General features: G+C 42.3%; 1 protein-coding gene across 1 annotated transcript; it reads left to right on the top strand.

Annotated features, from left to right (window-relative positions):
* Nucleotides 1-4,551: 4,551 nt before the first annotated feature.
* LOC121854524 (SLIT-ROBO Rho GTPase-activating protein 2-like) lies at nt 4,552-43,621 on the top strand (the record flags this gene model as incomplete). The annotated part of the gene is given in 21 exon segments (XM_042349198.1): nt 4,552-4,735; nt 7,134-7,192; nt 7,195-7,298; nt 8,065-8,286; nt 8,963-9,091; nt 10,289-10,452; nt 12,533-12,701; nt 13,569-13,641; nt 13,644-13,721; nt 13,963-14,062; nt 14,064-14,108; nt 14,110-14,175; nt 15,921-15,934; nt 15,937-15,960; nt 15,963-16,012; nt 16,748-16,824; nt 16,826-16,902; nt 16,905-16,934; nt 21,188-21,236; nt 21,889-21,986; nt 40,315-43,621. Coding segments are annotated over 21 exon segments (2,996 nt in total), but the record flags the coding sequence as incomplete, so codon positions are not given.
* Nucleotides 43,622-51,691: the final 8,070 nt, after the last annotated feature.

Consider the following 51,691-nt stretch of genomic DNA (forward strand, 5'->3'; position numbering starts at 1 on the left):
GTGTTATAGCAAATGCATACTTCGGTTAATATAGTGACTGTTGATTGGTCGACAGGATGTGGACGTCATGGAGGAAATAGAGGTTGCCATTGGTTGAATTAAATATCTAATTATTTTTAGGTACTTGTTGCTTCGTATGGTGGTAGTTGTGGTAGGGGTGGTTGATGTGTTATTGGTTGTGGTAGGGTGGTTGATGTGGTAGTAGTTGTGGTAGGGGTGGTTGATGTAATTGTGGTTGTGTGGGTGGTTGATAATGGTAGGGTAGTTGATAATGGTAGAAGTTGGTTGATGTGGTAGGGGTGGGAGTTGTGGGGTAGTAGTTGTGGTAGGGGTGAGTTGATGTAGTAGTAGTTGTGGTGAGAATTGGTTGATTGGTAAGTGGATGATTAGTGGGGGTGGTAGTTTTAATGTAGTTGGTTAGAGTCAGGTCAAGTCAGTTCAGGTCAAATTTATAAGTATTTTCGATTACCGTCATTTATCGATTATTTTGTGTATCTTTTTGGAACATAATCGTAGGCCTCTCAAAATTTCGTAGGCCCTGGGCACTGTACTCACTCTGCCCCCTTGATAATCCGGCCCTGGTGGTAGTTGTGGTAGTGGAGGTAGTAGTGGTGGTGGTTGTTGTTGTGGTGGTGGTTGTTGTAGTGGTGGTGGTTGTTGTTGTAGTAGTGGTGGTTGTTGTAGTAGTGGTGGTTGTTGTAGTAGTGGTGGTAGTAGTAGTGGTGGCAGTGGTAGTAGTAGTAGTGGCAGTGGTAGTAGTAGTGGTGGCGGTGGTAGTAGTGGTGGTGGCAGTGGTAGTAGTGGTTGCAGTAATGTAGTAGTATTAGTAATTGGCAGTATTCAGTAGTAGTAGTGGTGGCAGTGGTGGTAGTGGTGGCAGTGGTGAGTAGTGAGTGGTGGCAGTGGTAGTAGTGGTGGTGGCGGTGGTGAGTGGTAGTGGTGGCAGTGGTTTGTAGTAGTAGTGGTGGCAGTGGCAGTAGTAGTGGTGGTGACAGTGTGGTGGCAGTAGTGGTGGTGGCAGTGGTAGTAGTAGTGAGTGGTGACAGTGGTAGTAGTAGTGGTGGTGGTGGCAGTGGTGGTAGTAGTGGTGGCAGTGGTAGTAGTGGTGGCAGTGGTAGTAGTAGTAGTGGTGAACAGTGGTAGTAGTAGTGGTGGCAGTGGTAGTAGTAGTGGTGGCAGTGGTAGTAGTGGTGACAGTAGTAGTAGTGGTGGTGACAGTGGTAGTAATGGTGACGGTAGTAGTAGTAGTAGTGGTGGCAATAGTAGTAGTAGTGGTGACAGTGGTAGTAGTGGTGTTGACAGTGGTACGTGGTAGTAGTGGTGACAGTGGTAGTAGTGGTAGTGTGGTGTGGTGGTGCGTGGTAGTAGTGGTGACAGTGGTAGTAGTGGTAATTAATTGGTGGCGGTGTTGGTCAGTAGTGGTGGTGGCTGATGGTAGTAGTGAGTGGTGGCAGTGGTAGTAGTAGTAGTGGTTGACGATGGTAGTAGTAGTGTTGGTAGTGGCAGTAGTGGTGGTAGTTGTGGTGGCAGTGGTAGTAGTAGTGGTGGTGGTGGTGGTAGTAGTGGTGGCAGTGGTAGTAGTGGTGGTGGTAGTAATGATGGTGGTGGCAATGGTATGGTGCGTTGTGGCAGTGTGTGGTAGTAATGGTGGTGGTGGTGTGTTAGTAGTAGTGGTGGCAGTGGTAGTAGTAGTGGTGGCGGTGGTAGTAGTAGTGGTGGCGGTGGTAGTAGTGGTGGTGGCAGTGGTAGTAGTAGTAGTGGTGGCAGTGGCAGTAGTTGTAGTAGTAGTGGTGGTAGTGGTAGTAGTAGTGGTTGTTATAGCCTTATATATACCACTAGACCACACACTACTTGCGCCACTTCCCCTCTTAATACCGTAAGTACCCGGTAGTGTCGTTCCGTGCCATTACTTGTGTTACTGCCACTTACTTATGCCACTTACTGCTACTTACGCCACTTCACGCCACTGTCTCCACTTGTGCCACTAACCTCAGTCTTATTTATGTTGGTGCCACTGTCCCCTTGTGAGTGCCACTGGCTGATTTGTGCTGTCTGTGTCTGTCTGTCTGTGTCTGTCTGTCTGTCTGTGTCTGTCTGTCTGTCTCTGTCTGTCTGAATGTCTATCTGTCTGTCTGTCTGTCAATCTGTCTGGCTGACTGTCTGTGTTTGTCTCTGTCTGTCTGTTTGTTTGTTTGTCTCTTGTCTGTCTGAATGTCTGTCTATCTGGCTGACTGTCTGTGTTTGTCTGTTTGTCTCTGTCTGTCTGTCTGTCTGTCAGCTCGAGTCTCTGATAAACTACGACGCCATGTTGTGTGTCCTTGGTCATGCTTGCTGGATGTCCTCTGACGTCACCGGCTGGCCAGGAAGTGACGTCACGTGATTAACTAGAAGAGTGGATTGTTAGGAATTGTTTACTCTCTCTCTCTCTCTCTCTCTCTGTCCCCGCTACTGAGTCGACCCCTTTCTACCCTTTTCCTCACCTTCCACCTTCCTCTTCCTTTCCCCCCCTTCCACCTATTCCTCTTGCTTTCACCCTTCCCTCCTTCCTCACCCCTTCCACCTTCCTCACCCCTTTCACCTTCCTCCCCTTTACCTTCTCCTTCCACCCTTCCTCACCTTCCACCTTCCTCACCCCTTCCTCCTTCCTCACCCCTTCCACCCCCCTTCACCAACCCCATGCTCATCAAACACACTCCCTCACCCCCTCAATTTATCTTATTTAAAACTACTACGAAGTTATTTTTTACGTTTTTTAGGTGAAAATTATATAAACTTTGCTATTTTTTATCGTATGAGGTGAAAATTATATAAACTTTCCTATTTTTTAGTGGAATTATTAATAAATATGTAACTATATTGTATTAAATGGAATGTATCTGTATGTAAACTCGTGTTGCATAAAAGAGAAAAAAAGAAATAAATCCGTTTTACATAAAAGAGAATATAGAGTAATTAAAATCGTGTTGCATAAAAGAGAACAAATTTAAACACGTTACATAAAAGAGAAAATTAAAAAATACATTCGTGTTACATAAAAGAGAAACTAATTAAATTCGTGTTACATAAAAGAGAAAATTAAAAAATACACTCGTGTTACATAAAAGAGAACAAACTAATTAAATTCGTGTTACATAAAAGAGAAAATTTAAAAAAAACACCCGTGTTACATAAAAGAGAAACTAATTAAATTCGTGTTACATAAAAGAGAAAATGAAAAAATACACTCGTGTTACATAAAAGAGAACAAACTAATTAAATTCGTGTTACATAAAAGAGAAACTAATTAAATTCGTGTTACATAAAATAGAAAAAATAAACAAATCCGTGTTACATAGATAAGTTAGTTGAGTGAATGGGCGTATGAGAGTTGAGATAATTAATTAGGCCAGGTGAGGGTGACCACCTGGGCGTAGTTCCCGTGAGACACTAACGCACACCTGCCTGGGGAATTAAGGGGACAATGGGGAGAATATACATGGTTATGAGTAGTTGTAGTAATTGTGGTTGTGTAATTGTGGTAGTAGTAGTTGTAGTAATGGTTTATTGATTTGTTGTAGTTCTGGTGGTTGTGGTATTGTGGTAGTAGTGGTGGTAGTGGTGGTAGTTGTTGTAGTAGTAGTGGTAATTGTGGTTGTTGTGGTAGTGGTAGTAGTAGTAGTTGTAGTTATGGTTGTGGTTGTTGTAGTTGTGGTGGTTGTGGTTGTTGTAGTTCTGGTGGTAGTAGTGGTAGTTCTGGTGGTTGTGGTAGTAGTGGTGGTTCTGGTGGTTGTGGTAGTAGTGGTAGTTCTGGTGGTTGTGGTAGTAGTGGTAGTTATGGTAGTAGTGGTGGTAGTTGTTGTTGTAGTAGTGGTAATTGTAGTTGTTGTAGTTGTGGTAGTAGTAGTAGTAGTAATGGTTGTAGTTGTGGTGGTTGTGGTTGTAGTAGTAGTTGTAGTAATGGTTGTAGTTGTTGTAGTTGTGGTGGTTGTGGTTGTAGTAGTGGTCAGATCAGATTCTCCCTTGACTAAACATAGTTCTAATCTTATTTCAGCCATTGATGTCTATAAAAGCTTTAAAGCATCATTCTAACCTTATTTTTAACCTTATTTCAGCCATAAATAATTCAAGACAAATTTTTAACCATATTTCAGCCATAAATGTCTACAAAAACCATGAAACATTATTTTAAACTATTTTTTCAGAGTTAAAACTGCATATTTATCCAACGGTTTATTTAACGATGTTTTATAATGGTTTATGTGATGTTAAATTGGGTTTATCGTGGTTTAAGGATATTAATCTGGTTTTATCGTGGTTTATGGATATTAATCTGTTTTATCGTGGTTTATGGATATTAATCTGGTTTTATCATGGTTTAAAGGACTGTAATCTGGTTTTATTATGGTTTAAAGGACATTATTCTGTTTTTTTCTCATGGTTTAAGGCAGTCTTTTTTTCTCATGGTTTAAGGTACACCAACAGGTTTTTTTCCACCATGGTTTAAGGTACATCAACAGGTTTTTTCCCCTGGTTTAAGGTACAAAACAATAACACCCATTCTTTCCATTACAGAGTTGCGGTCACAGCTTAACGAACAACTGCGGGCTCTAGATGGCAGAGTCGACACACAGACAGCCTTAGTGAATGAACTACAGGACTGGTTTAGGCGTCGAGCTGAACTCCATCAAGATTATGCAACTAAACTGGACAAGTTAGCGAAGAGTCTGCAAGCTAGACACAAGGAACAACGAATTAAGTAAGTGGTTTGGTGCTTGTAAAATACACCCGTACTCGTAAAATACACCCTTATTGCTCGTAAAATACACCCTTATTGCTTGTAAAAAATACACCCTTATTGCTCGTAAAATACACCCTTATTGCTCGTAAAATACACCCTTATTGCTCGTAAAATACACCCTTATTGCTCGTAAAATACACCCTTATTGCTCGTAAAATACACCCTTATTGCTCGTAAAATACACCCAATTTCCTCGTAAAATACACCCAATTTCCTCGTAAAATACACCCAATTTCCTCGTAAAATACACCCAATTTCCTCGTAAAATACACCCAATTTCCTCGTAAAATACACCCAATTTCCTCGTAAAATACACCCAATTTCCTCGTAAAATACACCCAATTTCCTCATAAAATACACCTTAATTTACTCGCAAAATGCAAACATCAAGGGACTCTGTAAACACAAACATCAAGGGACTCTGTAAACACAAACATCAAGGGACTCTGTAAACACAAACATCAAGGGGACTCTGTGAACACAAACATCAAGGGACTCTGTGAATAATTACCATACACTCTGACACATATATATAAACACAAGTGAGCATTCAACTTCAATTTAAGAATGACTTTGATATTTAGTTAAGGTTAAAATGTGTCTTAATTACACTACAGCTTGTGAACTCTTGAGGGCAATAATTTAAGTGTGAATCTGTTGTGGAAGGGTTGTGAATTGGTTGTGAAGCTTGTGTAAGGGTTGTAACTATTGGGAAGATTATATTAGTGTTGTGAATTGATTGTGGTTGTTGTGAATAGGTTGTGGGTGAGTTGTGTAAGAGTTTGGATGGGTTGTGAAAGGGTTGTGAAGGTCATAGTTGGATTGTGTAAGGGTTGTGACCGAGTTGTGATGTATGGAAGGTTATATAAGAGTTGTGAAAGTTGTATTAGTATTATTTAAGAGTTGTGATTGGGTTGTAACTGTAGTGAAGATTATATTCGTCTTATAAAGCAGTTTTTAATGGGTTGTAGAAAGAGGTTGTTACAGTGTTGTAGATATATAGTTATAGGTGACATTGGGTTGTGTTTTTAAAGTTAATGTAAGTTTGTGAGTGTTGTAGGTAATATTGATGATAGTGTTGTAATCTGGGTCGGTTGTAGGTAATAATCAGTAGAGGTTGTAGGTGTAATACAAAAAAAATACTGAAATACTGAGAAAATACTACGAAAAATACTCAAAATACTACGAAAATTACTCATAATACTCAAAAATACTTAAAAAATACTCAAAATAATGAGAATACTCAAATACTGCTAAAAATATCAAAATACTGCGAAAAATACCCAAAATACTACTAAAAATACTCAAATACTATGTAAAATACCAGAGAATACTCAAATACTGCGAAAAATGCTCAAAATACTACAAAAATACCTCAGAATGCAAAAAATACTGTAAAAATACTCAAAATACTACGAAAAATACTGAATACTCAAAATAACTGCTAAAAATACTCCAAATACTACGAAAAATACCAGAATACTCAAAATACTGCAAAAATACTCAAAATACTACGAAAAATACTCAGAATACTCCAAAATACTGCGAAAAATACTCAAAATACTATGAAAAATACTCAGAATACTACGAAAAATAGCAGAATACTCAAAATACTGCGAAAAATATCAAAATACTATGAAAATACTCAGAATACTCAAAATATTCTAAAAATACTCAAAATACTGAAATAATACTCATAATACTCTCTAAAATACTGACGTTATCACTGTCTTCCTGTGGGTAAATTCTCTGATCTAATTCTTAAAGGGTAACTGCTGGGGTGGATGTATAAAGGGTATTTAATGCTGAATAAATTTTTTTGTATTGTTGGCTATTCTTGAGGTGACCTTGACCTCGTAATTAAGGTCAAAGGTCATCATAAAGGTGTGGTTGGGTGTAAGAAATTGTTGTTAGCAATGTAGGTATACAGTCCACCATGTATACTAAACACAGGTATACAGTCCACCATGTATACTAACAAAACATTATTTTGACTATCACTTCACACCTTTCATTATTTACAAATCGACAAGAACTCGATCCCAGCTGCACCTCACACATCCCGATAACAGCTACACCTCACACATCCCGATAACAGCTACACCTCACACATCCCGATAACAGCTACACCACATCCCGGAGTAACAGCTGCACCTCACACATCCGATAACAGCTACACCTCACACATCCCGATAACAGCTGCACCTCACACATCCCGATAACAGCTGCACCCTACACATCCCGATAACAGCTACACCTCACACATCCCGATAACACAGACCTCACACATCCCGATAACAGCTGCACCTCACACATCCCGATAACAGCTGCGCCTCACACATCTCTTTACTTACAGACGGGAGCAGCTGCACCTGTTCAGTGTCTACAGCTGCTGGAACTCGTTAGTGAACCAGACTCAAAAGATGCCAGGGACCAATATGCTATGGCTGACGTCTATCTCAATAATGTCATTCCTAGATTTACACAAGTGCAAGATGATGTCCAGAGGATTTACAAAAGGGTAAGAGGGGATATGGTTATATTGGGATTAATTTGGTGTTTTTTGGTCATATTGGGATTAATTTTGGTGTTTTTTATATTGGGATTAATTTCGTGTTTTTTGGTCATTTTGGATTAATTTGGTGGTTTTTGTCATTTTGGGATTAATTTTGGTGTTTTTGTCATATTGGGATTAATTTTGGTGTTTTTTTATATTGGGATTAATTTTGGTGTTTTTTTATATTGGGATTAATTTTGGTGTTTTTTTGGTCATATTGGGATTAATTTTGGTGTTTTTTTTATATTGGGATTAATTTTGGTGTTTTTTGAGGTTATATTAAGATTAATATTTTCTTTGGTTATTTTGTAATAAATTCTGCTGTTTCTAATCTAACAGACCCTTGATATAATGGGCCCATGATATACTGGACCCTTGATATAATGGGCCCTTGATATACTGGACTCTTGATATAATGGGCCCATGATATACTGGACCCTTGATATAATGGGCCCATGATATACTGGACCCTTGATATAATGGGCCCATGATATACTGGACCCTTGATATAATGGACTTTCATCTCCAAATACTTCGTTATATGGAGGTTTCACATCTAACGAACCCTCGATATAACGAACATTCCTCTCCAAATACTTCGTTATATGGCGGTTTCACATCTAACGGAACCCCAATATAACGAACATTCCCCAAATAACCCGTTAAATATAGATCATGATATAGCCTAGACCCCAGTACTCTGAATCTAACGTCCGAAAAACAATTCCAGTGTCGAGAAATTGGTTACGAGAGCCACGAAGAACTGCTCAAGGTACTACATGAGCTTCACACTACCATGAGAACATATCATACTTATCAAACCGAGTTCAAGAATGCCGAGACTAAGCTGCGGAATTTCGAAGCCCAGAGGAGTAAGCTTGAGCAGGCTATCCCTAAGGAGAAGCTTGAAAAGAGCAAGAAGTTTCGAGTCATTGAGAAGGAGATTCAGAAGGTAAGAATTTAAGCTGGGGTTTGGATTCAAGCTGGGATTTGGATTCTAGCTGGGGTTAAAATTTAAGCTAGGGTTTGGATTTATGCCGTGGTTAAGGTTAAGCTGGAGAAGAGTAGGGAGGTAAGACTAAGCTGAGGGTAGGAATAAGCTGTAGGTATACAAGTAAGGTAGGTATACAGTGTACCTAGACAGTGTAGGTATACAGTGTACCTAGACAGTGTAGGTATACAGTGTACCTAGACAGTGTAGGTATACAGTGTACCTAGACAGTGTAGGTATACAGTGTACCTAGACAGTGAAAGTACACAAACAACATACGTACACAGTGAAAGTATACAAAGAAAATATAAATTAAAATTCCTACTCAAGTAAATACCAACAGAGCGACATATTGCAACAAAACAAAGAAACACAATAATAACAATATGGCATTTAAAATATAATAGGAGTCATTTTTAAAGGCAATATGTCAATTAGGTTATAATAGGTGTGGTAATTATGGGTTAATGGTGTGTTATAAGATGCCAGAATACAGTAGGTTTATTTTGTAATGTGAATAATACAGTAGTTGTATTAATAAACCACTAATACAACATTTACAATACAGTAGTTGTATTAATAAACCACTAATACAATCAATTTATTTCTTAATTTCTGATGCACTTACACTCGACAGCGGAGTAGCAAGTACATGGATGCCAAACTCAAGGCACTCAAGGCCAGGAATGAGTACATCCTGTCAATGGACTCGGCCAACGCTGCTATCCACAAGTACTTCGTTGAGGATCTGTCGGATATTGTGGATGTGAGTACTGAGTGGATGGTGGTGGTTGTGTGTGTGGGTAGTATGTGGGGAGGAGGGGTTGTGTGGGTGTTTGTGTGAGAATTGCTGTTGTTTGTGTGAGAATTGCTGTTGTTTGTGGGAGAATTGTTGTTGTTTGTGGGAGAATTGTTGTTGTTTGTGGGAGAATTGTTGTTGTTTGTGGGAGAATTGTTGTTGTTTGTGTGAGAATTGTTGTTGTTTATATGAGAATTGTTGTTGTTTATATGAGAATTGTTGTTGTTTGTGGGAGAATTGTTGTTGTTTGTGTGAGAATTGTTGTTGTTTATATGAGAATTGTTGTTGTTTATATGAGAATTGTTGTTGTTTGTGTGAGAATTGTTGTTGTTTATATGAGAATTGTTGTTGTTTATATGAGAATTGTTGTTGTTTGTGTGAAAATTGTTGTTGTTTGTGTGAGAATTGTTGTTGTTTGTGTGAGAACAAATCCTTATATAGCTTTATGCTCAATAGAATGTATATAATGAACAGATGTCCTTAGCCCATATTTATATAATATTAATATGTGACAGAGACTAAGTCAAACCTCCTGAGTACATTAATTTACCCCTTGAGTACAATGACATCCTCTAGAGTACAATTCTAATCTGTTCTTTGAGTAACAAGTGCTGTGAGTGTGTGTTGTAAATGACTTGTTATTGAGTACGTGATTTAACAACAGTTGTGATTGAGTACGTAATTTAACAGGACTTGTTATTGAGTACGTGATTTAACAACAGTTGTGATTGAGTGCGTAATTTAACAGGACTTGTTATTGAGTACGTGATTTAACAACAGTTGTGATTGAGTGCGTAATTTAACAGGACTTGTTATTGAGTACGTGATTTAACAACTGTTGTGATTGTAAGTTGTAACAAATGCTATTAATCTACAGCATTATAACTATGATATATTTGTGACAAATCGCAATTGATTCTACACCATAACAAGCATAACAACAACAATTCTCCCACAAACAACAACAATTCTCCTAAACAACAACAATTCTCCTAAACTAACAACAATTCCCACACAACAACAAATTCTCACCAAACAACAAATTCTCACAAAACAATAATTCCAAACAACAACCCCAAACAACAATTCTCCACAAACAACAACAATTCTCCCACAAACAAACAACAATTCTCACAAACAATAACAATTCTCCCTATCTTCCAGTGTATGGATTTTGGATTCCATAGCAGCATCCAAACCCTCTAACCCGTCTCGAGGAATGCCTTAGAAGAGCCTGCAGAGCGGAATCGGCAAATCAACAAATCCATCAACAACCTGGACTCGAGGTTGGATAAACAGAGATTCCTCGAGTTCAACAACGGCTTTATGCTCGAAAATTGAGTTCAGGGCACAAAGATGGTGAAGGAAAATTGGGATGGTTTGAGGCGTTGGTGGTTTTTAGGTTCGAGGATGTTTTTGATGGGGGTTGCGGTGTGGTGTTTTTTAGGTTAGGATTATGTTTTTCGATGGGGTTACGGTGGTGTTTTTTTATGTGTTACCTCGGTTTAGCCTCAACCTTCCTTGAGTGGTTGTTTGAGAATTAGTTATGCTAAGTATGCACTCTAGATTAGTCTACCTCAAGTGCTTACCTGAATTCCCCTCCTCCCTCCCTCCTCTAAACTATCTCAAAGTGTCTAATCAGGTCATCCTAAAGGTCAAAATAACAAATATTCTCAATCATAAATTCACCTTGACGACATAACAAATAAATAATAAATCCTCGTGAAACAAATAATTTAAAACATTTGAATAAAAAATAAATAATTTACCTCACAAACTTTAACCAATTTATTTATTTTAATTAACCAACTATATATTAATAAATTTTCAAAGTAATTTATTATGTAAAAATCAATTATTAATTTATGTAATCCATTTATAATTGCAATTTATATATACACGCAAACATGTGATTCGAACCCTTGTACTTATAAGCTCAACATGTGGATTCAACCCACTTTTACGCCAAACATGTGGATTCGAACCCTTGTTCTATAAGCTAAACATGTGATTCGAACCCCTTGTTCTTATGCTGCAACATGTGATTCGAACCCTTGTTCTTATAATGCAACATGTGGATTCGAACCCTTGTTCTATGCTGCAACATGTGATTCGAACCCCTTGTTCATATGTTGCAACATGTGGATTCGAACCCTTGTACTTATGCTGCAACATGTGGATCAGAACCCCTTGTTCATATGCTGCAACATGGGATTCAGAACCCCTGTACTTATGCTGCAACATGTGGATTCGAACCTCTGTAATGCGATCTTGGGATTCTAATGCTTTGTTTTGGGATTAAATCATGAATTTATTGAGTTTCATTCATCTATACTTGGTTTAATATGTCTATAATTACTGTTTCTATAACTACTGCCTCTGTGTACTGTCTCTGTAGCTACTGTCATAACTACTGCTCTGTGTACCGTCTCTGTAGCTACTGTCTTTAACTACTGCCTCTGTGTACTGTCTCTGTAGCAACTGTCTATAACTACTGTCTCCTGTAGCTACTGTCTATAACTACTGCCTCTGTGTACTGTCTATAGCTAATGTCTGTCTACACTTTCATCCTTCCATACTATATTTATTCTGTCTCTATAACTACTGTCTATGTACTTCCTCTGTGTACTGTCTGGAGCTACTGCCTCTCATGCCACTTACCATTTCCTCAGTGTTTCAAAGTTATTTTCATTATTTAATTATTATTATTATTATCATCACTTTTCAATGGCTACTTTCCAAACTTGCTTATGTCACCTCTGATTGCCTGACAGCTTAGTACAAACCACTTAATCAACTGAGTCAATCAGAGTACCAGTCCCTATGTCTGAGGGTTGGCACCACAGTCCTCCAATCTAAAAAGTTCTCGGCTGTTTTTATCAATCTAAGAATTTGTTTGTCTCTTGGGAGTCCATTTTAATTTCATTCATCCATCCTAGTTTCTGTTTTCCTATGGCCCTTCTATTATGCCTCTGCCATGGCCCTTCTACCCTGGCCATCCTAACCTCACTTTTTACCCTTTATTGTTTGTTGTTATTCCCTCATTCTAATTATATGACCAAAGTATCTCATATTTTTATTTGTATTTCAAGTATTTCTCTGAATTTTGTTTTCGATAGTTACCCCCAAAGTTCTCTCTCTCCTGCTCAACCACGAATTCCAAAGATTCAGACTGTGAACCCGAATCCTTTATGGCCAGAACATTGCATCGTCACTGCTCTGGGTTCACGAATCTGAATCTCGGCTCATTAATCCTAACCCAAGTTAATGAACTAACCGGGGTTGTTTTAACATCGAGACGACGGATTCCTGTCGTGACTCATAATATTTACCTACTCGTTTATGGATTCGAGTGTGTGGCAGGCACTGTCTTTACCCCAGTGCCAGACTCACGAGGACCCAACACAGTACAGGTGAACCAGGTGGTCGTCAATCGCCAAGTCCAAGAGGAGATGGAAAACGTTACGCCCATCTGGTCTCGCCACCAGCCTCAAGACCCAGTCGAGGAGACTTGGAAGACCATAGAGACCGCAGAGAAGACCCTAATGGAGATGATCAATCAGAGGGACTAACGATTGCAAGCGATTATTTCATCGACGAGCCATGATGGATAAATAAGCCCGAGTCGATGCTTATCAAGATGAAATAACCGACAGGAAACCTAGATTTTACCTGAGTGTGAGTTTGAGTCTTGTTCAGGGTTGAGAGTTTAGGATTTTCTTCAGGATTTAGAAAGTTTTTGAAGATTTTATTCAGCATTTAGAAAGTTTTTAAAGAATTTGTTGACGATTAGAAGTTTTGATGATTTTGTAAAGCATTTAGAAAGTTTTTAAAGAATTTGTTGATGTTTTAGAAAGTTTAAAGATTTGTTGATGATTTAGAAAGTTTTAAGATTTGTTGACAATTTAGAAAGTTTATATAGATTTTTGTTAATGATTTAGAAAGTTTTGAATATTTTGTTCATTTAGAAAGTTTTTGAAGACTTTCCTTAGTGTATCGAAAGTCAGTTCATCATTTAGAAATTTAAGAAGACTTTTGCATTACAGTATCGACTCGGTTCAACATTAACACTTATAAAATCTTGACCCTAAACTAAAACATTTTCAGAAAATTCCGTGAGTACACCGCAGCAACACCCTCATCACACGCCTTCAAGCACGCTATTTAACTGATGCGAAAGTCCTTGGCGGAGACACAGACCACGTCCTCCCCACGCCCAAAGGTTCGTGGTTACGGATGTTGTTGATGAAAGATGTGTAATCCGCCGTTTATGTGGATAGGGTTTACTATGTCGGATTGATCGGATACTTGGTATATTAGATGTGGATAAATCTCTATCCATTTATTTGTCTGCCATCAATAATAGATGATAAATCTCTCTTCTTCCTATCTCTCTCTCTCTCTCTATCCATTTATTTGTCGACCACGTTATCCACCAACGCAGAAACTTGGTAAACAAAACTCGCCACGACGATCGGGCGAAACTTCTGATGGACAACCTAAGCTGTCTGGTGGGTCGCCGAGGAATACCTTGAAGCCACTGGGTCAAGATATACCTTAATTATGAAGTCTTGCATTAGGGTCATCAATCTGTATGGTAAGTAGATGCTGTGGGGGAGGTGTGTGTGTGTGTGTGTGGGGTAAATATATATAAAAAGGTAGGTATGTATGTATAGATGTATATATATCCATGTATGTGAGTGTCTATAGGTGTATATGTATAAAAATGTATAAATCTAAGTAGTATACATCCTTTACCACCATGAACTAACACTCAAAGACGACTGAGGAGAATCCCGTCGCACTAAACAAATCTGATAACTATCGTACCTCCTCAGGATTGCACCACCAAGGATCTTCAGGGTGTCGGTTCAGAGGTGGAGATCAACAACTTCAGGAGTCGTTCGAGAGGATGGAGGATCCTCTGGCTGACGTTACTGGCGCCGGACATCAACAGTGTGGCCGGAGTGTTGAAACTCTACCTTAGAGCTTAGGGAACCTCTTTCCCCAACGATTCTTCACCAGTTTATGGAGATTGCCCGTGAGTCGTTGTAGCGTGAGGTGTATTGACTTACTATTGATTTCTTACGGATTTTGCTGTTTTTAGGAATTAAACTCAACGTAAATTAGTTCGTTAGTTTGTTTGTGAATTGTTATCATGTGTCCTTGATATACGGATTGATTTACGCGATTTTTGCTGTTTTTAAGAATTAAACTCGGTAAATTCGTTCGTTGAGTTTGTTAGTTAATTGTTACTGTGTGTTCCTTGATATACCTAATTGATTTACGTGATTTTGCTGTTTTTTAGGAATTAAACTCCACGAATTAGTTCGTTGAGTTTGTTAATGAATTGTTATCATGTGTCCTTGATATACGGATTGATTTGCGTGATTTATAGGAATGAAACCACGAAATTAGTTTTTATGAGTTGTTTTGATCTGTTGATTATATGTGGGAGTTCTTGATTTACTAATTGATTTCATTAATGAGACCTCGATTAAATCAGGTTCAGAATAGATTATTCATGAGTTGATAAGATTTCATAGCACTGTATTGACCCAGACTCTCTCCCCCACCACCTCACAGCCCTAGAGAAGAAACCACGACTGCAGGTAAAGATCGTGGTGACTAGTCTTCTCGGTTCGTTAGTCATGCGTACCTCTTTAGCGCTCCTTAACCAGTAAGTAAACAAACCAAGTCTAGGGTTGTAGCGGAACTTACAAACGAAGGTACATTAGGGTACTCTAGGATGCATTGTAACTTAGTAAACAAAGCTACATTAGGCACATTCTTGTTATGCATTGTAACTTAATTAACAAAGGATGCGTTATAGCACACTAGTTATGCATTGTAACTTAATAAACGAAGGTACATTAGGGTAACTCATTCAAATTCATCTTAACCGAGGATGTCCGATGAATTTCAAAATAAACACCAGACTTCGATTTCTCACCAGGGTTGCAAAACACTTCAACCAATTGTCATCGTGAAACATAAAATCGCCAAGACAATTTTTAGAGCGAAGTTTTTTAGGGTGAATAAAAAATAACTAAAAAAATAACTGATTTTGTGAATTTATTAAGATTGTAATAAATTTGAGTAAAAGATATAATTTAAGTTTTATTTATTACAGGTAGTTATTCAGTAGTTTAAGGTGCTTGTGTATAATTTATTCGTGATAAAATGTAAGTAAGTTTATTTTATAGTTTGTTACTTACATCTACTTAAATACACTTAATATTGTGATATAAGTTAGTTTTAATTTATCGTCTGTTTCTTATATCTACTAAATACACTTAATATTGTGATATGTTATTGTTTCATTGCGATTATTTAAAGAATTCTCCCACTTAATTTAGTAGTATTTTAAGAAGCCACAGTGTTTACTTCATTACTTATATATACTTAAAGAACACTTAATTGAATGTTATAAGTAAGACAGTCCATCATTTTTCACTTACAAATACTTATAAATATTTAAATTAATGTCATAAGTAACTAGTCCATTGTTTATCACTTACAAATATTAAAAACAATTAAATTAATGTTATAAGTATTATTCTCACTTACAAACACTTAAACAATATTCTCTACTCTTCACCACAATTACAAGCTTCTCTCTCTCTTTTACAGGTACTTTAACGGCTGCACCGTGGGCTGGTGTGGTGCCCATAGTACATCCTTCTTTACTCACACAGCCAAACTATCTCTCTCCATAACAAGGTTTTATTTCCCGGAGTTTGTCTGAATTCTTTTATTTTCCGCAGTTTGTCTGAATTCTTTTATTTTCCCGCAGTTTGTCTGAATTCAGCCGAAAAACATGATGGATCCGCACAACCTGCCATCTGTTTTGGGCCAACACTAGTTCCCATACCTGAGGAGGACAAGGTAATTACTCTTATTACTAGGAAAAGGTGGAGAATGAAACACCCAGACAAGAACAAGAGAAGCGTGTAAATAGCTTCTTGATATTTACCTGAAGCTGCTACGCCGGAATTATTAAATTTTTTTTATTTTTTTATTATTTTTTCGTTCTGACGGATTTGTCGAGTCATTTATTATTATCATATCGGTAATTTAGTTGAAAGTTTGTTGTTGTTGGTTAGGTTAGGTTAGTTTATGTTACGTTAGTTTAATGTTATATTACGTTAGGTTACGTTGGGATAACTAACATAATAATAACCCACTTCTTACAGGTCCAGTACCAAATTTAGTTAGGTTACGTTAGGTTATTGTTGTGTTAGGTTATGTTACGTTAGGTTACGTTGGGATAACTAACATAATAACAACCTACTTTTACAGGTCCAGTACCAAAATTTAGTTAGGTTACGTTTGGTTAATGTTGTGTTAGGTTATGTTACGTTAGGTTGACGCTTGGGATAACTAACATAATAACAACCTACTTCTTACAGGTCCAGTACCAAAATTTATTAGTTACGTTAGGTTATTGTTGTGTTAGGTTATGTTACGTTAGGTTACGTTGGGATAACTAACATAATAATAAACCCACTTCTTACCAGCAGTCACCAAAATTTGGTTAGGTTACTTAGGTTATTGTTGTGTTAGGTTATGTTACGTTAGGTTACGCGGATAACTAACATAATAATAACCCACTTCTTACAGGTCCAGTACCAGAATTTAGTGAACGAGCTGATCAAGAACATCATCATCTTTAGCGAGGACATCTTCCTAGCGACGGGCGCCACACCCACAGAAATACATCTCCCGTGACTCCATAGACCTTGAGGCCGAGGTGGGGACGCCTTCAGGGGCTCACGACGGACGTCGACTAACCGCCAATCGGAGGACGGTAAGTCGTGAATTGGTACCGGTTTATGTGATGTTTTCCTGGATCGTTGAGCGAGTTATTTCATCTATATTGATGTTTTAATGAGGTAGTCAAGGAGTAAGTTTATCTATATTGATGTTTTAACGAGGTAGTTAAGTGAGTTCATCAACGTCGACGTCTGATTTAACAGGAGCCATTTTTCTTGTTTTCATGAATTGTCGTATAAAAAATATCCCATTGCTTTTATTACACTGATATCCTGCATTATCCGAGATGCCGCTTAACCCGTAAATTGTATCCGTTCGCCTTTTCACTATCCGAAAACCCTATTTCATGTAGTGTGTTTGTGTGTTTGCTTTGCTTGTGATTAATTTATTTGTTTTTGTTTTTTGCGTTTGTTTAATTGTTTTTGCCAATAATTTGCTTTTGTTACAGCTAATGTATTTGTTTGTTGGTCTGAGGTTAGTGGACTTTGAGACACCCTGTACAGTATGGCACACTACTTATGACACCACCTGTACAGTATATATATGACCTATGACACACCCTGTACAGTATATATGACCTATGACACACCCTGTACAGTATATATGACCTATGACACACCCTGTACAGTATATATATGACCTATGACACACCCTGTACAGTATATATATGACCTATGACACACCTGTACAGTATATATGACCCTATGACACACCCTGTACAGTATATATGACCATGACACACCCTGTACAGTATATATGACCTATGACACCCTGCACAGTATGACCAAAACCCTGCACAGTATATATGACCTATGACACACCCTGCACAGTATATATGACCTAGACACACCTGTACAGTATATAGACATGACACACCCTGCACAGTATATATGACCATGACACACCCTGTACAGTATATATGACCTGACACACCCTGTACAGTATATATGACCTATGACACACCCTGTACAGTATATATGACCCAGACACACCCTGTACAGTATATATATGACCCATGACACACCCTGTACAGTATATATGACCTATGACACACCCTGTACAGTATATATGACCTATGACACACCCTGTACAGTATATATATGACCTATGACACCCTGTACAGTATATATGACCTATGACACACCCTGTACAGTATATATGACCTATGACACACCCCTGTACAGTATATATATGACCTATGACACACCCTGTACAGTATATATGACCTATGACACACCCTGTACAGTATATATGACCTATGACACACCCTGTACAGTATATATGACTCACGACACACCCTGTACAGTATATATGACCTAACACACCCTGTACAGTATATATATGACCTATGACACACCCTGTACAGTATATATGACCTATGACACACCCTGTACAGTATATATGACCTATGACACACCCTGTACAGTATATATGACCTATGACACACCCTGTACAGTATATATGACCTATGACACACCCTGTACAGTATATATATGACCTATGACACACCTGTACAGTATATATAACCTATGACACACCCTGTACAGTATATATATGACCTATGACACACCCCTGTACAGTATATATGACCTATGACACACCCTGTACAGTATATATGACTTAGCACACCCTGCAGTATATATGACCCAGACACACCCTGTACAGTATATATATGACCTATGACACACCCTGTACAGTATATATATGACCTATGACACACCCTGTACAGTATATATGACCTATGACACACCCTGTACAGTATATATGACCTATGACACCCTGTACAGTATATATGACCTATGACACACCCTGTACAGTATATATGACCTATGACACACCCTGTACAGTATATATGACCTATGACACACCCCAGCAGTATATATGACCTATGACACACCTGTACAGTATATATATGACCTATGACACACCCAGTATATATGACCTATGACACACCCTGTACAGTATATATATGACCTATGACACACCCTGTACAGTATATATGACCTATGACACACCCTGTACAGTAAGACCTGCAGTATATATGACCTATGACACACCCTGCACAGTATATATGACCTATGACACACCCCTGTACAGTATATATGACCTATGACACACCCTGTACAGTATATATGACCTATGACACACCCTGCACAGTATATATGACCTATGACACCCCCTGTACAGTATATATATGACCTATGACACACCCTGTACAGTATATATGACCTATGACACCCTGTACAGTATATATGACCTATGACACACCCTGTACAGTATATATATGACCCATGACACACCCTGTACAGTATATATGACCTATGACACACCCTGTACAGTATATAAGACCTAGACACACCCTGTACAGTATATATATGACCTATGACACACCCTGTACAGTATATATGACCTATGACACACCCTGTACAGTATATATGACCTATGACACACCCTACAGTATATATATGACCTATGACACACCCTTACAGTATATATGACCTATGACACCCTGTACAGTATATATGACCTATGACACACCCTGTACAGTATATATGACTTCATACACCCTGTACAGTATATATGACCTATGACACACCCTGTACAGTATATATATGACCTATGACACCCTGTACAGTATATATGACCTATGACACACCCTGTACAGTATATATGACCTATGACACACCCTGTACAGTATATATGACCTGACACACCCTGTACAGTATATATGACCTATACACACCCTGTACAGTATATATATGACCTATGACACCCTGTACATATATATGACCTATGACACACCCTGTACAGTATATATATGACCTATGACACACCCTGTACAGTATATATGACCTATATACACCCTGTACAGTATATGACCTATGCACACCCTGTACAGTATATATGACCTATGACACATTACAGTATATATATGACCTATGACACACCCTGTACAGTATATATGACCTATGACACACCCTGTACAGTATATATGACCTATGACACACCCTGTACAGTAAATATGACTTACGACACACCCTGTACAGTATATATGACCTATGACACACCCTGTACAGTATATATATGACCTATGACACACCCTGTACAGTATATATATGACCTATACACACCCTGTACAGTATATATGACCTATGACACACCCTGTACAGTATATGATATGACACACCCTGTACAGTATATATGACCTATGACACACCCTGTACAGTATATATGACCTATGACACACCCTGTACAGTATATATGACCTATGACACACCCTGTACATTATATATGACTTACGACACACCCTGTACAGTATATATGACCTATGACACACCCTGTACAGTATATATATGACCTATGACACCCTGTACAGTATATATATGACCTATGACACACCCTGTACAGTATATATATGACCTATGACACACCTGTACAGTATATATGACCTATGACACACCCTGTACTGTATATATGACTTACGACACACCTTGTACAGAATATATGACCTATGACACACCTGTACAGTATATATGACTAATGACACACCCTGTACTGTATATATGACTTACGACACACCCTGTACAGTATATATGACCTATGACACACCCTGTACAGTATATATATGACCTATGACACACCCTGTACTGTATATATGACTACGACACACACCTTGCAGTATATATGACTTACGACACACCCTGTACATGTTGTTGTAGCATGTAACTTATTCAATCAATGATCGATCATAGTCTCCGATGCCTGATCAAACATCTTTAGGAGTATTGACAGAAACATTTCAGTACAGTAGAACGTTAATGTAGTTGTGTTAAGGTGATCGTTAGAGGCAGACCTAATTTACCTTGTCTTCGGCTGAGAATTGATTGATTTTGAGAAATTTTACTTGTACTATCCATCCTAACCTAACCTAAACCTACCTAACGTAACTAACCTAACCCTAACGTAACGTAACCTAACCTAACCCTAAACCTACCTAACGTAACCTAACTTAACCCTAACGTAACCCACACTAACCTAATCTACCCCAACCCTAACCTAACCCTAACGTAACCTAACCTAACCTAGCATCACAACCCAACCCAACCTAACCTAACCCTAACCTAGCAACGCGTCAAGCAATTAAAACCCAAATAACCTTAACTAATCGGCCATTACCCAAGACGACACACACACAACTAGACCACCTAACGACTCTCCGCACCAGTTAGTATACTTGTTTTGTTCACGTGCATGTTGTTTGATCGTGTCTTTATGCTTTCGTTGCAGATTCTGTGTTTAGAGACAGAGACATTACGCTACAGATCTTTGGAAGTAAGTTCATCTGTTTTGTGTGCTAGCGAAACCTTGATATAATGGATTTTTCTCAATATAGTTCGTTATATTGAGGTTTTAATCCAGACCCTCGATAATGGACTTTCATCTCTATATAGTTAGATTATATGGAGGTTTTGCATCTAATGGAACCTTGATATAATGGATTTTTCTCCAATAGTTCGTTATATTGAGGTTTTTACATCTAATGGACCCTCGATATAATGGACTTTCATCTCTATATAGTTCGTTAAATTGAGGTTTTAGTCCCGAACCTCGATATAATGGACTTTCATCTGTATATAGTTCGTTATATTGAGGTTTTACTTTTTGTTTAGTTTTGCTTGTTTGTGTGTTTGTTTGTTTGTTGTTTCTATTTGGATCAACTAGTACATTAGCCCCCCTCCCCCCATCAGCTTAAGTCACCTGATGGTTAAAAAATATAATGCTTCCTGGGGTTAGGTTAGGTTGCAGTAAGCTTGCTCTAAACTTTCCCCAGATGACTAAAGCTTATCCTAAACTTTCCCCAGATGATTAAAGCTTTCCCAAAATTTTCCCCAAATGACTAAGCTTTCCCAAAATTTTCCCCAAATAATTAAAGCTTTCCCCAAAATTTTCCCAAATGACTAAAGCTTATCCTAAACTTTCCCCAACAGAGGCGAGATTCTTGAAGCCATCGCACAGTTTGACTTCAACGCCGGTCTGAACAGCGAACTAAGCTTCAACAAAGGCGATGTCCCGTTCTACCTCCCAGGTCTCTGAAGGCAAACAGCCTCATTCCAGACAAGTATATACTGCAAGATTAGGTAAGTCCAGAGGCAGTTCAGGTGAATGGTAAGAACTAGGATGATTTACGGCGCTTCGTTTAGGTCCCTGGGTGTCGTTGGTTAGATCGCGCCTCTAGTTCACCCAGTTAAACTGGTACCATGGCTTAGTATACGTTGTACTATATCCACACCGCCTCTGATAAACAATCGTGTCTCCAAGTTCTTTGTTTTATAGTTTAATTACTTTTATATTTAGCTTCCCTCATTTTAGCTGCAGGTGTGTGTTAATGATAGCTGTAAATAGTTTGTTTAGCTTTTCTCGATAATTTAACTGTAGGTGTGTGTGTGTGTATGTGCTTAGGTTTATAGCTTCCTTCATCATACTTTAGCTGTAGGTGTTTGTGTTAATGATAAGCTTAATTAATTTTATATTTAGCTCTCATCTCGATAATTTAACTGTAGGTGTGTGTGTTAATGATAGCTTAGGTTTATATTTAGCTTTCCTCATCATATTTTAGCTGTAATAAGTAAGTTATATTACAGAGATGAAGACAAAGACCGTCTGAGTGATCGGAGGCGGAAGTCCCACGAATGGCTTCCTCATCCTCGAGTCCATCTTATCATCCTCCACACAACAGTCCTCCGGTCATCCGGCCACGTCGCTGTGGCGGCCCAGCCCTCTCCTCCCGGCCTCAATGCAGAGTCATAAGTGCCTATAGCGCTTCCCCCAACCCCCCCCCTCACCACTGAATACATTCGTTGGTGAATTTAACCCGACTCGCTTCCATGGCGCTAGTTAATCTTAGGTTATGCATTGTATTTAATCGCATAGTTTAGGCCTGTGCATGTTGTGTAGCGTGAGATTATCACACAGTGTGGGGCAGGCGGGGTAATGACGCTCCATCTTGCCCACGGTGGACGTCACGCTCGTTGACGGACTTAAATCTCCCGTCCTGTCCATGCGTGTGGGGGATGTGCCGGCGTTGGACCCATTACCACTTTTATTCCCCTTCCTGGGACTCTTGTGGGAGCCCAGTGAGCATGACAGGCTAGGCGGTGCCTCCTCCTCGCTGGGGCTAGACTCGGCGGGGCGTCGGACGGGGCACAAGCAGGCGGGGGGCGCCCGACCTCTCCGCTGCAGGCACCCCAGGGCAGGCCTCCTCCCCACCCCCCCACACTCCCTTCAACACGGGGCTTCTCTCCCTCTCAGATGTGTCAATGCTCGTGTCCACACAGAGGAGGTAACATCTTAGTTGGTGTGTTAGGAAGAGTTTATTAAGTTCTTTTGGTTAATTTTCTTGTTTAAGTTTAATATTGTCGGGTTAGTCAAGATTTTTTGGAGGAAGCCGTGCTTGTAGCGGACAACACTGGGGCCTCACCTCACCAACAGGGGCAGTCAGTGGTGGTGAAGGAAGACACAGTGTTTGTTATATACTACACAACACTGGGGCCTCACCTCACCAACAGGGGTCTAGATCAGTGGTGGTGAAGGAAGACACAGTGTTTGTTATATACTACACAACACTGGGGCCTCACCTCACCAACAGGGGCCTAGATCAGTGGTGGTGAAGGAAGACACAGTGTTTGTTACACACACAACACTGGGGCCTCACCTCACCAACAGGGGTCTAGATCAGTGGTGGTGAAGGAAGACACAGTGTTTGTTATATACTACACAACACTGGGGCCTCACCTCACCAACAGGGGTTAGATCAGTGGTGGTGAGGGAGACACAGTGTTTGTTATATACTACACACACACTGGGGCCTCACCTCACCAACAGGGGCCTAGATCAGTGGTGGTGAAGGAAGACACAGTGTTTGTTATATACTACACAACACTGGGGCCTCACCCCCTCACCAACAGGGGTCTAGATCAGTGGTGGTGAAGGAAGACACAGTGTTTGTTATATACTACACAACACTGGGGCCTCACCTCACCAACAGGGTCTAGATCAGTGGTGGTGAAGGAAGACACAGTGTTTGTTATATACTACACAACACTGGGGCCTCACCTCACCAACAGGGGCCTAGATCAGTGGTGGTGAGGAGACACAGTGTTTGTTATATACTCACAACACTGGGGCCTCACCTCACCAACAGGGTCTAGATCAGTGGTGGTGAAGGAAGACACAGTGTTTGTTATATACTACACAACACTGGGGCCTCACCTCACCAACAGGGGTCTAGATCAGTGGTGGTGAAGGAAGACACAGTGTTTGTTATATACTACACAACACTGGGGCTCACCTCACCAACAGGGGCCTAGATCAGGGTGGTGAGAAGGAAGACACAGTGTTTGTTATATACTACACAACACTGGGGCCTCACCTCACCAACAGGGTCTAGATCAGTGGTGGTGAAGGAGGCACAGTGTTTGTTATATACTACCACACTGGGGCCTCACCTCACCAACAGGGTCTAGATCAGTGGTGGTGAAGGAAGACACAGTGTTTGTTATATACTACACAACACTGGGGCCTCACCAACAGGGGTCTAGATCAGTGGTGGTGAAGAGACACAGTGTTTGTTATATACTACACAACACTGGGGCCTCACCTCACCAACAGGGGTCTAGATCAGTGGTGGTGAAGGAAGACACAGTGTTTGTTATATACTCACACAACACTGGGGCCTCCTCACCAACAGGGGTCTAGATCAGTGGTGGTGAAGGAAGACACAGTGTTTGTTATATACTACACAACACTGGGGCCTCCACCTCCAACAGGGGTCTAGATCAGTGGTGGTGAGGAAGACACAGTGTTTGTTATATACTACACAACACTGGGGCCTCACCTCACCAACAGGGGTCTAGATCAGTGGTGGTGAAGGAAGACACAGTGTTTGTTATATACTACACACAACATGGGGCCTCACCTCACCAACGGGGGTCTAGATCAGTGGTGGTGAAGGAAGACACAGTGTTTGTTATATACTACACAACACTGGGGCCTCACCTCACCAACAGGGTCTAGATCAGTGGTGGTGAGGAAGACACAGTGTTTGTTATATACTACACAACACTGGGGCCTCACCTACCAACGGGGTCTAGTCAGTGGTGGTGAAGAACCAGTGTTTGTTATATACTACACAACACTGGGGCCTCCACCAACAGGGTAATCATGGTGGTGAAGAGACACAGTGTTTGTTATATACTACACAACACTGGGCCTCACCTCACCAACGAGGTCTAGATCAGTAGTGAAGGAAGACACAGTGTTTGTTATATACTACACACTGGGGCCTCCCCACCACCAACGGTCTAGATCAGTGGTGGTGAAGGAAGACACAGTGTTTGTTATATACTACACAACACTGGGGCCTCCACCTCACCAACAGGGGTCTAGATCAGTGGTGGTGGGAAGACACAGTGTTTGTTATATACTACACAACACTGGGGCCTCACCTCACCAACAGGGGTCTAGATCAGTGGTGGTGAAGGAAGACACAGTGTTTGTTATATACTACACAACACTGGGGCCTCACCTCACCAACAGGGGTCTAGATCAGTGGTGGTGAAGGAGACACAGTGTTTGTTATATACTACACACAACACGGGGCCTCACCTCACCAACAGGGGTCTAGATCAGTGGTGGTGAAGGAAGACACAGTGTTTGTTATATACTACACAACACTGGGGCCTCACCTCACCAACAGGGGTCTAGATCAGTGGTGGTGAAGGAAGGACAGTGTTTGTTATATACTACACAACACTGGGGCCTCACCTCACCAACAGGGGTCTAGATCAGTGGTGGTGAAGGAAGACACAGTGTTTGTTATATACTACACAACACTGGGGCCTCACCTCACCAACAGGGGCCTAGATCAGTGGTGGTGAAGGAGACACAGTGTTTGTTATATACTACACAACACTGGGGCCCACCTCACCAACAGGGGTCTAGATCAGTGGTGGTGAAGGAGAAGACACAGTGTTTGTTATATACTACACAACACTGGGGCCTCACCTCACCAACAGGGGTCTAGATCAGTGGTGGTGAAGGAAGACACAGTGTTTGTTATATACTCACACAACACTGGGGCCTCACCTCACCAACAGGGGTCTAGATCAGTGGTGGTGAAGGAAGAACAGTGTTTGTTATATACTACACAACACTGGGGCTCACCTCACCAACAGGGGTCTAGATCAGTGGTGGTGAAGGAAGACACAGTGTTTGTTATATACTACACAACACTGGGGCCTCACCTCACCAACAGGGGCCTAGATCAGTGGTGGTGAAGGAGACACAGTGTTTGTTATATACTACACAACACTGGGGCCTCACCTCACCAACAGGGGTCTAGATCAGTGGTGGTGAAGGAAGACACAGTGTTTGTTATATACTACACAACACTTCACCTCACCAACAGGGGTCTAGATCAGTGGTGGTGAAGGAAGACACAGTGTTTGTTATATACTACACAACACTGGGGCCTCCACCTCACCAACAGGGGTCTAGATCAGTGGTGGTGGAAGGAAGACACAGTGTTTGTTATATACTACACAACACTGGGGCCTCACCTCACCAACAGGGGTCTAGATCAGTGGTGGTGAAGAGACACAGTGTTTGTTATATACTACACAACACTGGGGCCTCACCTCACCAACAGGGTCTAGATCAGTGGTGGTGAAGGAAGACACAGTGTTTGTTATATACTACACAACACTGGGGCCTCACCTCACCAACAGGGGTCTAGATCAGTGGTGGTGAAGGAGACACAGTGTTTGTTATATACTACACAACACTGGGGCCTCACCCTCACCAACAGGGGTCTAGATCAGTGGTGGTGAAGGAAGACACAGTGTTTGTTATATACTACACAACACTGGGGCTCACCTCACCAACAGGGTCTAGATCAGTGGTGGTGAGGGAAGACACAGTGTTTGTTATACTACAACACAGGGCCTCACCTCACCAACAGGGGTCTAGATCAGTGGTGGTGAAGGAAGACACAGTGTTTGTTACACACAACACTGGGCCTCACCCCACCAACAGGGTCTAGATCAGTGGTGGTGAAGGAAGACACAGTGTTTGTTATATACTACACAACACTGGGGCCTCACCTCTCAGGGGTCTAGATCAGTGGTGGTGAAGGAAGACACAGTGTTTGTTATATACTACACAACACTGGGGCCTCACCTCACCAACAGGGTCTAGATCAGTGGTGGTGAGGGAGACTGTGTTATATACTACACAACACTGGGGCCTCACCTCACCAACAGGGTCTAGATCAGAACCTCTACACCACAGGCTAGATCTGGTGGTGAAGGAGAACACAGTGTTTGTTATATACTACACAACACTGGGGCCTCCCTCACCAACAGGGGTCTAGATCAGTGGTGGTGAAGGAAGACACAGTGTTTGTTATATACTACACAACACTGGGGCCTCACCTCACCAACAGGGGTCTAGATCAGTGGTGGTGAGGAAGACACAGTGTTTGTTATATACTACACAACATGGGGCTCTCACCAACAGGGGTCTAGATCAGTGGTGGTGAAGGAGACACAGTGTTTGTTATATACTACACAACACTGGGCCTCACCTCACCAACAGGGGCCTAGATCAGTGGTGGTGAAGGAAGACACAGTGTTTGTTATATACTACAACACTGGGGCCTCCTCACCAACAGGGGTCTAGATCAGTGGTGGTGAAGGAAGACACAGTGTTTGTTATATACTACACAACACTGGGGCCTCCCTCACCAACAGGTCTAGTCAGTGGTGGTGAAGGAAGACACAGTGTTTGTTATATACTACACAACACTGGGGCCTCACCTCACCAACAGGGGTCTAGATCAGTGGTGGTGAAGGGAAGACACAGTGTTTGTTATATACTACACAACACTGGGGCCTCACCTCACCAACAGGGGTCTAGATCAGTGGTGGTGAAGGAAGACACAGTGTTTGTTATATACTACACAACACTGGGGCCTCACCAACAGGGGTCTAGATCAGTGGTGGTGAAGGAAGAACACAGTGTTTGTGACGATGGTAAGGGTGGAACTGGTCATTTCCCCGGAGCAAATTCCTCAGACTTCAAACCCAATTTAACGCCCTTCAATAACACCCCAGACTATGGGATATAATTGGAACTAGATGTCCCTATTTGGCTATATTCCTATTACAAATATAACCAAATAGGTATGTTATCTGTTATCATTCCTCTATTAATGATAACAGTCCATGATAACTTTTTTTTTTCTATTTTTTGAGAAATTTTTTGGTAGTAAATTTTTGTGGGTTAATTTTTTGAGTTTCATTTTATTAATTTGTCTTAAACGTAACTAAATTGATCCTAAGTTGTAATGTCAGACAGTAAAGAAATTGTGTACGGTAAACAAGTACACATTAACTTATCCTTTATTGTTTATAGTAATTCTTTTGTTTGCTTCGTTTTTAGAGGTGTACAGAAAAGGGCTGTGTCATGTGATTAAGTTAAGTTTTATTTCAATAATTTTTGTTCTGGTTTATTATTGTTTTCGTGAAGTTAAAACCTAAGTCAATAAGTCGAAGCTGTCGGCTACGCTGGACGGTGATTTGTAATTGCTAACCTACGGTGCGGAATCTGGGACCATCTTTGCTAGCGGCAGAGCGTCATCCACCTTATCTATGTGAGTCTCCGTCTGCCCCGCATTCATCCTGTCTTGAAACGTCATCGGAGACGTTATACCCGTAACAAAGATGGTTCTGCCGTTCTTAACCCCCCTCCCGTGCCCCCCCCTACCATAAAGAAATACTTCACTTAAGGCTGATTTTCTTCTCTTATGACTAGTAGAAAGAGCCTTACCCTCCCGTCCCCTGGTATTAGGTTGGCAATTACAGGGTCGTTCGTCTAGCAGTGCCCAATTGAGCCCATGCTAAGTGCGTTAAAAAAAAAAGCCTCCCTCCTGTGAGCCTTTGCATGTCTACCTAAAACGCACTCCTCTATAGCCACACTCACACCCATACACAACACACCTACACCTTCTATAAGTGTGGTTTGGCGTGTATATTGTTCACTAATACTACAATGGCTTTTAAAACTATATTCTTGTTGTGTAGATGAGGTAGTTATATCCATCCTTAACCCAGCAATTGCTTGGTTAGGTAGTTAATTTACCCTTTCAGTAGGTAGATAATTATACCCCCTTCGATGTACAATAAGCCGAAATTTAATACTTTTTGGTTGGTATATTTTTATTGTTTTATGTGGATAACAAAATATAATATATTGATGTATATTTCCTCTCTTGCGAAGTCTTCAATCTCAACTTGTGATTCAACTCTGGGTTTGGACTTATTGTTGGAACGGATGGAAATTTGATCGGAGAAAGAGGAGAATCGATCAGCTTGGCCTTTGTGATCACCCTTGTTGCGATGGTATTAAAAAGCAGATAGAATTTTAGCCGACATTAGCGATGACTCTATCTTAGCCTGACCACATATAAACCCAGGAGCAATTATCATGAAAGCCGTCAGAAATTAAACCCCTGATAGCTTCTACTCTCCATGGGTTTAAGAGGTTTAGGTTTAAGACGAGGATTAAAACACCCCTTCGGAAAAAAACTGCGGAAATAAATTAGAATCGAGTTGCTTCTGGAATCCAGTCGATATAAGGCATTGGATTCCTTTGGATCGACCTACTAGATATTCCTCTATACCTAAAAGGGATTCGATCCTTTACTCTGCGATATCGTGTCATTTATCACCATTAAATTTCTCGTATTAAGTGGATTAAAGGTTGTTAGGATAAAATTTTGAACATGTTTATAAATACTTTTGTTTGTCTGTTTTGTAAGCAAGAGATTTAATCCCTTCTCTCTTGTCATGTGGGTTTTATATATAGGATTATACGCGTCATTCCTTGGATATCGTAGTTTTTTATTTATTTTGAGTTTTAAAATGCGTTGAGTGTGTGTATAGAAAAATTTCTTATCTTTTCCCCTGCAGTAATTGGGGACCTGGATGTTAATTGATTTCTGGTTAATGGTTAGCCAGTGCAGTTGGTTAGTTGTCCGGTCTTCCTGGGTTATTCCTTGATGGTGGGTCATACAGCTCGTTAACTCGGGGTGTGGTTGTTGTGTTGGTGACAGCTTCTACACCTTAAACACTGGGTCATACAGCTCATTAACTCAGGGTGTGGTTGTTGCGTGACAACAGCTTCTACACCTTAAACACTGGGTCATACAGCTCATTAACTCAGGGTGTGGTTGTTGCATTGACGACAGCTTCTACACCTTAACACTGGGTCATACAGCTCGTTAACTCAGGGTGTGGTTGTTGTGTTGGTGACAGCTTCACACCTTAAACACTGGGTCATACAGCTCATTAACTCAGGGTGTGGTTGTTCGTTGACGACAGCTTCTACACCTTAAACACTGGGTCATACAGCTCATTAACTCAGGGTGTGGTTGTTGCTTGACAACAGCTTCTACACCTTAAACACTGGGTCATACAGCTCATTAACTCAGGGTGTGGTTGTTGCGTTGACGACAGCTTCTACACCTTAAACACTGGGTCATACAGCTCATTAACTCAGGGTGTGGTTGTTGCGTTGACGACAGCTTCTACACCTTAAACAAATTCACACCCAGGTGGCTATCGTGCCGTTAATTCTCCACCACAAATTCAACCATTATTACTATTACAGCGTAGGTAATGGCGGCCTGTCAGCGTGTAGATTATTTTTTTTTTCCGTGCTGCGTCAATCTGGATAACTAGCCCAAACTAAGCGTCCAGACTCACGTTGAAACACAAGACGTATTGAACGATTTAATACGGCAAAGAAAGTGATCAAAGGTGTATTAACATTGTTTTTATATATACGTTCAAGCTCCGTTTATTTTCATAAATATTTCATTCCAGAAAACTGTCCGTAAATCTGGTCCACTGTATATTCATAAATGCCTGTGTTTTACATCTCACGGTTTTTTTTTTACGAATCTGATTTTTAAGTGTCTACTGATGTAGCGTCGGGTCGTAAAAAAAACATTTCCAAATCGATCATTATTAAATCAAACAACGGAATTATTTCAAAACATCGCAATAGCCTTGTTTACGAACCACTATCGACACAATTTACCCCAATACCAATTTACGGATGATCGCCCTGGATGGAAATTTTACGTAAATCTCGGCACGTAACTGTATTTGGTGTTTACTCCTTCCCCCACCCCGACACCCCCAACCTAGAGAAGCCCCTTTCACCATCTCCTCTCATGACTGTGTAATGAATGTGTTTTCGCATTTTTTTTTTTAGTCTACACGTTATTTTTTTATTCATATAGATACGTAGTCACATAAATATTAATAGTCTAGTTAATAATAAAACAAAGCTTAGGGACGCACACGTACGCCCCAGAGAATAATTTTACGATTTTGTGTGACTCGACTTGACGGCTGACGGATTTTGACCACCGAGGCAGCAGTAGTCGAGGCGTTTATTTTGAAATTCATCGGACCCCTCGGTAAAGCTACTCTCGGAGGCGTGTCATTATAATTCATAATAAATTATAGTATACATTTCTATAACTTCAAAAAATAATATACTTGTACTATCAAATTACAATACCAAAATTAGTCTTTTTTTTTCTGAATTGAATCAAAATTAATTAATTGACTTTTATAAGTATGGTCACTTATAATTACTTAACAGTGATTTAAGTAGATAACATTTCCACTCATTCATTGCACTTTTGTGTATATTAAGTGTGAACTCAAGTAGACAGTTCAGAATATCGGTGTTGACGGCAGCCGATGACAGTGTTATCGAAACAAAACAGCTTGCATGACTACACTTGTGTGTTAAACAATAGGCCAAGCAAATGGTGTGTGTTTTTGAGTTGATGATGATGATACTATGTCTATAATGAGCATAGGAGGAGCATAACTGAGTGAGCATTATTGAAGAGTGATAATTTTACTTTATATTGAGCATAGTAGATTGGAGGAGCATAACTGGGTGAGCATTATTGAAGAGTGATAATTTTACTTTATAATGAGCATAGTAGATTGGAGGAGCATAACTGGGTGAGCATTATTGAAGAGTGATAATTTTACTTTATATTGAGCATAGTAGATAGGAGAAACAAACTTATTGAGCATAGTAGATTGGAGGAGCATAACTGAGTGAGCATTATTGAAGAGTGATAATTTTACTTTATAATGAGCATAGTAGATTGGAGGAGCATAACTGAGTGAGCATTATTGAAGAGTGATAATTTTACTTTATATTGAGCATAGTAGATTGGAGGAGCATAACTGAGTGAGCATTATTGAAGAGTGATAATTTTACTTTATATTGAGCATAGTAGATTGGAGGAGCATAACTGAGTGAGCATAATTAAAGTATGCTAATAAATTATAGTTTTGTGAAAGTTGAATGATTGAGATTAAGAGTGGATGAAGATGACATGACAGTGAGGTGATGACATGACAGTGAGGTGAAGATGAGATGACAGTGAGGTGAAGATGACATGACAGTGAGGTGAAGATGACATGACAGTGAGGTGAAGATGACATGACAGTGAGGTGAAGATGACGTGAAAAGATAGACGTGAGGTGAAGTGACATGACAGTGAGGTGAAGATGACATGACAGTGAGGTGAAGATGACATGACAGTGAGGTGAAGATGACATGACAGTGAGGTGAAGATGACATGACAGTGAGGTGAAGATGACATGACAGTGAGGTGAAGATGACGTGACAGTGAGGTGAAGATGACGTGACAGTGAGGTGAAGATGACATGACAGTGAGGTGAAGATGACATGACAGTGAGGTGAAGATGACGTGACAGTGAGGTGAAGATGAGATGACAGTGAGGTGAAGATGACATGACAGTGAGGTGAAGATGACTGACAGTGAGGTGAAGATGACATGACAGTGAGGTGAAGATGAGATGACAGTGAGGTGAAGATGACGTGACAGTGAGGTGAGATGACATGACAGTGAGGTGAAGATGACATGACAGTGAGGTGAAGAGATGACATGACAGTGAGGTGAAGATGACATGACAGTGAGGTGAAGATGACATGACAGTGAGGTGAAGATGAGATGACAGTGAGGTGAAGATGAGATGACAGTGAGGTGAAGATGGACATGACAGTGAGGTGAAGATGAGATGACAGTGAGGTGAAGATGATGACATGACAGTGAGGTGAAGATGACTGACAGTGAGGTGAAGATGACATGACAGTGAGGTGAAGATGACATGACAGTGAGGTAAGATGACATGACAGTGAGGTGAAGATGACATGACAGTGAGGTGAAGATGACATGACAGTGAGGTGAAGATGACATGACAGTGAGGTGAAGATGACATGACAGTGAAGGTGAAGATGACATGACAGTGAGGTGAAGATGACATGACGGTGAGGTGAAGATGACGATGATTTAACCCTTGAGTACGATGATTTAACCCCTTGAATACGATGATTTAACCCTTGATGCGATGATTTAGCCTTGAGATGCGATGATTTAACCCCTTGAGTATGATGAATTAACCCTTGAGTACGATGATTTAACCCTTGAATACGATGATTTAACCCCTTGAGTACGATGATTTGTCTGGGTACAATGATTTATCCTCTTGAGTACAATGATTTAGCCCCTTGAGTACGATGATTGCTTATGAGTACAATGATTTAGCCTTAGTACAATGATTTAGCCCTTGGAGTACGATAATTTAGCCTTAGATGCGATGATTTAGCCCTTAAGTACGATGATTTAGCCCCTTAGTACGATGATTTAACCCCTTGAGTACGATGATTTAACCTAGTACGATGATTTAACCCCCTGAGTACGATGATTTAACCCCTAGTCGATGTTTTAACCCCTTGAGTGCGATGTTTTAACCCTTAGTCCGATGATTTAATCTCTTGAGGATGATGCTAATTTAGAGTACAGTGTATTAACCCTTGAGTAAGATGTGTTAACATTTTGGTCCGATGTTTTAACCCTTGAGTACAATGATTTGACCCTTGAGTACAATGATTTAGCCCTTGAGTACAATGATTTAGCCCCTTGAGTACGATGATTTAGTCCCTTGGTACAATGATTTAGCCCCTTGAGTACAATGATTTAGCCCTTGAGTCGATGATTTAGCCCTTAGTACAATGATTTAGCCCTTGAGTACAATGATTTAGCCCTTGAGTACAATGATTTAGTCCTTGGAGTACAATGATTTAGCCTTGAGTACGATGATTTAGCCTTGAGTACAATGATTTAGCCCTTGAGTATGATGATTTAGTCCTTGAGTACAATGATTTAGTCCCTTGAGTACAATAAACCATGTAAAATGTTTTACCCTTGAGTACAATGCTCATCCTCAGAGTACAGTGCATTAACCCAGTGAGTACAATTATTTAACCCCTTGAGTATAATGTGCATGTATAAAGGTGTGTGTGTGTGTGTGGTAGGAACAGTGTGTGTGTGTGTGGTAAGAACAGTGTGTGTGGTAGGAACAGTGTGTGTGTGTGTGTGTGTGTGTGGTAGGAACAGTGTGTGTGTGTGTGTGGTAGGAACAGTGTGTGTGGTAGGAACAGTGTGTGTGGTAGGAACAGGTGTGTGTGTGTGTGTGTGTGTGTGGTAGGAACAGTGTGTGTGTGTGTGTGTGTGGCAGGAACAGTGTGTGTGTGTGTGTGGTAGGAACAGTGTGTGTGTGTGTGTGTGGTGGTAGGAACAGTGTGTGTGTGTGTGTGTGTGTGTGTGTGGCAGGAACAGTGTGTGTGTGTTTGGGACAGAGGAACAATGTGTGTATGGTAGAAACAGTGTGTGTGTATGGTAGGAACAGTGTGTGTGTGTGTATGTGTTAAGGACAGAGGAACAATGTACATATAGTAGAAACAGAGGAACAATGTATGTATGGTAGGAACAGAAAATATACAACAATATACGGTGTCAACAAGTTCTGCATGAGCCACCCTGCCATCACTGGAGAACGATTAAAACCAAAACCAGATAAAATTAATAATCTCAACCTAAAAAAAAAAACCCAAGACATTATAGTTCATAGCTATTGGGGGAACTAACCTACAGTTGCAGTACATTCATACAGGGTCCACGTTTTATAACAGGAGGGAGTTTTGCATCTGGATTGACACTTGGCTGAATATAGTTGAGAATATGATTGGAGAGAGTGAAATAGGTCAACGACCATTCCACGGTGAAAACACTGCCTCTCGTCCAATCGGAGAAGTTGATCGTCGGACGGTATGGTTAGTACTTTGGATGGGTGACCAGGTGCTGTTGGCGTTCTTGTGGGGGTTGGATTGGTCGGATGAGTCGTCCCTGTGAGTGAGGCCTTGGGGAGGAGAAGTGGATTGTCTTGTCCTCATTGACGGACTTTATTTTGGCGGATTGACGTCTTACTGGTCTCCGTCCGCTTATTCTGGGACGCCCATTCTGGCCAGATTCGTCTAATCGTCAACCACTCGCCAGATTGGCGTCCTAATCAGTCACCGTCCGCTTATTCTGGCCAGATTGGCGTCTAATCAGTCACCGTCCGCTTATTCTGGCCAGATTGACGTCTAATCAGTCACGTCCACTTATTCTGGCCAGATTGACGTCTAATCAGTCCCGTCCACTTATTCTGGCCAGATTGACGTCCTAATCAGTCCCGTCCACTTATTCATTTCTAATCGTCTCCTTATTCTGGATGGTCCTAATCGCCCGCCAATTGCAATCAGTCACCGTCCACTTATTCTGGCCAGATTGACGTCTAATCAGTCACCGTCACTTATTCTGGCCAGTTGCGTCTGTCCCCACTATTCTGCCAGATTGGCGTCTAATCAGTCACCATCCACTTATTCTGGCCAGATTGACGTCCTAATCAGTCACCGTCCACTTATTCTGGCCAGATTGACGTCCTAATCAGTCACCGTCCACTTATTCTGGCCAGATTGGCGTCTAATCAGTCACCCGTCCGCTTATTCTGGCCAGATTGGCGTCTAATCAGTTACCGTCCACTTATTCTGGCCAGATTGACGTCCCTAATCAGTCACGTCCACTTATTCTGGCCAGATTGGCGTCCTAATCAGTCCCGTCCACTTATTCTGCCAGATTGACGTCCTAATCAGTCTCCACTATTCTGGAATGCGTCTAATCGTCCCTTATTCGCAATTGCGTCTATCGTCCCGTCCACTATTCTGGCCAGATCGTCTCTCCCGTTTCGCCATTGCGTCAATCTCCGTCCTATTCTGGCCAGATTGGCGTCTAATCAGTCGTCCACTTATTCTGGCCAGATTGGCGTCCTAATCAGTCACCGTCCACTTATTCTTGGCAGATTGGCGTCCTAATCAGTCCCGTCCATTATTCGGCCAATTGCGTCTAATCAGTCCAATTCTGGCCAGATTGGCGTCCTAATCAGTCACGTCCACTTATTCTGGCCAGATTGACGTCTAATCAGTCACCGTCCACTTATTCTGGCCAGATTGACGTCTAATCAGTCACCGTCCACTTATTCTGGCCAGATTGACGTCTAATCAGTCACCGTCCACTTATTCTGGCCAGATTGGCGTCTAATCAGTCACCGTCCGCTTATTCTGGCCAGATTGGCGTCCTAATCAGTCATCCGCTTATTCTGGCCAGATTGGCGTCCTAATCAGTCACCGTCCACTTATTGTCGCCCCACCCACTTATTCTGGCCAGATTGGCGTCCTAATCAGTCACCGACCACTTATTCTGGCCAGATTGGCGTCTAATCAGTCACCGACCTTATTGCAGATTCGTCTAATCGTAACCGTCCACTTATTCTGGCCAGATTGACGTCCTAATCAGTTACTCATCGTCTTTTCGTACTCTGCTCTGTCCTCTGGTAATTACTGTTGCCAATTCTCTCGTTTATTTCATCTCTTTTGACTTATTTTTACTATTTCTTCCTATTTCCATCTTCATTTCTTCCTATTTCTCCCCTATTTCACACTTTATTTCTTGCTGTACACATACATACATACATACATACATACACACATACATACATACACACATACATACATACATAGGGTAACGGTAATAACTCGCTCCAATGTCGTCCTTTAAGACGTGGTCTGGGGTCAGAACGTTAAGCCTAAATAGAGGTGATTATTTTAGCTCTTTATCCCTTGTGTAGTGACGATAATATTGACGTCGTGCGGAAATAATTTGTATAGGAGAGAATTTTTTCATTGGACGGTGAAAGCTCAATTTAATGGGGTATTGATGGAAGTTCATTATATCGAGGGTCCGTTAGATACAAAACCCCTACATAAGAGACTGTACCGAGAGAAAAAAAAACCCATTGTGCTGCGATTTTAAAACTAGATAAGATACCCCATAGCTAAGACCCACCAATGGGGGTACGAGACGATCCATCCTCCCCCCGTGACTACACCCCGCGCGGACGACCAAAAACCCGACTGATCCTTCACTTGACTTTTTTTCTTTCACCCAAGAGAAAAAATAAATAAAAATCCCCCAAAAAATCAATCAATAACTGAAACTAAGTGAAGAGCAATAACGTCATCTTTTATAGCTTGATGGTTCCTATGGGTGTATAGATGTCGTGGTGATTTATGTGATCGTTGTGTTTATATATTTTGGTAAATATTGAGTTTTGTGTCAAATTAGAGTCTAAAAATTAGGTTTTGTGTCAAATTAGAGTCTAAAAATTAGGTTTTGTGTCAAATTAGAGTCTAAAAATTAGGTTTTGTGTCAAATTAGTCTAAATATTAGGTCTTGTGTCAAATTAGATTCTAAAATCAAATCAGGGTCTAAATTATTAGGTATTGTGTCAAATCAGTTTCTATTGTATTGAGTTTGGTGTCAAATTAGGGTCTAAATTATTAGGCCCTGTGTCAAATTAGTGTCCAAAGTATTAATGTTGAGTCAAATTAGGATCTAAAGTATATAGTATTGGAAGTGTTTAATTTTGTATTGATTGGTGTACAGCGAAACCCTTATTTAACAGAAGATGAAAGTCCATTATATCGAGGGTTCGTTAGATGTGAAACCTCCATTTAACGAACTATATAGAGATGAAAGTCCATTATATCGAGGGTTCGTTAGATGTAAAACCTCCATTTAACGAACTATATAGAGAGGAAAGTCCATTATATCGAGGGTTCGTTAGATGTGAAACCTCCATTTAACGAACTGTATAGAGATGAAAGTCCATTATATCGAGGGTTCGTTAGATGTGAAACCTCCATTTAACGAACTATATAGAGATGAAAGTCCATTATATCGAGGGTTCGTTAGATGTAAAACCTCCATTTAACGAACTATATAGAGAGGAAAGTCCATTATATCGAGGGTTCGTTAGATGTGAAACCTCCATTTAACGAACTATATAGAGATGAAAGTCCATTATATCGAGGGTTCGTTAGATGTAAAACCTCCATTTAACGAACTATATAGAGAGGAAAGTCCATTATATCGAGGGTTCGTTAGATGTGAAACCTTAACGAACTGTATAGAGATGAAAGTCCATTATATCGAGGGTTCGTTAGATGTGAAACCTCCATTTAACTAACTGTATAGAGATGAAAGTCCATTATATCGAGGGTTCGTTAGATGTAAAACCTCCATTTAACGAACTATATAGAGAAAAGTCCATAAAACTCCGTTATATCGAGGTTTCGCTGTATATCAACGCTACGTAGGATAAATTAGCCTAGTGGAGTGTACAGTCGCTTAACTCTGTACTGTGTGTGTGGGGGCTAATTATCTTAACCCAATTTGCTTTCAGTTACGATCGATGCAGTTGTTCAGTATGGTGTAATGGCCTGAGGTTTATTTATGCATTTCCACATATTTTTTCTCAATATGAGTTTGATTTTAATCTTCGTTTTTGAGTGAGGTTGATTTGTGTGTGTGTGTGTGTGTGTGTGTGTGTGTATTAATAGTCTTTGTGTGGGTATTATTGACCTTTTGTTGGTGTTTTAATTCCATTTTTTTACCCACAGGTATTTAATACTTTAGAAAATATTATCTGAGTTTTATTGAGGAATATTAGTCTTTTGTGAGGGATATTAACATTATGACTAGAGAAATATTATTACCTACTAATGACCAAAAGAGAGTTAGGTTATATGTTAAAAACCCATAGTTAAAAATCAGGTTAAAATTCTTGGTTGCTGACAAACTATGGGTAATGTATATAGAATTTCACCTGAAGAATTATGAGTTTATATTATCTAAATTAACCCACTTGATTTATCTATATAACTAGATTAAGGATTTATATGTATATAATATAAACCAAAAGATTTATATTTATATGATATAAATTAAACCATTTATATAAATTTAATAGTTTATATATAAGTGTAGACCAGAGAAATAGAATTGAGTTATTTAGTCTATATAGATATTTAAGCCAAAGAGATAGATTTATTATAGTGGAAAAATGAGTCAGTTTATATATCAATGTATAGTTACTCATACAAATTCCACATCTTTAGTTTAGTTTTTCTTTTGATTATTTACTTGTCAGAATCTTGTCGGCTAGAATTTTGTCACCTAACTTAAACTAATCTAACCTGTTCTTCGTTGATTTAATCCCAGTTAAATTAGGTTAATTCTCTTAAATTAATCCCAGTTAAATCAGGTTAATACCTAGTTAATTAGACCCCAGTTAACGAGATTCATCTCGTTGGACCATACCCCATAGTTAATCCTAAATCCCCAGATTAACGTTTATAATTAGTTAATCCCGTTAGGTTAGGTTTATTCTTGTGGATTAGGGTGTTAGGGCCAGATTACACCACAGGATAAGGTGTCAGGGTGTTAGGGCCAGATTACACCACAGGATAAGGTGTCAGGGTGTTAGGGCCAGATTACACCACAGGATAAGGTGTCAGGGTGTTAGGGCCAGATTACACCACAGGATAAGGTGTCAGGTTGTTAGGGCCAGATTACACCACAGGATAAGGTGTCAGGGTGTTAGGGCAGATTACACCACAGATAAGGTGTCAGGTTGTTAGGGCCAGATTATACCACAGGTTAAGTGTCAGGGTGTTAGGGCCAGATACACCACAGGATAAGGTGTCAGGTGTTAGGGCCAGATTACACCACAGGATAAGGTGTCAGGGCCAGATTACACCACAGGATAAGGTGTTAGGGCCAGATTACACCACAGGATAAGGTGTCAGGGCCAGATTACACCACAGGATAAGGCGTCAGGGCCAGATTACACCACAGGATAAGGTGTCAGGGTGTTAGGCAATGGTCGAGCATGATGGACCTCTGTTGTAGTGATTAACTGATGTGTGGTTTGAGGTGATTAGCCAGGTTGAATTGGGTAGTTGAGAGGTTAAAGTGTTGTAAGGTGTTTGACGACTGTGTGTGGTGGTTGGCTGAGTTTTAATGACTCGTGGGCGGCGGTTGTCGTGTTTAACGAGGCTCATCTCTCACCAGCAGGGCGAGGAGTGCATCAGTGGTCAACGCTCTCTGCAGGTCACCTTGTCGGGTGAAACTAGAGGTGTTGCCTCCTCCTCCCCCAATTCCCCCCCACCACCCTCTCCCCCCCAGCACACTGCGGGCCCCCACGCTGAGTCGGTGACCCAGCTTATGGCCCCTTCATTGGTGGAGAAGACAAATGACCAAGAACCGATGGAGGAGCCTAAGAAGAGCCAAGACATGGAGCAGTTAAGAGTCGGGACGATCAACGCCTCCTCCAGTGGGGGCCACAGGACGCCACAAGTCGGGGAAGAGGTCGTGGAGCGGGCGGAGGGCAACTCGTGGGAGCAGAGGCCGCGACGCCCTTCGCAGGTTTCCGACCTCTCGTCCGGCAGTTCCGACGAACGCCTCAATTATTCCTCGGCCTCGCCTCGCGCGCTCTGGGAACGCCGGGGCAAGGCCAAGCCCGTGGCCGGGGCCCCCGACCTGGTGATGGATCTCCCGGTGGCGCCGCTGTCGTCTTCCCCCAAAGAACAGGGCGGCGTCAGTCCCAGGTTACGCCGCACTCACCTCCGCCGGGAGACCAAGAGTTACGACAGTTCTTCCTCGTCCGGAGGTTCGTCGCCGGGCACCCAGTCTCCTGACATGACCGCGGGCGAGGTCTTCGCCAAACAGAGTCAGTGCACGTTGAAGAAGACTCCGGCCCTCAAGTCTTTTGGGGGCTACAGCACGGACGCCCAGACGCAGACCGTCATCCCGGTCAAGGTGACGTCGTCCCTCGGCCCGACTCGGAGAAACGCCGACGCCACGGAGTTGAGAATAACGGAGGCGGAGGAGTCGTCGGTCTCCAGCATCGTGCGGAGTCTAGACGACGTGATGCAACGGCTGGACTCGGAGATGCGAAGCGAACGCGCCGAAGTTTCCTCCGACGTCTCAGTCGAGATCGGATCGGCGTCGGACAAGCCGCAGGAAGTGACCGCGGCTCCGTCGACTCCAAAGCTGACCGCCCGTTACCTCCAGGCCGTGGCGGCATCGACGGGCGGGTCGACGCCGGCGCTAAAACCCCCCGTTAGGGTCAAACCTTGCGTCCTGAAGAAGCCATCTCTGACGCGAGGCTCGCCCGAACCCGAGCCGCCCAAGTAAACGGACGAGAAAAAACACGATAGTTTCTTTAACCGCTGGAAGTCTCGGCTGCAGACAGAGAGACTGGCCTTATTGGTACTTTATAAATAGTGTTACAATATTCACTAGTTTGTGTGCAGTGTAGATAAACTTTCTAGTTGATGATGTGTCGTGGCGGCCATTGATGAGTTCACCGCCGTACTTACTGACCCCAAACGGAATTTATTTTACGTTATAACCATTTTTTTTCTACTGTGACGATATTTGTGTCAGGAAAATAGTAATTAACCGCCGTAGATTTAGGTGTAGTGTTTGGTTACAGGTGGCGCCATCTTGTGCCAGTGAAAAGACGCATTTACTCTGTTTACATAAGGATCCCTAATGGTGTTGTTGTGATGATCGTGACATACAACTTTCTATTAGTGACGTTTTTGTTGGTCTTGCTATTCAGACGCTGTGAAGTAATATCGAGATCGGTAACAATATTGCAACTAGCAGATGGTGCAGAATCAGTGATGGATTACTAGCTTGAAGCGTGGTATTGGAACTAGCAGATGGTGCAGAATCAGTGACAGATTACTAGCTTGAAGCGTGGTATTGGAACTAGCAGATGGTGCAGAATAAGTGATGGATTGCTAGTTTGAAGCGTGGTATTGGAACTAGCAGATGGTGCAGAATCAGTGATGGATTACTAGCTTGAAGCGTGGTATTGGAACTAGCAGATGGTGCAGAATCAGTGATGGATTACTAGCTTGAAGCGTGGTATTGGAACTAGCAGATGGTGCAGAATAAGTGATGGATTGCTAGTTTGGTGATGGTATTTGAACTAGCAGATGGTGCAAGAAACATTAACGGATAACTAGTTTGGTGGTAATATTGGTTCTATTGCAAGGAACACTATTGGGTGATAATGGTGATATTGCAAGGAACAATATCAAGAAAGGTGGCAATGGCAGATACATAATGCTCAAAGTGGTGGTGCAACTTAACCGTTTCTTCCAATGCATTTCTTTTATATCAACCAGTATTGGCAACACTTATATTACCTTATTCAGTAATTTTTATCGAGTTATGTTGACAAGGCTAAAGGGAAATCACCTCTGTATGAGACCCGTGTTCTAAACGCCGAGGGAAAACGTCTCTACTCGGTATTTTTTTTTATCAGTATTATGGTTCGATGTTACAAATCCGTTTTATTGTTTTTGTTTTTACGAGCAGCAAGTTGTGTGTTTGTTGTTTGTCTGTATGACGTTTAGGGCCATGTGTATTGACCCGTGTGCGTCTGTATGCACTATTGTCCCGTGTGCGTCTGTATGCACTTGTCTGGAAATGGCAACGTCTAGTCAGAGTTTCGTTGGGAAGATAATGCAAACTTGGACACATCGATGGACTTTCTACAGGCATTCAATAACAAACTCAACTATGAACCTTTATATAATGGACTATGTTAATGTAAAAATCCATTATATCGAGGTTCTGTTAGATATGAAAACTCCACCTAACGAACTAGATAAAAAATCCATTATATCGAGGTTCTGTTAGATATGAAAACTCCACCTAACGAACTAGATAAAAAATCCATTATATCGAGGTTCATTAGATGTAGAAACCCCCTTAAATGGATTCAAAGAGAGAGATGATTTATCATACGGACATTTCACCGTGGATAAAATTCCTGTACGGTCAAAAACAAAAGAAATGAGTATTATTGCCAGATACTTGGACTGATTATGAATGGTGCTTCCCAAGAGTTGGTGTATTGAAGGCAACTGATCCTAGGAGTGAGAGACAGAGAAATAATAGCAAGCTCACTATATATTTTGGTGTATTGACGTAAACTTGATCCTAGAAGCGTCTTTGGCCGTAGAAAAAGAGAGAGAGAGATTTAAAACATAAATAAACTATATATTTTAATGATCATTCCTGTACTGTGTATATATATATATATATTACGAACAAACAAACAAATTCAAGTGGAGACGTAGATAAAATACAGTTTGTGACGACTAAGACCCCATAACCAGGAACGGGCCGAGATGCCTCACCGGAACTCTCGAGCTTATGACCTACAAGCCTCGGGATCACTGCTCATCGTATTGACATTTGTAAATAAAAACAAAGCAACAAAAACGTAAAAAAAAAAACAGACCAGACAAATTACTAATGTTTAAGTGAATTTAATCCGTAGTTGAAGCACAATTATGTGATATGATGCATAGTAATGGACCAATCATCTGAGTGCTTATTTTCCTAAAGTAGTGGTGGTAGTGTACATGGCCCATAGTGGTGGTAGTGTACATGACCCATAGTGGTGGTAGTGTACATGGCCCATAGTGGTGGAAGTGTACATGACCCATAGTGGTGGAAGTGTACATGGCCCATAGTGGTGGTAGTGTACATGGCCCATAGTGGTGGAAGTGTACATGGCCCATAGTGGTGGTAGTGTACATGACCCATAGTGGTGGAAGTGTACATGGCCCATAGTGGTCAAAGTGTACATGGCCCATAGTGCTGAAAGTCTTAAAGGCCACACAGAAGTCTTCAGGGCCACACAGAAGTCTTCAGGGCCACACAGAAGTCTTTAGGGCCACCCAGAAGTCTTCAGGGCCACAAAGAAGTCTCCAGGGCCACACAGAAGTCTTAATGGCCACACACAAGTCTCCAGGGCCACACACAAGTCTTCAGGGCCACACACAAGTCTTCAGGGCCACACAGAATTTTCCAGGGCCCAGAAGTCTTCAGGGCCACACAGAAGTCTTTAGGGCCACCCAGAAGTCTTCAGGGCCACACAGAAGTCTTCAGGGCCACACAGAAGTCTTCAGGGCTTCAGGGCCACACAGAAGTCTTCAGGGCCACACAGGAGGGCCACCCAGTAGTCTTCAGGGCCACCCAGAAGTCTCCAGGGCCACACAGAAGTCTTAATGGCCACACACAAGTCTCCAGGGCCACACACAAGTCTTCAGGGCCACACACAAGTCTTCAGGGCCACACACAAGTCTTCAGGGCCACACAGAATTTTCCAGGGCCCAGAAGTCTTTAGGGCCACACAGAAGTCTTTAGGACCACACAGAAGACTCCAGGACCAAACAGTAGTCTTCAGGGCCACACAGAAGACTCCAGGGCCACACAGTAGTCTTCAGGGCCACACAGAAGACTCCAGGGCCACACAGTAGTCTTCAGGGCCACACAGAAGACTCAAGGGCCACACAGTAGTCTTCAGGGCCACACAGAAGACTCCAGGGCCACACAGAAGACTCAAGGGCCACACAGTAGTCTTCAGGGCCACACAGAAGACTCAAGGGCCACATAGCAGTCTTCAGGGCCACAGGGAGGAGGTGGGTGGCCTCCATTACCCTAGTGGATAAACGAATTTTTGGATCTGAGAATGAATAGCCACTGTATATATGACTTGGTTTTTTCTTCTTGGAAAGTATGACACAAGGGGCACATGTTGGTGTGTGAGGGAGTGTGGCAGTGAGAGGGAGGGAGAGGGGGCTAGTGAGAGGGAGGGAAGGAGGGATAGGGAGTGTGGCAGCGAGAGGGGGCTAGTGAGAGAGGGATAGGGAGTGTGGCAGCGAGAGGGAGGGAGAGGGTAGTGAGAGAGTGTGATAGAGAGGAGTGGCAGCGAGAGGGAGGGAGAGGGGTGCTAGTGAGAAAGAGGGATAGGGAGTGTGGCAATGAGAGGGAGGGAGAGGGAGCTAGTGAGAGGGACGGAAGGAGGGATAGGGAGTGTGGCAGCGAGAGGGAGGGAGAGGGGGCTAGTGGGATAGGGAGTGTGGCAGCGAGAGGGAGGGAGAGGGGGCTAGTGAGAGGGAGGGATAGGGAGGTAGAAGAGGGGTTTGTGAGAGGGATAGACGCATTGTCAAAAGGACAGAGAGAGAGAGAGAGACAGGAAGAGAGAGAGATAGAAAGACAGGGAGAGGGAGAAAGGTCCACTGTGAGAAGGAGAGAGAGAGAGAGGGCTATTGAGAGGAAGATGGAGAGAGGGCCATTGAGTTAGAGTCAGTCAGAAAGAGAGAGACAGATTTACAGAGGAAAGGATGAAGTGCAAAGTCGACTCTTACGTTATTTATCAGGTCAAATGAATCTCAACACTACGAGATAATATTTAGATAAGAAACATTAATATGTCATCCAGCCAAGGGGTCGTCATCTCATCCAGCCTAGGGGTAGTAAGGGAACGTTCTCTCGTGTGGTATAATTAGAGTGTGTCGAGGCTCGTGTGTGTGGTATAATTAGAGTGTGTTGAGGCTCGTGTGTGTGGTATAATTAGAGTGTATTGAGGTTCGTGTGTGAGTGTATGGGTAGCAACATGGACGCTCCGGAGTATCGACTTGGCGGCTTGTCGAGTGTTGTGGCGGCGTGATGTGTATTTAATCGGAACTGATGTTGATTATTTAGTTCTGTATGAATTATGTGACGATTATATGTATAAAATTAAGTGGTACTCCCTTCCAAAAGCCTATTTAATCCAAAGTGACAGGAATTATATAGTTTTGTCAATTATAGCCAGTTAAGTGAAGTAATCACCTGAGGTACTACCAACACATTCTTCCCTGACATTCCTTGTAGAAAAAAAAAGTCAAATATCCACAATTTATCCATGAAATCCAAGTAACGTTCATATCCATAATTTATCATTAATTTCTGTTGATTGTCTCACTTGTTTTGATGTGAATGGGTTTGGATAACAATAAACGACACAATTTTTTTTCTGAAAGGGATTGAGATGGTAATGGAAGAGGATCTGATGCTCATTTGTTTTGTTATTTGTTTCATGTCATTTATATTCTTTACATATAAATCAGTGAGATATTAAATTTTTTTTTTAATATGACAAAGGCACAGAGATGACATTACCATCTATATTCCAATTAAAATAGGTGTTTGTTATGATGACGTCGATAAATATATATAAATATTATATATATTTACCTATAACAAGACCTGGAGGGGGAAAGAGATTGATAGTAAAACCTCCATCTAACGAACTAAATAGAGATGGAAGTCCATTATATCGAGGGTCTGTTAGATGTAAAACTTCCATATAATGAACTATATAGAGATGGAAGTCTGTTATGTATAAGGTGATCATTGGTAGGTGTGAAAGCTATGTTCATCAGATAGTCTTTTGTTATATAAGGAGAAACCACCGAGTCTATTGTTTCACCCGATAGTCTTTTGTTTTATAGGGAAATGTCACTGACCTTATTGTTTCATCTGATAGGCATTTGTTTTATAGGGAAATGTCACTGACCTTATTGTTTCATCTGACAGGCATTTGTTTCATAGAGAGAGGTGTCGCTGACCTTATTGTATATGAGCTGATGTTGTGTCCCTTGTGTCTGATTGTCTTGTTTATTTCTTTCTATGTGTTTATCTTCGCTTTCTCAACTCATTTCTACCCATTACTTGTTGTCTCTCCTTCTCATTTACTTGTTTCGTTACGAGACTACAAGCTTGAAAGTGTACTATTTTACTTGCAGTGTTACGAAATAATAAAATATTTTGAAAGTATTTACTTGTTTTTCTATTAATTATAACTCCCACAACGAGCTGTATAAAGGTCCCAGGGACTACCAGAGTGTCTTGGGGACTACCAGAGTGCCTTGGGGACTACCAGAGTGTCCCAGGGACTACCAGAGTGTCTTGGGGACTACCAGAGTGTCTTGGGGACTACCAGAGTGTCTTGGGGACTACTAGAGGGTCCCAGGGACTACCAGAGTGTCTTGGGGACTACCAGAGGGTCCCAGGTACTACCAGAGTGTCTTGGGGACTACCAGAGTGTCTTGGGGACTACTAGAGGGTCCCAGGGACTACCAGAGTGCCTTGGGGACTACCAGAGGGTCCCAGGTACTACCAGAGTGTCTTGGGGACTACCAGAGTGTCTTGGGGACTACTAGAGGGTCCCAGGGACTACCAGAGTGCCTTGGGGACTACCAGAGGGTCCCAGGTACTACCAGAGTGTCTTGGGGACTACTAGTGTGTCTTGGGGACTACCAGAGTGTCTTGGAGACTACTAGAGTGTCTTGGGGACTACCAGAGTGTCTTAGGGACTACTAGAGTGTCTTGGGGACTACCAGGGGGTCCCAGGTACTACCAGAGTGTCTTGGGACTACCAGAGTGTCTTAGGGACTACTAGGGGTCCCAGGGACTACCAGGGGTGATGTTGAGGGACTGGGGTCCCAGGTACTACCAAGTGTCTTGGCAGCTACTGGGGTCCAGGGACTACCAGAGTGTCTTAGGGACTACCAGAGGGTCCAAATTGCTACCAAGTGTCTTGGGGACTACCAAGTGTCTTAGGGGACTACTAGGGGTCCCAGGAACTACAGAGAGGGTCCCAAGGACTACCAGAGTGTAGGGACACTAGGGTCCCAGGATACCAGAGTGTCATAGGGGACTACCAGAGGGGTCCCAGGTACTACCAAGTGTCTTGGGGACTACCAGGAGTGTGTAGGGACTACTGGGGGTCCCAGGTACTGCCAGGTGTCTTGGGGACTGCAGAGGGGTCCCAGGGACTACCAGAGTGTCTTGAGGGACTACCAGAGCCTGCTGGGGACTACTAGAGGGGTCCCAGGAACTACGAGAGGTCCCAGGACTACCAGGGTGTCTTGGGGACTGCTGGGGGTCCCCAGGGACTACCAGAGTGTCTTGGGGACTGCAAGGGTCCCAGGTACTACCAGAGTGTCTTAGGGACTACCAGAATGTCTGGGGACTACCAGGGGTCCCAGGTACTACCAGAAGTCTTAGGGACTACCAGAGTGTCTTGGGACTACTAGAGGGTCCCAGGTACTACCAGAGTGTGGGGACTTCTGGAGTGTCTTGGGGACTACTAGGGGTCCAGGGACTACCAGAGTGTCTTGGGGGACTACTAGGGGGTCAGGTACCAAGTGTCTTGGGGACTACCAAGTGTCTTGGGGACACCTAGGGGTCCCAGGTACTACCAGAGTGTCTTGGGGACTACTAGTGTGTCTTGGGGACTACCAGAGTGTCTTGGAGACTACTAGAGTGTCTTGGGGACTACCAGAGTGTCTTAGGGACTACTAGAGTGTCTTGGGGACTTCTAGAGTGTCTTGGGGACTACTAGAGGGTCCCAGGGACTACCTGAGGGTCCCAGGGACTACCAGAGTGTCTTGGGGACTACCAGAGTGTCTTGGGGACTACTAGAGGGTCCCAGGGACTACTAGAGTGTCTTGGGGACTACCAGAGTGTCTTGGGGACTACTAGAGGGTCCCAGGGACTACTAGAGTGTCTTGGGGACTACCAGAGTGTCTTGGGGACTACTAGAGGGTCCCAGGGACTACTAGAGTGTCTTGGGGACTACTAGAGGGTCCCAGGGACTACCCAAGAATGTCTTAGGGACACTGGGGTCCCAGGGACTACCAGAGTGTCTTGGGGACTACCAGATGTCTTGGGACTACTAGAGGGTCCCAGGGACTACCAGAGTGTCTTGGGGACTACTAGAGGGTCCCAGGTACTACCAGAGTGTCTTGGGACTACCCAGAGTGTCTTGGGGACTACTAGAGGGTCCCAGGGACTACCAGAGTGTCTTGGGACTACTAGAGGTCCCAGGGACTACCAGAGTGTCTTGGGGACTACTAGAGGGTCCCAGGGACTACCAGAGTGTCTTGGGGACTACTAGAGGGTCCCAGGTACTACCAGAGTGTCTTGGGGACTACTAGAGGTCCCAGGTACTACCAGAGTGTCTTGGGGACTACCAGAGTGTCTTGGGGACTACTAGAGGGTCCCAGGGACTACCACAGAGTGTCTTGGGGACTACTAGAGGGTCCCAGGTACTACCAGAGTGTCTTGGGGACTACCAGAGTGTCTTGGACTACTAGAGGGTCCCAGGACTACCAGAGTGTCTTGGGACTACTAGAGGTCCCAAGGACCACCAGAGTGTCTTGGGACCACTAGAGGGTCCCAGGTACTACCAGAGTGTCTTGGGACTACTAGAGGGTCCCAGGGACTACCAGAGTGTCTTGGGACTACTAGAGGTCCCAGGGACTACCAGAGTGTCTTGGGACTACTAGAGGGTCCCAAGGACCACCAGAGTGTCTTGGGACTACTAGAGGTCCCAGGGACTACCAGAGTGTCTTGGGGACTACCAGAGGGTCCCAGGTACTACCAGAGTGTCTTGGGGACTACTAGAGGTCCCAGGAACCTTCCTGCCCAGTCAACTGTCCACATAATACTGTTATATAGTCCAGGTAAATCTTTCTTCATGTTTCGCCAGCTTTAAGAAACCTTCAGACCAAGCAAGTTTTCCCTTTGTTTCTCTGTAGCATAACTAGCAGGTTCAGGAGACAGTACCTGGCCAGTACTTGCCAACAGAGACGTGACCGACCGTCCAAGGTTCAGGAGACAGTACCTGGCCAGTACTTGCCAACAGAGACTTGACCGACCGTCCAAGGTTCAGGAGACAGTACCTGGCCAGTACTTGCCAACAGAGACGTGACCGACCGTCCAAGGTTCAGGAGACAGTACCTGGCCAGTACTTGCCAACAGAGACTTGACTGACCGTCCAAGGTTCAGGAGACAGTACCTGGCCAGTACTTGCCAACAGAGACGACCGACCGTCCAAGGTTCAGGAGACAGTACCTGGCCAGTACTTGCCAACAGAGACGTGACCGACCGTCCAAGGTTCAGGAGACAGTACCTGGCAGTACTTGCCAACAGAGGCGTGACCGACCGTCCAAGGTTCAGGAGACAGTACCTGGTCAGTACTTGCCAACAGAGGCGTGACCGACCGTCCAAGCGGATAACGAGCTGCTCAGTGGTGAAGAGAATAAGAACAAAGGTAAAGTAAAACACATCTTAATACACCAATAAATAAACTATTGTTATATAAATGTCTTCAATAATCAGTTGAAAGTAATTAAGTTATCATTAGTTTTATTTGTTAATTAAGTGACTGTTGAAATATATTGTGTTGAGGGAGACCTTATATAAAATTATTAAGTCATTATTATTATTAAACAACAGTGTCAAAGTTTACACAGTTTAAAATAATTAATAATATTGTGGGGTTCAGGATGTTTGGTTCACACTCAGGATGGGGAGGAGAAAGGAAACTCACAATGTGCTCTCTGTATACATGTTGTATTGGATGTATAATGCAGCTTGGTGCTGGGAAGGCAGCATGGTTACAAGCGTGATGTAGAGAGAGCTGGTTGGTGGGACGCTCAGAGGAGGACCAGCCTGTGGGTCGCCATGCTCGCCAGGCAGGCGGAGGAGGTGTTGCTGGCTTGTTGGTGTGGGTAGAAAGAGGCAGGTCACCACGAGGTCAGGTCTTAAATTGCGGGGGTAGGCGTGGCTTAGCAGTTGACCCCAGCTCCGTGATGTATCGCGGCGCTGGTTGACCCAGACCACGAGGCATACACTGGGGAATTGGTGGGGTCGACTACTCAGTGACAAACAGCGTTTGTAGGGGAGAATTCCACTACAATATTATATAGTAATTATATCATTGTTATGTGGTTTAAATAATAAATATAAGTTAAAACTATTGGCTGGTGTAAACCCTGACTGAGGGTCGGTCAGCCATGAGGTGAACCACAACAGCTGCCTGAGGTGAACCACAACAGCTGCCTGAGGTGAACAACAACAGCTGCCTGAGGTGAAACACAACAGCTGCCTGAGGTGAACCACAACAGCTGCCTGAGGTAAATGTTTTGTGGCAGGGAGGCAGACCTTGTTGGTGACTTGGCCCGGTGATCTAGGCCTGTGAACTAGGCCCGGTGATCTAGGCCCGGTGATCTAGGCCCGGTGAACTAGGCCCGTGAATCTAGGCCCGGTGATCTAGGCCCGGTGATCTAGGCCCGGTGATCTAGGCCAGTGAATCCAGGCCCGGTGAACTAGGCCCGGTGATTCAGGGCCCGGAGGATCTAGGCCCGGTGATTCAGGCCCGGTGAACTAGGCCCGGTGAACTAGGCCCGGTGATCTAGGCCGGTGATCTAGGCCCGGTGAATCCAGGGCCCGGTGATCTAGGCCCGGTGAATCCAGGCCCGGTGATCTAGGCCCGGTGAACTAGGCCCGTGAACTAGGCCCGGTGATCAGGCCCGGTGATCTAGGCCCGGTGAATCCAGGCCCGGTGAACTAGGCCCGGTGATCTAGGCCAGGTGAATCCAGGGCCCGGTGAATCAGGCCCGGTGATCTAGGCCCGGTGATCTAGGCCCGGTGAACCAGGCCCGGTGATCTAGGCCCGGTGATCT

This window comes from Homarus americanus, unplaced genomic scaffold (assembly GCF_018991925.1).
Source record: "Homarus americanus isolate GMGI-L3 unplaced genomic scaffold, GMGI_Hamer_2.0 scaffold10933, whole genome shotgun sequence".
Lineage (NCBI taxonomy): Eukaryota > Metazoa > Arthropoda > Malacostraca > Decapoda > Nephropidae > Homarus > Homarus americanus.